The sequence below is a fragment of the Pristiophorus japonicus genome, chromosome 7, assembly GCF_044704955.1.
Source record: "Pristiophorus japonicus isolate sPriJap1 chromosome 7, sPriJap1.hap1, whole genome shotgun sequence".
NCBI classification, from domain to species: domain Eukaryota; kingdom Metazoa; phylum Chordata; class Chondrichthyes; family Pristiophoridae; genus Pristiophorus; species Pristiophorus japonicus.
In genome coordinates, this window is record NC_091983.1 from 68890499 (window position 1) to 68962587 (window position 72089).

The 72089-nt window shown below is 45.2% G+C and overlaps 1 pseudogene; it reads left to right on the top strand.

Moving 5' to 3' along the window:
• Positions 1–36948: 36948 nt before the first annotated feature.
• On the top strand, positions 36949–37149 carry LOC139267574 (U2 spliceosomal RNA; annotated as a pseudogene).
• Positions 37150–72089: the final 34940 nt, after the last annotated feature.

Genomic DNA, 72089 nt, shown 5'->3' on the forward strand with positions numbered 1-72089 from the left:
GTCTTAGTGATGGTGCAGATATGTGGTCGGGAGCTCAACTTGAGGTCAAATAAGACACCAAGGAAACATCTGAAATGATGTAACAACTTCTCTTATTGTCCCAAAGAGCCAAGCACTGATGCTTCCTTAAACAAATGCAAAGTACTGCGGATGCTGCAAATCTGAAATAAAAACAAAATGCTAGAAACACTCAACAGGTCAAGCAGCATCGATGGAGGGAGAAACAGAATTAACGGTTCAGGTCGATGACCGTTCATCAGAACGGGATGAAGTTAAAAGATTATACAGTTTTTAAGAAAATCTGTCAAATCTCTAAATTCTTCCAGCTCAGTCGTCGACCTGAAATGTTAACTCTGTTGTTTTCTTTCCTGTTTGTCCCCAGTAAGCAGTTGAAGCGTTCAGGCTGAACTGGGTTTTTAAAGGCTGCCACGAAATTTCCAGGTAGTTAAATTGCTTACATCCCCATTTTACACTAATGCCTGCACCAATGGGACTGCAAATGAGCAGACCTAGGAAACTCTTATGTAACTCCCTCTAGAGACCATGGCTGCAACATTTTTTTTAAAGGGGCAACAGTGAAGGAACTTTCTAGGTTAATAAAACTTCTAGGAATAAAGATTGCTGAAGATGGGGTCATAAATGTTTATGCTCTAGGAATTAGTGTGATAACGTAAATGGGGTAGTGCTGCTGCATCTAGAAGATCAGAAACCAACCAAAAGAGGTGGTCCCTTCAATTCCCTATTCCCTCAAAATTGTACAAGATAGTAAACAGTACGGAAAAGGTAAATCTGAATAATTACTTTATATTCAATAACATGTCACATAATAGACCTTGCAGAGTTAGGGGACAAGTAGCCAAATGCAAGACATAAATCAGAGAGTAGGGGTCAAGGGTAGAAAATCAGAGTGGCCGAAGGTGGAAAGTGGGGTCCCACAAGAATCAGTGCTGGGGCCATTTGTGAAATTGTTCACAATTTATATTAACGATTTAGTCTGTGGAATCAAAAACACAATTTTGAAATTTGTGGATGACACCAAATTGGGGGGATAGTCAATACCGAGGAGGACTGCAACACATTACAAGAAGATATTAATAAACTTGCAGATGGGCATATAATTGGCAAATTTCAACACAGATAAATTTGAGATATTACATTTTGGTAAGAAAAATAAGTCACATATTAGTTAGAAAATAAGAATCTAAATAGATAGAGGTGAAAAAGGAATCTGGGAGCACAAATAGACAAATCTCTAAATTCAGCTTAATAAGACCATAATAAAAAGCAAAACAAGCACTAGGGCTTATTTCTAGAGGGAGAGAATTGAAAAGTAGAGATGTTATGCTAAACTTGTATCAAACCTTGGTTGGACCACACTTGGAGTACAGTGTACAATTCAGGTCGCCATATTATAAAAAGGATATAGAGGCACTGGAGAGGGTGCAAAAAGATTTATGAGGATGATACCAGAAATTCGAGGTTATACCTATCAGGAAAGGATGAATAGACTGAGTCATTTTTCTTTTGAAAAGAGAAGGATGAGAGGTGACCTAATAGAGGTCTTTAAAATTATTAAAGGTTTTGATAGAGTGGACACAGAGAGTGTTTCCCATTTGTAGGGAAGAACAAAACTAGATGTCATCAATATAAGATAGTCACCAAGAAATCCAATAGAATTCAGAAGAAACTTCTTTACCCAGAGAGTGGTGAGAATGTGGAACACGCTCGCACAGGGAGAGGTTGAGGCGAATGGTATAGATGAACTTAAAAGGAGGCTAGATAACCATATGAGGGAGAAGTCAATCGAAGGTTATGCTGATAGAGTTAGATGGGGAAGGATGGGAGGATGCTCGAGTGGAGCATAAATGCCAGCATGGACAGGTTGGGCCGAATGGCCTGTTTCTGTGCTATATATCCTATCTAACAAGGGACCACAGGCTCAAACTATAAAAGTTATATTTAGGATTTAAATCAAGTAGTTCTTCTTCACACAAAGAGTAATCAACATATGGAATGGACACAATGATAGAGTAATAGAAGACAAGAATCTGGAATCATTTAAAAACCAACTGGATGTTGCAAGGAGGGACTTAAGGATTTGGATTGACTGGCTCAGATCTTATTATCTTGTGACGTTAATGTTTTCTGGTTGTGGTCGGATGGTTGGCTGAGCAGCATAGTTACTGAGGAAGGTATGCTGGCCATAGATCTGGATTTCAATTGATCAGGTTCATTGCTTGCAAATTCATTAATTTCACTGAGTGGAAACTGGCCAATCAGTAGATGGCTAAAATGAACTTCAGTTTCACACTTCTGAAGCTGCTTTGCTAACTGGGAAATGTGAACATTTATAAATCCAGAAATTTGATCTGAAAGCAACAAATAGGTTGATTCATACATTTGTGCTCCTCCATTCGTTTGCTCGGATCAATCTTCGCTGGTCCTGGTTCATGCTCTGCTCTTTTGACAGTTACTGGGTCATTGACTTCTCCTTCATCAATTTCTGGATAAATCCTTCATGCCCCTCTAGCTCCTGGACACTCCTCCACTGACTGCCGGATTTGTCGTTGCTGTCATTGGCTCCAAGTTGTTACTTCAGACCCCACACTCAGATTTCAGACACCATTGTACCCTATCCAAAGGCCTCGACCCCACACCCAAAGACTGACTCCCAAATTTTCTCTCTTATCAATCCTTACCCTAAACCTTTCCTTGTTACAACTAGATGTCTACCACTGGCCCATGTAAGTTAACATTTCCATCTGTCCAGTTGCCAGCACATTTTAGCTGCAGCTCCAGATCCAAGTCACCTAGTCTCATTTTCTATTTTGCCGCTTTGCCTTCTAGCTACATGTCCTTTTGCCATTTCCAGAACAAGACCCCTCAATCCATCCTCCGATTCAGCACTTCATATTAGCCTACATAAGAACATAAGAAATAGGAACAGGAGTAGGCCATTTGGCCCCTCGAGCCTGCTCTGCCATTCAATAAGATCATGGCTGATCTGATCCTGGCCTCCACTCCACTTCCCCACCCGCTCCCCATAACCCTTCACTCACTTATCATTCAAAAATCTGTCTATCTCCACCTTAAATATATTCAAAGACCCAGCCTCCACAGCTCTCTGGGGTAGAGAATTCCAAAGATTCACGACCCTCTGAGAGAAGAAATTCCTCCTCATTTCTGTTTTAAATGGGCAACCCCTTATTTAGAAACTATGCCCCCTAATTCTAGATTCCCCCATGAGGGGAAACATCCTCTCTGCATCTACCCTGTCAAGTCCCCTCATAATCTTATATGTTTCAATAAGATCACCTCTCATTCTTCTAAACTCCAATGAGTATAGGCCCAACCTGCTCAACCTTTCTTCATATGACAACCCCTTCATCTCAGGAATCAACCTCGTGAACCTTCTCTGAACTGCCTCCAATGCAGGTATATCCCTTCTTAAATAAGGAGACCAAAACTTATGCAATACGCCAGGTCTTACCAACGCCCATGTACAATAGACACCTCAAGTCACTGGAGAAATACCACCAACGATGTCTCCGCAAGATCCTACAAATCCCTTGGGAGGACAGATGCACCAACATTAGCGTCCTCAACCAAGTCAACATCCCCAGCATTGAAGCACTGACCACACTTGATTAGTTCCGCTGGGCAGGCCACATTGTTTGCATGCCAGACAAGAGACTCCCAAAGCAAGCGCTCTACTCGGAACTCCTTCACGGCAAGCGAGCCAAAGGTGGGCAGAGGAAGTGTTACAAGGACACCCTCAAAGCCTCCCTGATAAAGTGCAACATTCCCACTGACACCTGGGAGCCCCTGGCTAAAGACTGCCCTAAGTGGAGGAAATGCATCTGGGAGGGCACTGAGCACCTCAAGTCTCATCGCTGAGAGCATGCAGAAATCAAGCGCAGGCAGCGGAAAGAGCTTGCAGCAAACCTGTCCCACCCACCCATTCCCTCAATGGCTATCTGTCCCACCTGTGACGGGGATTGTGGTTCACGTATTGGACTGTTCAGCCACCTAAGGACTCATTTTAAGAGTGGAAGTAAGTCTTCCTCGATTCCGATGGACTGCCTATGATGATGATGGGGTACAGTTGGAGCAGGACTTCCCTACTTTTGTATTCCATCCCCCTTGCAATAGAGGACAACATTCCATTTGCCTTGTGATTACTTGCTTACTTGCATGCTAACTTTTTGCGTTTCATGTACAAGAACCCCCAGATCCCTCTGTACTGCAGCATTTTGTAATCACTCTCCATATAAATAATAATTTGATTTTTTATTTTTCCTACCAAAGTGGATAACCTCACAGTTTCCCACATTATAGTCCATCTGCCAATTTTTTGCGCACTCACTAAGCCTATCCAAATCTCTTTGCATCCTCCTCACAACTTGCTTTCCCACTTATCTTTGTATCATCAGCAAATTTGGTTACATTACACTCGGTCCCCTTATCCAAGTCATGAATATAAATTGTAAACAGTTGAAGTCCCTGTGGCACCCCACTAGTTACTGTTGCCAACCTGAACATGACCCATTTATTTTGACTCTCTGTTTTCTGTTAGTTAGCCAATCCTCTATCCATGCTAATATATAACCCCCAATCCCGTGAGCTCTTGTGCAGTAACTTTTTATGTGGCACCTTATCGAATGCTTTCTGTAAATCCAAATAGATGACATCTACTGGTTCCCCTTTATCTACCCTGCTCGTTACATCCTCAAAGAACTCCAGCAAATTGTCAAACATGATTTCCCTTTCAAAAAACCATGCTGACTCTGCTTGACTGCATTATGATTCTCTAAATGTCCTGCTACTACTTCCTTAATGATGGACTCCAGCATTTTCCCAATGACAGATGTTAGGCTAACTGGTCTATAGTTTCCTGCTTTCTGTCTCTCTCCTTTCTTAAATAGGGGCATGACATTTACGGTTTTCCAGTCTGCTGGGACCTCTCCAGAATCCAGGGAATTTTGGTAGATTACAACCAATTCATCCACTATCTCTGCAGCCACTTCTTTTAAGACCCCAGCATGCAGGCCAGCTTTTCTCCTGCTGCTGTCCCATGTTGGAACCCTCTTGAATGACTCCACTGCTTCACTTAGTATTCTCCACCACACCCACCATGAAACCTGCCACTGGCTCTCCTAAAGCTGCAACCCAACTGTCTAATGTTGTACTCCCAGTGATCATTTCACTTACCTCGCCTTTCAGGGTTAGCTTCTCTAAGCTCCCTCCAATCCTACTCACTTCTTCCATTGTGTAATGTCTGTAAGCTTGTAATGCTTGTAGCTCCACACTGTGGATGTGGACGTATTGTGTACTGCAGCTGCATAGTTAATCATTAAACAACAGGCAGATTTCCGGAGAGTTCTGAGAGATCAGCCTGCATGTTAGGAAGCTGTGTGTTCTGTGCTCTGTGAAGATATCACATTTGGCGACCGAGGATGAGATTTTTCGGATGTTTAAAGCTTAAATTTTGACTTTGGAAGTTTCTGTCTTTGAAAAAAAAGCTACAAAAAACAGCACAGTGAGCAGCTAGACATTAAAAATGGCAGGTGTAATCGGATATTTGGGTGAATATAGACATGACCAGTAGCATTTTAAAGCATATGTGGATGGACTAGAAATGTATTTCATTGCAAATAACATAATCAAAGTTCCAGACAATGCAGTCCAGAACCAGGCTGTGTTGGAACGTAAGAAAGCGATCTTCTTATCAGAGGCAGGTCCAGCATTATACGAAACCCTTGTAAATCTACTTGTGCCTGACGAGCCAAAGGACACAATGCTTAAAGAGATTTTAACGAAGCTGGAGCAGCACTATAATCCCAAACCGTTAGAAATTGCTGAAAGCTATCGTTTCGGGGTTTGGAATCAAAAGGTGGATGAAAGTATCGCTGATTACATCATAGCATTAAAAAAGCTATCGATGCACTGTAATGTTGAAAATTTTCAAAACCGAGAATTACGGGATCGTTTTGTTTTTGGGGTGAAAAATGATGCGATCAGAAGAAAGTTATTGACAACAGATGACTTAACTTTTGAGATTGCTTGTCAGACAGCGAGGTCAATGAGCATGGCTGAACAATATTCCCGAGAAATAAATAATAATTACGGTCGTCAGTCAACCAAGGTAAATCACCTGCAGGTTCAAAGTAAAAGACGGCCATGGCCGAAAGTCTCAGAAACTGGAAATTCTAACGGAGCGTCGAAGTCGTGCTATAGGTGCCTGGGACAACACATTGCTAAAAGTTGTCTATACGTGAAGGCAGAGTGTTTCTTCTGCAGAAAGACTGGGCATCTTGCAAAGGCATGCCGACTAAGGGTAAACCAGTTTTTAAAGCTATGAGTCCAGCATTTAAAGCTATGAGTCGAAATCCAAAGAGACTTCATAGCATGGAAGAACAACAACAGGACGAGGAGATGTTAGAGTTACACATCATCAGGAGCACGAGGTTAACGGACAGCGATTCGGGAAGCATCAAAATCCACATAGATGTTGCGGGATTCAAGATACCAATGGAAATTGACACGGGTGCATCCGTGAGTGTAGCACCGGAGTCACTGTACATCGACAAATTGCGTGATTTCCAACTGGAGAAATCCAAGATAGAGCTGCGAGGCTACTCGGGAGAGAAAATTCCTGTAGTAGGCCGTATCACCGTACCGGTGAAATATAAAGATCAATTTCAGAACTTGCCTCTAACAGTAGTGAAAGGAGACAAGTCTGCCTTACTAGGAAGAAATTGATTGAGCTCATTGAAGATGGATTGGAGTAAGATTTTCTCTGTGGAAGCAAGATTTTCATCAACGGATGAGGTTATCAAGCAATATCCGAAGGTGTTCTGCGAAACGGGCAGTCTGATCCAAGGCTTCAAGGCGAGTGTCAGGGTACAGAAGGACGCTAGATCGGTTTACTACAAGCCATGTTCCGTACCATATGCATTCAAGGAGAAAGTTGAGCAAGAACCCAAAAGACTAGAGACTGAGAACATTATTTGTAAGATAGATCGATGTAATTGGGCTACACCCATTGTTGTTGTACCTAAGTCTGATGGTAAAGTAAGATTGTGTGGTGATTATAAGGTAACCGTAAACCAGGTTCTAGAGGGTAATGTCCACAATACATTGCCGAATATAGAAGATTTGTTCACAACACTGACAGGTGGTCAGATCTTTTCAAAACTGTATCTTACGAATGCCTACTTACAGCTTGAACTAGATGAGGAGTCCAAGTCATGTTTGACTATAAATAGGCCTATATCAGTTTAATAGGCTACCGTTTGGAGTGTCTTCCGCCCCTGCCATTTTCCAAGGGGTGATGAACCAGATTTTCCAAGGTATTGAAGGGGTAGTATGTTATTTGGATGACATACTAATTTCAGTACCAAATAGGCAAATTCATAATAAAATATTGAATGAAGTCCTCAAATGGCTAGAGAAGCACAGAGTACGAGTATCTGCTCGTAAGTGTGAGTTATTAAAAACGTCAATGGAGTACTTAGGGTACAGAGTAGACAAAGATGGTTTACATCCAACCATGGAAAAATTGGATACAATTAGAAATGCACCCACTCCCAGGAATGTCACTGAACTTTGTTCATTCTTGGGTCTTTTGAACTATTATGGGAAGTTCCTGCCAAATTTGGCTGCAGTATTACATCCACTGAATGAACTTTTGAAAAAACAGGTCCAGTGGAAGTGGTCAAAAGAATGCGAAACAGCATTCAAGGAGTGTAAAAACAAATTGGTAGAGAGCACCATGTTAGTTCACTATGATATAGCAATAGCAAATCCTAAATCCAATGTACTGGAAACAAATCCAGGAGAGAATCAGAATAAAAGTCTGAGTCCGAGTCAGAGAAACAAAGAGCCTGAAGTTAGAGTGAGTGCAAATGAAAATCAAGGAAATTCCATGGAGGAAAATGTTCCTCAGGTTGAGCCTCAAATGAGTGTGAAATCAACACCATGTTTGGAAGATTCTGTTCGAGAGCGAAGGTATCCACTTCGAAACAGAAAACAAGTGGTAAAGTTAAATTTGTAAATATGTATAAAAATGAAAGTTATTTATGATGTTTGTTATGTTGGCTTTTTCATTAAGGAGGAAGAAGTGTAATGTCTGTAAGCTTGTAATGCTTGTAACTCCACACTGGACGTATTGTGTACTGCAGCTGCATAGTTAATCATTAAACAACAGGCAGCTTTCCGGAGAGTTCCGAGTTTAGACACGTTAGATGCAGGAAGAATATTCCCAATGTTGGGGAAGTCCAGAACCAGGGGTCACAGTCTAAGGATAAGGGGTAAGCCATTTAGGTCTGAGTTGAGGAGAAACTTCTTCACCCAGAGAGAGGTGAACCTGTGGAATTCTCTACCACAGAAAGTTGTTGAGGCCAATTCACTAAATATATTCAAAAAGGAGTTAGATGTAGTCCTTACTACTAGGGGGATCAAGGGTTATGGCGAGAAAGCAGGAATGGGGTACTGAAGTTGCATGTTCAGCCATGAACTCATTGAATGGCGGTGCAGGCTCGAACGGCCAAATGGCCTGCTCCTGCACCTATTTTCTATGCTTCTATGTTTCTATGTTTGAGTAACCTGCATGTTAGGAAGCTATGTGTGCTGTGCTCTGTGAAGATATCACACACTGACCCATGAACCAACAGATGGGCCAACAATCATGCCCTTCATAATATCATTCAGAGTGTTTGCTCTCTCACAATGGCCTTGTTTGTGAGAGTACAATCACACAACGGCAGTTCCTTGGCATTGGGCGATGGAGGAAAATGACATGATCAATTGTATCAAATGGTACAGAGTTCAAAAAGGCTTAGAGCTTCATTGCTACAGACACAGAAAGCAGGAGAAATCCAACCAACTAATTACCACCCTATCAGCCTATTCCCAATCACGAGCGAGGTCATGGAAGGAGTTGGCAACAATGTTATCAAGTGGCATTTACACAATATTCTGCTCCCAGATGTTCAGTTTGGTTTCCGCCAGGACCACTGGCTCCAGACCTCATTACAGCCTTGGTCCAAATATGGACACGTGGTGAGGTTAGAGTGACTGTCTTTGACATCAAAGCAGCATTCGATCAGACTTATTCATCATCAACTCCTTAATCCACGTCCTCATATGATAAAGAGGTGTACAAGCCGACTCCCTCCCTGGGTTAGGCAGTGACATTCAGTGTAGGTCAGAGACTTGCCTTCACCAATTCTATCTTATCACAAATCTACCTCACAGCTTGGCCTAGATCTTGTTCATGAGCCAGAGGGAGCCCTTATTTTGCATGCTTAAGCATTCTGAATGATGAAATAGAATTGTTTGTACACAAGCTTAAAATGCTTTTGAAACTTTACTGCCATTGAAGAAAAGCAAGGAAGATCAAAGTACCCTTTGCCCCTTGTCAGTGTAGTCCTGAAGGACTTTACCCAAACTGAAGTTGTCATCCACCAGAACCTCCGTTGTCAATACAAATGAACAATTGGGACATTCAATATCTTTGAGATCTCTTTATGAGCAATGCAAAGCCATAATACTGTACTTGTGGCAACCATCACCATTTTCCATTGGTTAATTCATTGCTCAAGATAGTAAGTGGAATTCAACAGATTCACAGATGATCGTTCTTATTTGTTCCTGGGATGTGGGCATCGCTGGCAAGGTCAGCATTTATTGGCCATCCCTAATTGCCCTTGAGAAGGTGGTGGTAAGCTGGCACTTGAACTGCTGCAATCACCAACAATACAATATCACTACAAAAAGGAGGGGCACAACTCTTTCAGAAATACCTGGAACAGACAATGTAGAGCTATCCAACACATCACTGATGAGTATATTGAATAGGATGGGTGGCAGTAGACAACCTTGCTTCCTGCCGAGGTAGAGAGATAGGTTCAATGTGACTCCCATCTACCTTTATACAGATCTTGGGCTGAAATCCAAATCCAAAAATAAAATTCAAGATTTAGTCACAAACTCCCCTAGCTTTCAGCTTCTTTATGAGGCACCACTTTGCAGAAGTAGCCACAGTAGCCTTACAGAAAGCAATGTAAGTGGGTTTTTTTTTTAAACAATGCTCCGCAATCTCATAAAGATTTAACCAGCAATACACGTTTCTCACAATCCAAAATACAGCCTAGTCCTTTCTGATTTTTCCCATAGGCCTCCAAAGCATGATATACATGTGCCACACAATGCAAACAACTATCTTAAGAGCCATTGATATCAATGAGATTGCTCAATAGCTTTCAGGGTCACTAATATCCTCTTTCCTTTGGACAGAAACCACATCTGCACTCTTTATCACCAAGGGTATGCATGTCTCAAATGGAATCCCAGTCACAAGCCTCAGACGTGAAGCTCCAAAGTAAGTTGGTAGTTTCCGCCACTGAAAAACGAAGGGCAAGTCTGACTAGACAAGAAACACTCTCTTCTTGTACTAACTTTCCATTGAGGAAATCTCTAACAGTTTCCATGCAATTAAATTCAACAAGTACATTCCTGGCATTAATTTAGAAGAAGTTAGCAAGCCCTTAATAAGCTTTTTTCTTTTAATCCACTTTCATTATTTATATCTCAATATTCAGAACATCTGTGTGATAACGCATTGCACTACCCTTATATATAAATAAATATAAATATAAAAAGATTAGATTTAATTATCAGTTTACGCATTTGGCCTTTTTCTAATAAGCTTTTCCACTATGAGAAAAATATAGATAGAAGTCCATGATAACAGCTTGCATTCATCCTTGATATGTATTTAACCCTTGGCAACCTGTATCACACCACCACCAGAGGGCCTACCTGCCTACCTGTTGGAGTCCCAAGGGATCCCAGCATCCCTTGGGAGCACTGTATATAAGCAGGCCACCCACAAGGTACCTGCTCTCTGGAGTCTTATTAAAGGAGCTAAGGTCACACTTACTCATTGCTCACAGTACTCAGTTTCATCCTTTATTATGAGCGTATCAATTGGCGACGAGAGAACGAATAACCGCGCGAAAATGCAAAAAACAGTTGGTATACTGGAGAAGTTCTCAGAAGGGGACGATTGGGAGGCCTTCTTGGAGAGACTCGACCAATACTTCATGGCCACCCACCTGGATGGGGACGAGAATGCTGCCAAACGAAGGGCGATCCTCCTTACCGTCTGTGGGGCAACAACCTATGGCCTCATGAAGAATCATCTAGCTCTGGTAAAACAAACAACTAAATCCTATGAAGAATTGTGTACATTGGTCCGGGAGCAGCTAAATCCTAATGAAAGTGTTCTGATGGCGAGATATCGGTTCTACACATGTCAACGGTCGGAGGGCCAGGAAGTGGCAAGCTACATCGCCGAACTAAGGCGCCTCATAGGACATTGCGAATTTGATGGATTCCTGGAACAAATGCTGAAAGACATTTTTGTGCTTGGCATTGGCCATGAGGTAATCCTTCGCAAGCTGTTGACGTTGAAACTCCGAATCTGAGCAAAGCCATAACAATAGCCCAGGCGTTTATGTCCACCAGTGACAACACCAAACAAATTGATACACACATAATAAAATATGAAACTGAGTACTGTGAACAATGAGTAAGTGTGACCTTAGCTCCTTTAATAAGACTCCAGAATGCAGGTACCTCGCGGGTGGTCTGCTTATATACAGTGCTCCCAACGATGCTGGGATCCCTTGGGACTCCAACAAGTAGGCCCTTTGGTGGTGGTGTGATACAGGTTACCAAGGCTTAAATAGATTACATCACTCCCTCATAAAGTTGATAGTACACTTATTTACAGGGTGAGATGATCTGGGGCTTTTCGCTCCCTTGTCGATTGTCTCGCTACAAATGCGGGTGTGGGTGAGTTGGTCAGTTCTTCACTGGGCTGCTGGGCAGCCGGCCTTGCCGGGCTGCTGGGGTTGGTGAGTTTGGCTTCGTGGTGAACCATGATGTCAGTGTGTGTGTGCTGGAGGGTCAAAGTTGGTGGTGTCTTCTACAGGTTGTTCGTAGCTGTTGGTGAACCGCAATTTGATTTGGTCCAAATGTTTTCTGCACGTTAGTCCATTGGCCAATTTGACTGCGCAAGGGAGACGATGGCGTGTGGGGAAATTCACAAGAGGCTGACTTTGAGAAATCCAGAAATCTGTTTTGTTCAAACAAACTGCTTGTCCTGTATAACCCTTGTAAATGATTAATACTATCTTACGATGCGTCATCATATGGGGTCGGGTGTGTGTTACAACAGGCTAACGAACCGGGGATTTTGCAACTGGTCGCTTATGCGTCCAGAAGTCTGTCCAAGGCCGATAGGGCCTACAGCATGATTGAAAAAGAGGCTCTGGCGTGTGTTTACGGGGTGAAGAAAATGCACCAGTACTTGTTTGGCCTTGAGTTTGAGCTTGAAACTGACCACAAGCCACTCATATCGCTATTAGAAACATAGAAACATAGAAAATAGGTGCAGGAGTAGGCCATTCGGCCCTTCTAGCCTGCACCGCCATTCAATGAGTTCATGGCTGAACATGCAACTTCAGTACCCCATTCTCTGAGAGCAAAGGATTAACACCAATGCCTTTGCCCGCATCCAAAGATGGGCACTCATGCTGTCGGCATTCAACTATGTAATCCGCCACAGACCAGGCACAGAGAACTGCGTGGGTGCTCAGTCGGCTACCATTGCCTACCACCAGGGTGAAAATGGCACAGCCTGCAGACTTGCTCATGGTAATGCATGCATTCGAAAACAAAAAGTCACCCGTTGCGACCCACCAGATCAGGACCTGGACCAGCCAGGATCCTTTAATGTCCTTGGTAAAAAACTGTGTCCTCCATGGGAGCTCGTCCAGCGTCCCAGCGGAGATGCTGGAGATGAATAAGCCGTTCCACAGTCGCAAAGACGAAATGTCCCTGCAGGCGGACTGTCTGTGTGGAGTAATCGTGTGGTCTTGCCCAAGAAAGGCAGGGAAACTTTAATTTGTTACCTACACAGAACCCATCCAGGCATTGTAATGATGAAAGCCATTGCTAGATCCCATGTGTGGTGGCCCGGCATCGACTCAGATTTAGAATCATGCATGCGCCAGTGCAACACTTGCTCTCAGCTGAGCAATGCACCCAGAGAGGCACCGCTAAGTTTGTGGTTATGGCCCTCCAAACCGTGGTCAAGGATCCACGTGGACTATGCGGGCCCATTTCTAGGCAAAATGTTCTTGGTTGTCGTGGATGCTTATTCAAAATGGATTGAATATATAATAATGTCTGTAAGCACGTCCACGGCCACCATCGAAAGCCTACGAGCCATGTTTGCCACGCACGGCCTGCCTGATGTCCTAGTCAGCAACAATGGGCCGTGTTACACCAGTGCTGAATTCAAGGAATTCATGACCCGCAATGCGATCAAGCATGTCACATCTGCTCCGTCCAAGCCCGCATCCAACGGCCAGGCAGAACGGGCAGTTCAGACCATCAAGCAAAACTTGAAACGTGTGTCGGAAGGCTCCCTGCAGACCCGCCTGTCCCGAGTGCTGCTCAGCTACCGCACCAGACCCCACTCGCTCACCGGGGTTCCCCCAGCCAAGCTGCTCATGAAAAGGGCGCTCTAAACAAGGTTCTCTTGTGTCCACCTTGATCTCCATGATCACGTGGAGGGCAGGCGGCATCAACAACATGACCACGCAAATTTGTCACGCGATATTGAGGTCAATGATCCTGTATTTGTACTCAATTATGGACATGGTCCCAAATGGCTCGCAGGCACTGTCATAGCCAAAGACGGGAGTAGGGTGTTTCAGGTCAAATTGGCCAATGGACTAACGTACAGAAAACATTTGGACCAAATCAAATTGCGGTTCAACAGCTACGAACAACCCAAAGAAGACACCACCAACTTTGATCCTTCAACACATACACAAATGGCAACCGACATCATGGTTCACCACGAAGCCGAACTCACCATCCCCAGCAGCCCAGCAAGGCCGGCTGCCCAGCAGCCCAGTGAAGAACTAACCAACTCACCCACACCCGCATTTGTAGCGAGACGACCGACAAGGGAGCGAAAAGCCTCAGATCATCTCACCCTGTAAATAAATGTGCTATCAACTTTACGAGGGAGTGATGTTATGCATTTAAGCCTTGGTAACCTGTATCACAGCACCACCAAAGGGCCTACCTATTGGAGTCCCAAGGGATCCCAGCATCCCTTGGGAGCAGTGTATATAAGCAGATCACCCACGAGGTACCTGCATTCTGGAATCTTATTAAAGGAGCTAAGGTCACACTTACTCATTGCTCACAGTATTCAGTTTCATCCTTTATTATGAGTGTATCACTTTCCTTGATTGGGAGAAGCACCTTGGCTCAGTTCTTCTAAGCCTGATTGAAATTGGGAAACATTGAGACAAATGTGTGCCTTGCTACTCTGCAGCATGGTGAGTTGGCACTGCTAAGAACTGCACTACCAGGGTTGCTCGTAGCAAACAAGATTTTTTTCTCAAGGATATGCTGGCCAGATGTAATTTCCAATGGTCTGGAATTCATAATTGTGCCAACAAAGAGGGGACTGTTAATATCCACAGTTTGCAAAAGATAAACTGAACATTATCTTGGTAGTCATTACTTAGCTCTTGAAATTAACAGAGAAAAAGGTTCAATGGCACTATGGGTACCTTCTTTTATGGTCCACACTTGAAATGCTTTTTTTTTTTATAAGGTGCTGGGCAGTTTTCCATGCAAGCACAAGTCATTTTTCCATGAGTTTCTCACCATCCCTACAGTTTTATTCTCCTCCCTGGGTCTCCGAACAGGAAGTGCCTGGGCCTGACGTGACCACCAACAAATTACTGAACCACAGTTTTTACGATCCACATTAGCCATTACGTCAGCACGTGTTAGGCCATGCAAGTGTCTTTAAATGATCTCTCATTTAGTTAGTTAGAGGTAGCCACAGTCTTCATTACAATAATATGGTTTACAAGTAAATTCATGTTACCAATGGATACCAATATTACGCTTTTTCTCTGCTTGGTACTTAGGATTACAAAAGCTTCTAGATTAGAAACTATGAGGTGGTGTGCCCGCTCAACCAGCGCACCCCCCCATAAATATTTCAGAAACTTTTACATTGACTGTCATTGCAAATGAACAGAGACATCAGAAAATTAAAACAATTTTCATGGAATTGCAACACAGCTGTCAACTCTCCACTCATCAACAGAGTTCAGACCACTTCAGACTATCAACTGCAGTATACAGTTTAAAACAGAAGCTACCTTATTTGTAATACTGCCGTTTCCTCAATTCCCGCCACCTCAGCTAGTTTTACAGGTTTCACTTCCTCAGCCAACATATTTTTGTGGTTGTCAATTTTCAGAGTATCCAACTTATTTAGTTTGGTTGCCAATTTTCTTCCCTTTCTCCTCTGTGTCTCAGTGTGGCCACTCATGCAGAAACAGAATTCCCTCTGGTATTACAAAGTATTAACAACTCAAAAACAGGCCATTCAGCCTAACAGGTCCAGCTCCACACGAGGCGCGTCCCACCCCCCCTTCATCTAACCATATCAAACATATCCTTATATTCCTTTCTCTATCATGTGCTTATCCAAATTCCCCTTGAACGCATCTATGCAATTCGCCTCAACCACTCCCTTTGGTAGCGAGTTCCACATTCTAACCACTCTCTGGGTAAAGTTTTGCCTGAATTCCCTCTTGGATTTATTAGTGGCTATCTTATATTTATAGCCCTAGTTTTTGTCTCGCCCGCAAGTGGAAACATCGTCTCTATGTCTATCCTATCAAAAAATGTCATAATTTTAAAGACATCTATCAAGTCACCCCTCTTTTCTCAACAAAAGAGCCCCAGCCTGCTCAATCTTTCCTGATAGGTATAATTTCTCAGTTCTTGTATTATTCTGGTAAACCATTTTTGCACCTTCAGTGCCTCTATATCTACCGAGTCTCGTCGACGAGAGCATGCAGAAATCAAGCGCAGGCAGCGGAAAGAGCGTGCGGCAAAACCAATCCCACCCACCCCTTCCCTCAATGACTATCTGTCCCACCTGTGACAGAGACTGTGATTCTCGTATTGGACTGTTCAGCCACCTAAGAACTCACGTTGAGAGTGGAAGCAAGTCTTCCTCAATTCTGAGGGACTGCCTATGATGATGATGATGATCCTTTTTATAATCTGGAGACCAGAAGTGTTCACAGTACTCCAAGGGATTGAAATTCGGTTGCTAATGCCTGCTGATTAGGTGTTCACAGTGCGGATTTCGTCCACTACGGGGCACAATGGACATGATCTTTACGGCGCAACAACTACAAGAGAAATGCAGGGAACAGCACCAACCCTTGTACTTGCCCTTCTTTGACCTTACAAAGGCTTTGACACTGTTAACTATGAGGGACTATGGAGCTTCCTCCTCCGTTTCGGCTGCCCCCAAAAGTTTGTTGCCATCCACCGCCTTCTCCACGATGGCATGCAAACCGGGATCCTGACCAACAGATCCACCACAGACCCAATCAACGTCCGGACCGGGCTCAAGCAGGGCTGCGCCATCGCGCCAACCCTCTTCTCAATCTTCCTCATTGCAATGCTCCACCTCACACTCAACAAGATCCCCGCTGGAGTGGAACTAAAGTATAGAACCAGTGGGAACCTGTTCAACCTTCGTCGCCTCCAGGCCAGATCCAAGACCGTCCCATCCTCTGTCATCGAACTACAGTACGCGGACGACGCTTGCATCTGCGCACATTCAGAGGCCGAACTCCAAGTCGTCGTCAACATCTTCACCAAGGCGTACGAAAGCATGGCCTTTACACTAAACATCCGTAAGACATAGGTCCTCCACGAAACTGACTCCACCACACAGCTCTGCCCCCCAGTCATCAAGATCCACAGCGCAGTCTTGGACAATGTGGACCACTTTCCATACCTCGGGAGCCTATTATCAGCAAGGGCAGACATCGACGACGAGGTTCAACACCACCTCCGGTGCACCAACACAACCTTCAGCCGCCTGGGGAAGAGAATGTTCAAAGATTAGGCCCTCAAATCTGGCACCAAGCTCATGCTGTACAGGGCTGTAGTGATATCTGTATGGCTCAGAGACGTGGACCATATACAGTAGACACCTCAAATTGCTGGAGAAATAATCAATGATGTCTCCGCAAGATCCTGCAAATCCCCTGGGAGGACAGAAGCACCAACATTAGTGTTCTCGATCAGGCCAACATCCCCAGCATCGATGCACTGACCACACTCGACCAGTTCCGTTGGGCGGGCCACATTGTCCACATGCCGGACACAAGACTCTCAAAGCAAGCGCTCTACTCAGAACTCCTATAGGGCAAGCGAGCCCCAGGTGGATAGAGGAAACATTTCAAATCTCCTTGATAAAGTGCAACATCCCCATCAACACCTGGGATTCGCTGGCCAAAGACCGCCCTAAGTGGAGGATGAACATCCAGGAGGGTGCTGAGCACTTCGAGTCTCGTCGCCGAGAGCATGCAGAAAACAAGCGCAGGCAACGGAAGGAGCATGCAGCAAACCAGACTCCCCACCCACCCTTTGCTCCAATGACTGTCTGTCCCACCTGTGACAGAGACTGTAATTCCCATATTGGACTGTTCAGTCATCTGAGAACTCATTTTTGAAGTGGAGGCAAGTCTTCCTCGATTTTGAGGGACTGCCTATGATGATGATTAGGTGTCAGGTGGGCGTAAGGCGGCTTGGACTGGCGCAGGGTCCTGTTGATGCCTGCCTCGAAATTCGGTGGTCATTTTTGAAGGGCGTTAAAACATAACATACCAACGGCTAACACCATGGAATTCGTGACGTCAGTACACATACAACGCCTCTTTGGCGCCTTTCTCGCCACATTCACTTTTGCTGCCTCATTTAACGGCTGGCGTCAATGATGCTTGAAAAAGTTGAACTCCAGAAGGCGGAGAAACAAATCCGAGGCATTATTGAAAGGAGTTGCAGCCGGGGCTCAGAGGTCTCAGTCAATGCTGCGTTTGATACTCGCACAGACAGTAGGGTGGTGGCGTCGTACTGCTGTTGACTCATCGGATTCAATATTGTATCTCGGACACATTGTTATGGGGGCAGGATTGCACACCACGTTGTCCTGCGGTGACGACTTGAAAGGCACCGGCTGAAGAGACAGCTTAGGACAAATGTGGATCCTCCCCAGAGGGGACACCACAGACAGCGGGGCAGGAGGCCATACAGACGCAGGGTTTACCGTACGCATTACTCTTATCTTGAAATGTCCGAGGAGCACTGCTTAAGAAGGCTGAGGTTCCGCAGGGAGGTGGTCACGGAGCTTCTGCAGACATACTTGGCTACTGACATCGGCACCACGACCTCGCTGTCAGTGGCAGTGAAAGTGCTGCGGCTCGAAGGGCTGCTCGTCAGAGACTCATCGCTCATTGATTCCAATGAATGACTCTTGATGTGCCGAATGGCCAGCCTATACACATGGGCATCAATTAAACACATCGCTACCCACACTGCAGCCTTCCGTTTTTAATAATCAGTGCAAAATCATGTCAACAATCAAAATATAGTTTATTGCAAACATAAATCATGTGTGTTGAAAACGAGCACGAGACAACTTCATACCAAACACATCAACATACCCACAAAACCCCTTCAAACATTCTCATAGACATCCAAGTGCAACTATTGACATCAGTTCACAAGCTTAAAAGGTAGCCATCTCTAACGACTACCAAACAATTGTTTCCTAATTCATCCAAGTGCAACAATTTAGATGAGCTCACATTGCAAAAAGCTACCCATCTCCGTTGACTATCAAGCAAATGTTTGGTGGGTCATACAAGTGCAACTAGTTATAAAATCTCATATCTTAACAAGGTCAGCATATGTGGCCACCTTCCCACAGGTCTTTATTTTGTCTTGAAGAGTGATTTACCACCCCTTCTCTTCTCCCCACTCCGAAGCCTACTGCTCCTCCTCAAGGGGTGTCAGGGCCTTCAGCAAGGCTGGTAGCTGGTTGCTGACTTGGAGCCACAACCACACATGATGGGCTAGTAGGATGTACCCGATGAGCTCGGGCCCTGGAAGACTGCATAACCTCAGCATGGACAGCAGCACTTTGTTGTGGATGGGGTGCAGAGAGTGGCAGCTGCGAAGTGGCCACATTACAGCAAAATTCTAAAGGGGCAAAGTATGTTAAAAAGACAAGCCTGAAGGCGCTGTGCCTCAATGCGAGGAGTATTCGTAATAAGGTGGACAACTTAACTGCGCAGGCAGCAAGTAACGATTATGATATAATTGGCATCACGGAGACATGACTCCAGGGTGACCAAGGCTGGGATCTCAACATCCAGGGGTTTTCAACATTCAGGAAGGATAGACAGAAAGGAAAAGGAGGTGGGGTGGCTTTGCTGGTTAAAAAGGAAATTAACGCAATAATAAGGAAGGACATTAGCTTGGATGATGTGGAATCGGTATGGGTGGAGCTATGGAATACCAAAGGGCAGAAAACGCTTGTGGGAGTTGTGTACAGAACACCAAACAGTAGTAGTGAGGTTGGGGACAGCATCAAACAAGAAATTAGGGATGCGTGCAATAAAGGTACAGCAGTTATCATGGGCTACTTTAATCTACATATAGACTGAGCTAACCAAACTGGTAGCAATGCGGTGGAGGAGGATTGCCTGGAGTGTATTAGTGATGGTTTTCTAGACCAATATGTCGAGGAACCAACTAGAGGGCTGGCCATCCTAGACTGGGTGATGTGTAATGAGAAAGGACTAATTAGCAATCTTGTTGTGCGAGGCCCCTTAAGGAAGAGTGACCATAATATGGTAGAATTCTTTATTAAGATGGACAATGACACAGTTAATTCAGAGACTAGGGTCCTGAACTTAAGGAAAGGTAACTTCGATGGTATGAGACGTGAATTGGCTACAATAGACTGGCGAATGATATTAAAGGGTTGATGGTGGATAGGCAATGGCAAACATTTAAAGATCACATGGATGAACTTCAACAATTGTACATCCCTGTCTGGAGTAAAAATAAAATGGGGAAGGTGGCTCAACCATGGCTAACAAGGGAAATTAAGGATAGTGTTAAATCCAAGGAAAAGGCATATAAATTGGCCAGAAAAAGCAGCAAACCCGAGGACTGGGAGAATTTTATAATTCAGCAGAGGAGGACAAAGGGTTTAATTAGCAGGGGGGAAATAGAGTATGAGAGGAAGCTTGCTGGGAACATAAAAACTGACTGCCAAAGCTTCTATAGATATGTGAAGAGAAAATGATTAGTGAAGACAAACGTAGGACCCTTGCAGTCAGATTTAGGTGAATTTATAATGGGGAACAAAGAAATGGCAGATCAGTTGAACAAATACGTTGTTTCTGTCTTCACGAAGGAAGACACAAATAACCTTCCAGAAATACTAGGGGACCGAGCGTCTAATGAGAAGGAGGAACTGAAGGAAATCCTGTTAGGGAAATTGTGTTAGGGAATTGATGGGATTGAAGGCCGATAAATCCCCGGGGCCTGATAGTCTACACCCAGAGTACTTAAGGAAGTGGCCCGAGAAATAGTGGATGCATTGGTGATCATTTTCCAACAGTCTATCAACTCTGGATCAGTTCCTATAGACTGGAGGGTAGCACCACTTTTTAAGAAAGGAGGGAGAGAGAAAATGGGTAATTATAGACCATTTAGCTTGACATCAGTAGTGGGGAAAATATTGGAATCAATTATTAAAGATGAAATAGCAGCGCATTTGGAAAGCAGTGACAGGATCGGTCCAAGTCAGCATGGGTTTATGAAAGGGAAATCATGCTTAACAAATCTTCTAGAATTTTTTGAGGATGTAACTGGAAGAGTGGACAAGGGAGAACCAGTGGATATGGTGTATTTGGACTTTCAAAAGACTTTTGACAAGGTCCAACACAAGAGATTGGTGTGCAAAATTAAAGTACGTGGTATAGGGGGTAATGTATTGACATAGAGAACTAGTTGGCAGACAGGAAGCAGAGAGTCAGGATAAACGAGTCCTTTTCAGAATGGCAGGCAGTGACTAGTGGTGTGCCGCAGGGCTCAGTGCTGGGACCCAAGCTATTTACAATATACATTAATGATTTAGATGAAGGAATTGAATGTAATATCTCCAAGTTTGCAGATGACACTAAGGTGGGTGGCGGTGTGAGCTGTGAGGAGGATGCTAAGAGGCTGCAGAGTGACTTGAACAGGTTAGGTGAGTGGGCAAATGCATGGTAGATGCAGTATAATGTGGATAAATGTGAGGTTATCCACTTTGGGGGCAAAAACACGAAGGCAGAATATTATCTGAATGGCGGCAGATTAGGAAAAGGGGAGGTGCAATGAGACCTGGGTGTCATGGTACATCAGTCATTGAAAGTTGGCATGCAGGTACAGCAGGCGGTGAAGAAGGCAAATGGTATGTTGGCCTTCATAGCTAGGGGATTTGAGTATAGGAGCAGGGAGATCTTAATGCAATTGTACAGGGCCTTGATGAGGCCTCACCTGGAATATTATGTTCATTTTTGGTCTCCTAATCTGAGGAAGGACGTTCTTGCTATTGAGGGACTGCAGCGAAGGTTCACTAGACTGATTCCCGGGATGGCAGGACTGACATATGAGGAGAGACTGGATCAACTGGGCCTGTATTCACTGGAGTTTAGAAGGATGAGAGGGGATCTCATAGAAACATATAAAATTCTGACGGGACTGGACAGGTTAGATGCAGGAAGAATGTTCCCGATGTTGGGGAAGTCCAGAACCAGGGGACATAGTCTAAGGATAAGGGTTAAGCCATTTAGGACTGAGATGAGGAGAAACTTCTTTACTCAGAGAGTTGTTAACCTGTGGAATTCCCTACCACAGAGAGTTGTTGATGCTAGTTTGTTGGATATATTCAAGAGGGAGTTAGATATGGCCCTTACGGTTAAGGGGATCAAGTGGTATGGAGAGAAAGCAGGAAAGGGGTACTGAGGGAATGATCAGCCATGATCTTATTGAATGGCGGTGCAGGCTTGAAGGGCCGAATGGCCTATTCCTGCACCTATTTTCTGTGTTTCTATGTAAGATGGAATGATGTTGTGCTGAGAAATGACATCACGTTCCAACTGGCCCAACAGGTTGCTACTCCCCCGGGGCAGAGCATCATCATTTGCAGCAATTTGGGTGAGGTCAGATGGCTGCCCTGGTTCGGCAAGGTTACATCCCTGTTCAACTGATGGGGCCCCAGACAGGAATGACAGCTGTGAGTGTGTCCATTGAATCTATTTGCCTCTGCATCAAGACTGACTGCGACTGCAGTACACCAGAGAGCTGACTCAGGACACCACGTAATGATGACATTTGTGTTTGGAGGCCTGCAATAGCATCAGCCTGGTGCTCAATGGCCACTGTAACATCAGGCATAACCCGTGCCACCATGTCTGGGATCCCATAGTCACTGTTTGCATCCAGCATCCGTTGGTATTTACCAAGGATGGGCTCGGTGGGTTGCTGAGAGGCATGATCAACAGTTGAGGCAGACTCCTCCATCTTCACAGCTAGTGCATCAAGACTCTGTACACCCTTGCTTGTGCACCCAGCAGATCTCTGTGCAACTGCAGAGATTGTCTTGCAACAACCTCTAGGTCGTGTTCATCATCAGAGTGCTGGAGAGCTGGCCCTGTGGCATTGCTAGAGGCCACTGGGTCCCGGAGCATCACCTCCACCAATCCACATTTGCTCTCATCAGTTGTGTGTGAGCTTCGACTGTAAGATTAAAGAGAAAGTTAGAGGCTTCTATCAATGTGTCCCAAGTGCCTTACATACTTTAGTACATGCTACTCTATGAGACTCGCCACAGCTCGATGTTTAGTACATTTAACTCTATGACAGTCTTCACAGCTCGATGTAACTACCATTCGCGGCATGGACTTGCTGTGGCAGTGCTTGAATTAGGGGGTCAGGACCTAACAGTAACAGGGAGGCTACCGTCTTCGATACACATATGAAGACTGAGGAGTCAACAACATGAGAGGTGGGCTTGCAAAACCGAGCAGCAAGGTTAACAGCACATGCAGGCCCTTGCAGTGGGAGAGACAGCAAATGGGAATCTTGACTGTGACCTCACCCACGTCTGACTTTCTGACGAAGGGTCATCGACCCGAAACATTGACTCTGTTTTTCTCTCCACAGATGCTGCCTGACCCACTGGGATTTCCAGCATTCTCAGCAGATTGAATGCCTGTTCTATACAGATGAGATGTCAGCACTCAACCAAAGCAGACCAGTGAGTTCTGGCACGTAGGGCTCAAAATTAGCCCACCCGTTTTTTCGGCGCACTCACCAGAGATGCGGCGACTTTGTGGGCTGAAAACGGCGCCAAAAAGATGTCTCCAGATTCTGGCTGCTCTGTGGCCTCTTCCATGGCTTGGCATGGCATTGTCTGTCAATTAGGGGGTGGAGCTAGGTCCCTGCGTGTAAAACTGTGCCGGCAGCTCTCTGCATGTGAATTGGAGGTTTTGTGCATGCGCAGTAGCTCCTGCCCCCAGCCTCTGTGTGCGTGCTGCAGCGTGAGACCCGATGCGTCCCGCCCCTATCCCAGGCCGAGTGGCCTCATGACGTGTGCCGGGCTAGAACTACGTTCACTGGAATAGTCAGAGAGAAAGTCAGAGAGAGTCAGTCAGAGAGAGAGTCAGAGAGAGAGAGTCAGTCAGGGAGTCAGTCAGAGAGTCAGTCAGAGAGAGAGAGAGACAGTCAGAGAGAGAATCAGAGAGAGAGAGAGTCAGTCAGAGAGAGAATCAGTGAAACACCCAGTGGAAGTAGTAAAGGTTCCATGTATCCTTTGGCAGGTTGGCAGTTTATCTTAGAAATCATTTTCTGCTTGGATGTCGTGGTCCCGCACCTATCCCCGGCCGAGTGACCTCCCACACCAGCCGGCCCGCTGACTTCCAGGGCCGAGTTTTGATAGGAAGGTAGGACTTAGTTTTATTTTTTATTTTTTCTTGAATGTTTTTATGCTTCTTGAATGTAGTTGTTGTTTGTTTAGTGCTTTGCAAAGTCTTCTCCGTTTCCCTTCCCAACCCTATCTCTGGCCGAATGGTCTCAGATGTACCTACCTGCGCTGATTTCTTAACTCTCCACAAGGGTTTTCTGTGCGGCCACAAGTGGTCACATACGCTGGCCTAAGTTAGTATGGAGCAACTATTAGCTGTCCAAAGTGGGCTAAATGGCCAAAACGGGTGTCGGTGACTGGTGACGCCCCCTTCTGAAAAAAAAAGAAACAAAAAAAAATCCTAACTAACTCACTTACACTGGCGCAAAGTGAATGTGTAAAATGGGGATTTTTAAGATACTCCAGAAAAATCAAGTTGCTCCAAAAAAAAACGGAGCAACTCTTGGCCAATTTTGAGCCCGTAATGTGTACAGAACAGCCTCTGCTTACAAATAGTCTAGGGATTTTAAGAATTTAAAGGCCTGGTCCATTACTGTCGGTCAGTTGTGTAATGCAAGACGTACACTTGTGCACTTACTAATAAGTGCTTGCAGTTTTGTCAGTAAATTGGAAGTGAAATATTTGGGCTTTGTAAATGTTTACTGTTATTGTTCCAAAAGTCCATATTGAATATGCAGCCTGTGTCTCTGAAGTAACAGGTGTGTGCTTATTCATCATCATCATCATAGGCAGTCCTTCGGAATCGGGGAAGACTTGCTTCCACTCTTAAAATGAGCGCTTAGCTTTTAAATTTTACTTTATTTTAAAAAGTGGCTGAACACTCCAATTTGAGAGCCACAGGCTCTGTCACAGGTGGGACAGATAGTCATTGAGGGAAGGGGTGGGTGGGACAGGTTTGCCGCACGCACTTTCCGTTACCTGCGCTTGATTTCTGCATGCTTTCAACGATGAGACTCGAGGTGCTCAGCGCCCTCCCGGATGCACTTCCTCCACTTAGGCGGTCTTTGGCCAGGGACTCCCAGGTGTCAGTGGAGATGTCGCACTATCAGGGAGGCTTTGAGGCTTATTACATTTACAATGAAAGGAGATCTAACTGTTTTCTGTTTTTTAGTTTCTGAAGGAATTTGTTCATCTGCATTTACTCGTATCGATATTCAGGTGTTCAGGGTTTCCGGTAAACATTTCACATCTCTTGGTCTATTCAGGGAGGAATCATGGATCATCTATGCCGGATTGACATCCAGTATTGCAAACAAATCTCCCATTCCAGTCCACCACTGCCCTTTCAAAATGCTTATCCAGTTACTCCTAAAAAGACTTGCAGTGAAAAGCCTCTGTAATAACAAAGCTTACTCACTATGGGTGTGTATTAAAAGAATATTGCTTGTATCTGAAATATTAGTTGCATTCTTTAAAATATGACAAGATTCGTGTATTTTAGGCTTTCATTTATCTTGCATACCCTCTCTGTCAAATGAGAAACAAAACCGGAAACATTGCCCTTCACTTTAATAAATCCAGATTTCCTGAGAACGCCGCACAGATCCTTCAGACTCGACCTTCAGCCTCCTGCTGATATTACCGTCTGAAAGAACGCGTTGCATGGGAGGTTCTGCGCTGCGCTCATTTAAATCAGCAGGCGGCACTCAAATACCAGTGCTGCCTGCGCTCTTTTTACGAGCGGCCATTAACCTTGGTCTAACTTGACCTAATATTTTCGGGCTCAATCAAATTTCTAGGCCTTATTTTCCACGGGATATGTCATATTCTTCCTACCATAAGGTTTCTCACCACATCGCAATTCTTCATGTGTGTCATGTATCTTACATGGCCACTGTTGGTACTATCACAAGGTGTGCCACCAGAGGGCACAGCAGTGGGAGACTTGTAGGTTACCCGTACAGGTGTGCCTGGCCGAGTATAAAAGGCAGGCCACCAGGTATGATCCTCACTCTGGAGTTAACTAATAAAGGACTAAGATTACTACAGTTCAAGTACAACAACACTGCCTCGTGGAGTCATTGTTAGAGCATCTAGGGACACAACAACTGGCGATGAGAATACGAACTTTCATGCGGAAATGGCTACACTTGGTACGTTGCAGCAGTTCGCCGATGGTGATGATTGGGACGCCTTTGTGGAGAGGCTAGAACACTTTTTCACAGCAAATGACCTGACAGGAGACAACCCGACCGCACTGGCTGATAAGCGCCGTGCTATCCTGCTAATCAGTTGTGGGCCCAACATCTATGGCCTTGTCAGGGACTTGCTGGCATCAGCGAAAACAATGACCAAGTCGTACAAGGAGCTCGTAACATTGATCCAGGAGCAACTTAAGCCCAAGGAGAGCATCCACACAGCCAAACACTGGTTCTATACCCACAACGGTCCGAAGGCCAGGAAGTCGCGAAGTACGCCGCAGAGCCCAGGAGGCTGGTGGCACCGTGCGAGTTCGGCACCCACCTTAACGAAGCGCTGCAGGACATTTTTGTTATTGGAATTGGCCATGAGGGCCTTCTTCACAAGCTACTGTCAGCGGATACCACAGTCACACTGCAGAAGGCCATCTCTGTGAGCCAGTCTTTCATGACCTTGACTTGCGGCTCTAGGCAAATGTCTCACCCTCAGGACTCAAACCCGGCAGGTATTGTGCACAGAGTGGCGCCGTTCAGGAGCTGGACTGTAGAGCACGAATCCTCTCAGGAAAGAGAGAACAGGCCCCAGAGTCACTTAACTCAGAGTCCACCGAAGGGGGCAAATCGAGTAGCACCACGCTGGCGTTGCGGAGGGAATCACAGGGGTCACCAATGCCATTTAAAGATTATGTTTGCAAAGGCTGCAGCACAAAGGGCCACCTCCAGTGAATGTGTAAGAGAAATAGGACTCATTGTGTCGATGAGGAGTCCACAGATGGCCATGAATCCAGCGTGGATTATGAATTGTTAGACAGAGAGGCAGCCCAGTCCCACGGGGAGGTACAGAGCATGTTTACCTGCACCAACGAGTGCTCCCCACTGAAGATGGAAGTCGAGATAGAGTGAATTCCAGTCTTCATGGAAGTGGACACGGTTGCGAGTCAGTCAGTGATGAATCAAGAATCCTTTGAGAGGCTATGGCACAATCTGGCTGAACGACCCGAGTTGGTCCCGGTTCAGGCAAAACTGCGCACCTACACCAACGAAATCATCCCAGTCATCGATAGAATGAATGTAACTCCATGATGGCACAGTGCACAAGTTACCTTCCAGGCTCCAGTGACAGGACTCAGGAGGGAGAAAATTGGATCCAGCAGCGACTTCCCAACTGCAGAGGCAGAACCCGGGGAGAAAAGGATCGCCGCAGTCGACACCGTGGATGAAAAAAAGATGGCACCCGCACCACGAGGTGATGTGCTGAAGACAAAGATGGCCGTGGCCAGACCATGAGGTGCAGCGCTGATGGAGCAACACGTGGCACCAAACGGAGAAGCGGATTTGGGTAAAGCAAGCAAGGCTCTCTTAAAGGAAGCCGGCAACCCACTACAATTAAAGGGACAGTTCCACACAATTAAGTTCCAATTAAGTTAGAGACTAAAGGTGTAACGGATTATGTAGTGTGTAACTGACCATGTAAAATGTGTAACGGATAATTGGAATTGTATACATGCAACCAGCGAGGAAAAGTCGCGCGATTATGTACAATGTGTAATTGATGATTTGAACTGTGCATATGCAACCAGCGAGGAAAAGTCACACAATCGTGATCGGATCCTTAGAGTGTCTATCATAAGTAAGGAAAAGCTGTGCGATGCAGGATTCCCACCACACGCAGCCAATGCAGCCAATGCAGCAGGCGTACACAGGACCAGAGTCATGCACCACGAAGTGTGGCCACAAGCAGCCAACACACACGAGCTGCTAAGCAAGCAACCTCAGCAGGACAACGGCACCGGTGGTGATACCATGCCCTGGGTCAGCTCGATCTCTCAGGCAATCGATGGCACCAACTGCCACGAGCCTGAAGTAGCAGACTGTACTAAGACCATATCCCTAGATGTAGGGTCACCCACCACTGTTTCCCCACAAGAAACAAGCACCAGTCAGGATCTCAAACCAAGCAACGCTCAGGCCAGCGAGTCAGCGGTTCCCTGTGTCCTGCTAGATGACAGCTCCTCAGGGAGCAGCTGGGACCCAGGGCGTAAAGAAAGGACGGGGGGATCACAGACATCTGTGAACCTGCCTGACTCTAGGAACCACGGCAACAGCCCCGAGAGCAGGCTACGCGAGCCAACCGGCTTCCCACTGCCAGCACCGGCACTGAACCGCCACAGGACTGCAGGGACACCACCCAGCAGCTCCGGAACTAGAGTGTCCTTACGCACTGGTCACCACATCAACTAGGCACCTAACACTCTTGTCACACTACTGAAACACTGAGAAAAAAAACGTAAAACCCACTTACCTGAACTTGTGTGTGCATGAATGCTAGGAGCACCCGTCATACCAACGTGGGGGGGGGCGGTGGGGAGAGAATGAAGTGGTCAGGAAAACACATACACAAACAGCAACCACCAGCACGCTACTGCACCAACTACCCACCCAAGGTTGAGCCGGCCCGCTAGAGGTCCACCAGACAGAACCCACATAGAGCTAAGCCCAGAGCATAAGTAATACAGAGGCGATTTGCACTGAGAGTTCAGTGGGGAGTGATGTCATGTATCTTACATGGCCACTGTTGGTACCATATCAAGGTGTGCCACCAGAGGGCACAGCAGTGGGAGACTTGTTGGTTACCTGCACAGGTCTGCCTGGCCTAGTATAAAAGGCAGGCCACCAGGTGTGATCCTCACTCTGGAGTTAACTAATAAGGTCACTACAGTTCAAGTACAACACATTGCCTCGTGGAGTCATTGTTAGAGCATCTAAGGACACAACAATGTATAAGTCTGGACAGTGAGTACTGGGAGTCTATTTTATCAGAGGAGGGACAAGGAACATCACAATCAAACCCACCCTACCCTCACCCAACATCCACTCATGCACACTCCCACCAAGAGTCACTGGATAGCAATCACGAGTGGAAATCCTTTGCTGATTTTTTTCACTCCTCAGTTCAGGGATGCAGAGGCCAAATGTGATGCCTATACTGCTAGCCAGCTGGGCTTAGTGAACTTTGAACAGAGCAGCAAACAAACATGGGACCTTTCTGGTCTATGGTTTCCTGACCCCACTTCAATCTCCTCCCAAAATCTCTCCTGAAGGCACTGAGTCATAATGGGGTATAGAATCATGGAAATTTATGACACAGAAGGAGGCTATTTGACACATTGTGTCTGTGCCGGACGAAAAAATGCAATTCATCCTACTCCCACTTTCCAGCTCCTGGTCTGTAGTCCTGTAGGTTACAGCACTTCATGCATACTCAAGTACTTTTTAAATGTAAGGTGGGTTTCTGTCTCTACCACCCTTTCAGGCAGTGAGTTCCAGACCCCCACCACCCACTGGGTGAAAAAATTCTCTTCAATTCCTCTCTCATCCTGGTTATTGACATTTCTGCTTTGGGAAATAGGTGCCTCCTATCCACTCTATCTAGGCCCCTCATAATTTTATACGCCTCAATCAAGTCTCCCCTCAGCCTCCTCTATTCCAAAGAAAACAATCCCAGCCAATCCAATCTTTCCTCATAGCTAAAATTCTCTAGTACTAGTAACATCCTTGTAAATTTCCTCTGTACTCTCTCTAGTGCAATCACATTTTATTGTAATGCGGTGACCAGAACTGCACGCAGTACTCTAGCTGTGGCCTAACTAGTGTTTTATATAGTTCAAGCATAACCTCCCTGCTCTTATATTCTATGCCTCGGCTAATAAAGGAAAGTATCCCGTACGCCTTCTTAACCACCTTATCCACCTGTTCTGATACCTTCAGGGATCTATGGACATGCACTCCAAGGTCCCTCTGTTCCTCTGCACTTCTCAATATCCAACGATTTATTTTGTATTCCCTTGCCTTGTTAGTCCATTGATATCTTCCTGCAGTCTACAGCATTTTTCCTCGCTATCAATCACACGGCTAATTTTTGTATAACTCACTGATACATGTAGACTTCAATGGGTTCTGGCAGTACTCTGGATCACAAATGATCACATAAAGCTGTACAGAGAATCATCAGCAATTCAACCACGGCAGTCATCACAACTGAGTCCAATCTGATACTCACATGATACCCACACACATGCATGTTCCAGCAGAGCCTCTGAATAATGGTCGGAGAGGGAAATCTGGCTGTTTTTCACCTTGCCAGCTCAGGATTTCTGCAGCCAATCACAATGCCACACTGTTGCTCTGGCTGAGATCAGTAATTGAGCAAAGTCAGTTGAAGCACACACCTGGGAAACAGTCATTATTTGGAGCAATTGCAGATTTTCTGACAGCTCTGTTTTCCCAAGAGGGTTTAATTTCCAGAATTTCCCCCGGTTCTGTCGTCTGCAGAATGTTTGGACAGAACTTTAAAATCGTTAACACAAATCTACAGGAGTGCCCCTCAGCAACATTGCCATGGAATGCTCAAGAAATAAATGTCCAATACTGACAACCATGTTTTTAATACAATTGCCGTTTATTCATTATTAAAACACACAACTGAAAATAATTTTTTATAAAGACGTATTTCTATAGTACCTTTCATGACCTCAGGATGTCTCATAGAAACATAGAAACATAGAAAATAGGTGCAGGAGTAGGCCATTCGGCCCTTCGAGCCTGCACCGCAATTCAATAAGATCATGGCTGATCATTCCTTGAGTACCCCTTTCCTGCGTTCTCTCCATACCCCTTGATCCCCTTAACCGTCAGAGCCATATCTAACTTCCTCTTGAATATATCCAGTGAACTGTCATCAACAACTTTCTGCGGCAGGGAATTCCACAGGTTAACAACTCTCTAAATGAAGAAGTTTCTCCTCATCTCAGTCCTAAATGGCCTACTCCTTATCCTAAGACTGTGTCCCCTGGTTCTGGGCTTCCCCAACATTGGGAACATTCTTCCCGCATCTAACCTGTCCTGTCCCGTCAGAATCTTATACGTTTCTATGAGATCCCCTCTCATCTTTCTAAACTCCAGTGTATAAAGGCCCAGTTGATCCAGTCTCTCCTCATAAGTCAATCCAGCCATCCCTGGAATCAGTGTGGTGAACCTTCACTGCACTCCCTCAATAGCAAGAACGTCCTTCCTCAGACTAGGAGACTAAAACTGAACACAATATTCCAGGTGAGGCCTCACTAAGGCCCTGTACAACTGCAGTAAGACCTCCCTACTTCTATATTCAAATCCCCTAGCTATGAAGGCCAACATACCATTTGCCTTCTTCACCGCCTGCTGTACCTGCGTGCCCACTTTCAGTGACTGATGAACCATGACACCCAGGTCTCGTTGCACCTCCCCTTTTCCTAGTCTGCCACCATTCAGATAATATTCTGCCTTTATGTTTTTGCCCCCAAAATGGATAACCTCACATTTATCCACATTATACTACATCTGCCATGCATTTGCCCACTCATCTAACCTGTCCAAGTCACCCTGCAGCCTCTTAGCATCCTCCTCACAGCTCACACCGCCACCCAGTTTAGTGTCATCTGCAAACTTGGAGATATTAAAGTCTATTCCTTCATCCAAATCGTTAATGTATATTGTAAAGAGCTGGGGTCCCAGCACTGAACCCTGCGGCACTCCACTAGTCACTGCCTGCCATTCTGAAAAGGATCCATTTATCCCGACTCTCTGCTTCCTGTCTGCCAACCAGTTCCCTATCCACATCAGTATATTACCCCCAATACCATGTGCTTTGACTTTGCACAACAATCTCTTGTGCAGGACCTTGTCAAAAGCCTTTTGAAAGTCCAAATACACGACATCCACTGGTTCTCCCTTGTCCACTCTGCTAGTTACATCCTCAAAAAATTCCAGAAGATTCGTCGAGCATGATTTCTCTTTCATAAATCCATGCTGACTTGATCCAATCCTGTCACCGCTTTCCAAATGCTGCTATTTCGTCCTTCATGATCGATTCCAACATTTTCCAAACTACTGAGGTCAAGTTAACCGGTCTATAATTACCCGTTTTCTCTCTCCCTCCTTTTTTTAAAAAGTGGTGTTACATTAGCTACCGTCCAGTCCATGGGAACTGATCCAGATTCGATAGACTGTTGGAAAATGATCACCAATGCATCCACTATTTCTCAGGCCACTTCCTTGAGCACGCTGGGATGCAGACTATCAGGCCCCGGGGATTTATCGGCCTTCAATCCCATCAATTTCCCTAACACAATTTCCCGCCTAATAAGGATATCCTTCAGTTCCTCCTTCTCACTAGACTCACTGTCCCTTAGTACCTTCGGAAGGTTATTTGTATCTTCCTTCGTGAATACAGAACCGAAGTATTGGTTCAATTGGTCTGCCATTTCTTTGTTCCTCATTATAATTTCACCTGAATCCGACTGCAAGGGACCTACGTTTGTCTTTACTAATCTTTTTCTCTTCACATATTTATAGAAGGTTTTGCAGTCAGTTTTTATATTCCCTGCAAGCTTCCACTCGTACTCTATTTCCCCCCTCTTAATTAAACCCTTAGTGCTCCTCTGTTGAATTCTAAATTTCTCCTAGTCCTCAGGTTTGTTGCTTTTTCTAGCCAATTTATATGCTTCTTCCTTGGCTTTAACACTATCCTTAATTTCCTTTGTTATCCATGGTTGAGCCATCTTCCCAGTTTTATTTTTACTCCAGACAGGGATGTACATTTGCTGAAGTTGATCCAAGTGATCTTTAAATGTTTGCCATTGCATATCCACCGTCAACCCTTTTAGTATTGTTTGCCAGTCTACTCTAGCCAATTCACGCCTCATACCGTCGAAGTTACCTTTCCTTAAGTTCAGGACCCTAGTTTCCGAATTAACTTTGCCACTCTCCATCTTAATAAGGAATTATACCATATTATGGTCACTTTTCCCCAAGGGGCCTCGCACAACAAGATTGCTAATTAGTCCCTTCTCATTACACAATACCCAGTCTAGGATGGCCAGCTCCCTGGTTGATTCCTCAACATATTGATGTGGAAAACCATCCCTAATACACTCCAGGAAATCCTCCTCCACCGCATTGCTACCAGTTAGGTTAGCCCAATCAATGTGTAGATTAAAGTCGCCCATGATTACTGCTGTACCTTTATTGCACACATCCCTTATTTCTTGCTTGATGCTGTCCCCAACCTCACTACGACTATTTGGTGGTCTATACACAACACCCACTAGCGTTTTCAGCCCTTTGGTATTCCATAGCTCCACCCATACCGATTCCACATCATCCAGACTAATGTCCTTCCTTACAATTGCATTGATTTCATCTTTAACCAGCAATGACACAAAGATTCGTGGGAAAGCGGGTTGTGTAGAGGACACAGAGAGGCTGCAAAGAGATTTGGATAGGTTAAGCGAATGGGCTAAGGTTTGGCAGATGGAATACAATGTCGGAAAGTATGAGGTCATCCACCTTGGGAAAAAAATCAGTAAAAGGGAATATTATTTGAATGGGGAGTAATTACAACATGCTGCGGTGCAGAGGGACCTGGGGGTCCTTGTGCATGAATCCCAAAAAAGTTAGTTTGCAGGTGCAGCAGGTAATCAGGAAGGCGAATGGAATGTTGGCCTTAATTGCGAGAGGGATGGAGTACAAAAGCAGGGAGGTCCTGCTGCAACTGTATAGGGTATTGGTAAGGCCGCACCTGGAGTACTGCGTGCAGTTTTGGTCACCTTACTTAAGGAAGGATATACTGGCTTTGGAGGGGGTACAGAGACGATTCACTAGGCTGATTCCGGAGATGAGGAGGTTACCTTATGATGATAGATTGAGTAGACTGGGTCTTTACTCGTTGGAGTTCAGAAGGATGAGGGGTGATCTTCTAGAAACATTTAAAATAATGAAAGGGATAGACAAGATAGAGGCGGAGAGGTTGTTTCCACTGGTCGGGGAGGCTAGAACTAGGGGGCACAGCCTCAAAATACGGGGGAGCCAATTTAAAACCGTGTTGAGAAGGATTTCTTCTCCCAGAGCGTTGTGAATCTGTGGAATTGTCTGCCCAAGGAAGGAGTTGAGGCTAGCTCATTGAATGTATTCAAGTCACAGATCGATAGATTTTTAACCAATAAAGGAATTAAGGGTTACGGGGAGCGGGTGGGTAAGTGGAGCTGAGTCCACGGCCAGATCAGCCATGATCTTATTGAATGGCGGAGCAGGCTCGTGGGGCTAGATGGCCTACTCCTGTTCCTAATTCTTATGTTCTTATTATGTTCTTATGTAACGCCACCCCGCCTCCTTTTCCTTTCTATCTCTCCTTCCTAAATGCTGAATACCCTTGGATGTTGAGTTCCCAGCCTTGGTCCCCCGGAGCCATGTCTCCGTGATGCCAATCACATCGTATCCGTTAACTGCTATCTGCGCAGTTAATTCATCCATCTTATTCCGAATACTCCTTGCATTGAGGCACAGAACCTTCAGGCTTGTTTTTTTAAACACACTTTGCCCCTTTAGAATTTTGCTGTAATGTGGCCCTTTTTGTTTTTTGCCTTGGGTTTCTCTGCCCTCCACTTTTACTATTCTCCTTTCTATATTTTGCTTCTGCCTCCTTTTTATTTCCCTCTGTCTCCCTGCATAGGTTCCCATCCCCCGGCCATATTAGTTTAACTCCTCCCCAACAGCACTAGCAAACACTAGGATATTGGTTCCGGTCCTGCTCAGATGCAGACCGTCTGGTTTGTACTGGTCCCACCTCCCCCAGAACCGGTTCCAATGTCCCAGAAATTTGAATCGCTCCCTTCTGCACCAATCCTCAAGCCGTGTATTCATCTGAGCTATCCTGCGATTCCTACTCTGACTAGCACGTAGCACTGGTAGCAATCCTGAGATTACTACTTTTGGAGGTCCTACTTTTTGATTTAGCTCCTAGCTCCCTAAATTCGCCTCGTAGGACCTCATCCCATTTTTTACCTATGTCATTGGTACCTATATGCACCACGACAACTGGTTGTTCACCCTCCCTTTTCAGAATGTCCTGCACCCGCTCCGAGACATCCTTGACCCTTGCACCAGGGAGGCAACATACCATCCTGGAGTCTCAGTTGCGGCCACAGAAAAGCCTATCTATTCCCCTTACAATTGAATCCCCTATCACTATCGCTCTCCCACTCTATTTCCTGCCCTCCTGTGCAGCAGAGCCAGCCACGGTGCCATGAACTTGGCTGCTGCTGCTCTCCCCTGATGAGTCATCCCCCTCAACAGTACTCAAAGCGGTGTATCTGTTTTGCAGGGGGATGACCGTAGGGGATCCCTGCACTATCTTCCTTGCACTGCTCTTCCTGTTTGATCTTCCATTTCCTATCTGGCTGTGGACCCTTTACCTGTGGTAAGACCAACTCACTAAATGTGTTATTCACGTCATTCTCAGCATCGTGGATGCTCCAGTGTGAATCCACCTTCAGCTCCAATTCCGCAACGTGGTCCGTCAGGAGCTGGAGGCGGATACACTTCCTGCACACGTAGTCGTCAGGGACACAAGAGGCGTCCCTGATTTCCCACGTAGTACAGGAGAAGCATAACACGTGTCCGAGCTCTCCTGCCATGACTTAACCCTTAGATACACTGAAATTGGCAACAACAATGCTGAAAGTTACTCACTGATATAGAAGAGAAAAAAGAAAAACTACTTACCAATCACCAGCCAATCACTTACCCCCTTGGCTGTGACGTCACCTTTCTATTTCTTTTTTGCCTTCTCCCTGTAGCTGCACCAGCACACCTTTATAGGCCTCTGCCGATCCCCGGACTCACGCCTCTGCAACCACAAACTCCCGCTGCCTCTCGCTGCCTTTATAGGCCTCTGCCGATCCCCGGACTCACGCCTCTGCAACCACAAACTCCCGCTGCCTCTCGCGGCTTTTATAGGCCTCTGCCGATCCCCGGACTCACGCCTCAGCGACCACGAACTCCCGCTGCCTCTCGTGGCCTTTATAGGCCTCTGCCGATCCCTGGATTCATGCCTCAGCGACCACGAACTCCCTCTGCCTCTCGCGGCCTTTATAGGCCTCTGCCGATCCCCGGACTCACGCCTCAGCGACCACGAACTCCCGCTGCCTCTCACGGCCTTTATAGGCCTTTGCCGATCCCCGGACTCACGCCTCAGCGACCACTAACTCCCGCTGCCTCTCACGGCCTTTATAGGTCTCTGCCGATCTCCAGACTCATGCCTCAGCGACCACGAAATCCCCCTGCCTCTCGCGGCCTTTATAGGCCTTCGCCGATCCCCGGACTCACGCCTCAGCGACTATAAACTCCCGCTGCCTCTCGCGGTCTTTATAGGCCTCTGCCGATCCCCGGACTCACGCCTCAGCGATGGTGCTTACAGCCAATGAAGTGCTTTTGAAGTGTAGTCACTGTTGTAATGTAGGAATAGGTTTAAGGAGAGAAAAAGTTAAACAACTTTTGGAGATATGGTCACAGTCAGATGGCTGGGCTGATGGGCATGGATGATTTATTTGCAAAAAGGGTTGCAAATAAGTTTCTCAATACAACTCCTAAACTGACCAGACAAATGATGCTGATGCTAGGCATAGGGTCACTTGCATGGTTAGGGCAGGCTGCCAGCACTTGCAAGGGTGCTTCAGTGGCACCTGCCCCAATCAGGCCTTGTAAGGCAGAGTGACCCACAGACCCAGAGCTATGATGAAAGGTCATCAACCTGAAACATTAACTCTGTTTCTGTCTGCATGGATGCTGCCTGACCCGGAGTGTTTCCAGCATTTTCTGTTTATATTTCATATTTCTAGCATCTACAGTATTTTTCTCTTGTGACCCACCATCACTCAGGCGCAACTAGGCCTTTCTGTGCCCAAGATAAAAATAAATTATGCCTGTCTTCGACTCCAAAAGGAGTTATATTGCCTCAAGGCATAAGGTGATTCATTCGCTTCTCGGCCTTTTGGCTAAGATCATGCGTAACTGACCTGACAGGGGAGTAACCATGACCCCAACGTGGTTCTCCCTGGATCAGAAAGGTGGTTCTCCTATGCTTTTTGGAAATAGGAGGTGGGTGGGGTTGCTGACCCATTCACCTCCATGGCACGAACCTGGTATTGCAATACTTCCAGGAACGGTGCTTGGGCTCTAGGCCTTTTGGCTAAGAGCATTAGCACAGGATGATCCTTGATGTGTGCAAGGTGACCTCTGGCGTTTGTGATCTGACAAAGAATTGGAAAGATTGGCTACGAAAATTTTTAAAAAATAAATAAATAAAAAAAATTTTAAAAAATAAGGTGATTCATTCTTTTAAAAGGACTCACACCAGCACTCAGCTAGCATGAGTTCTGCTGAGGCATTTTAAGCACCTAGAGGGTGGAATTCCCAGGATCAACCCCTCCCCCACACACAGTTCCTTGACGTTGGGGCCACCTTACCGGAAAATAGCTGGAGCTGAAAAGCAATGTGGAATCCTGGATCAATCATGTTCTGTTCCAGTTTCCTGTCTCTTGACTGGAGATCCAGGCCAGTTGTATCTTGGCCTAGACTAAAATTTTAGGTCTTCCTCTTACCTTATTTAGTCAGAAATAAACACAACCTAGCAGTCTATATTCCAAATAAAATGGCTATCAGTTTAATATGAAGTGCGATGTTAGCATTATTACATTAATACTATTACTAGTAAATTGCTCATGGTGTGGTCACAATCAGTAGAATAAATGTTTTGTTCAGATAAAAAACAGTGACTCAGTTGGGAGACTTCAGAAACTCGATCCACACCAGCACCTACAGCTACAGTCTGCAATTAAATCATTACAGGCAACTAAGTAATTATATAGGTAATTTCAATATTAAATGTTGATAGAAAAGTGTGACCAAAAATCAACAAAGAGCTGGACAGGACGTGTGCACATACACATTTTTAATACCAGTCGAACTCCCATGGCATTGTATACAGGAAGTCAGACGCTATCTCCCTAAACCTCTCCAACCCCCTCACTCCTCCATTAAGATGCTCTTTAAAACCTACCTATTTGACCAAGCTTTTGTGGCTCAGTGTCAAATTTTGTCTAATAATCGCGCATGTGAAGCACCTTGAGATGTTTTACTACTCTAAAGGCGTTATATAAATGCCCGAGTTTGTTGTTATGACGCTTGCCGACAGAAGTCTCAAATGGTACAATGGAAATTATTGCCATTGTAGATTAATAAAGGAATTAGAAAAATAGTTACCAATTACACAGATAAAATAGCATATCAGAAAATGTTCATACAATCGTAGAGATTCCAATAAAATCAGTGTAAAAATAAATGTGAAATACAGAAATTGTATAGTAAAATCTATAATGCATTTAGACATATTGTATATATACTGTAACATATGCATATGCATGTGTGTGAAAATGTTTCTAGAATATATTTTGTATAATGTGCACAAAGTATTGAATACAATTTGAATTCAGTATTTTGTATATAACTGATATAATAAAAGTATTGATAGAATTTTACATTTGTATGAGTTCACATTTCTCAGTTGATTTTCTGACTAAGCATGAAATTAGACGTGGGATGGTTGCAACGGCAGGTTGGGAGTAACACTTCAGTAATGGGGTGGTATGAAACAGTAGCAAAGGAAAAAGAGAAAAGAGTTTGACTTAAACAGTTAGCAGTAAGTGGAATAAAGGTTGTAATGATAAGTGGGCAATAAAAACTGAGTGGCAGGAAGAGCTGAAAAGTTTCAGAAGGAAAGTTTGGGGGCTTCCAGAGAATTTGGTGCTGGAGAGTGTATGTTCGTGGCATGAGATACAAGTAGAAGAGAGTGAATTTAGGTTGTTACGATAAAGAGAATGGTGAGTGAAAACATAGGCCGCGATTTCCCCAACCTTGGCGGGTCCATGGCAGGTGATGTCGGTGGTGGGTTGCGACCCCGCTGCTGGCTCCATCCCAGCTTCTGACATGACTTTCCCCTGATGGGGCTTGTTAAGCCCATCCAGCAAGTTTGTCAGCCAATTGGAGGAAGCAGGCTGGTGTCAACATTTGGTGATGAATCATCAGCCGCTTTGCTTAAAGGGACAATGCACCAATTTACTTTGACATTTGTGCTGTTAGTGTTCTATAGCATTGAATTGCTGAAAACACCGACAATCACTGCACAGAGGTGCACGGCTGTGCCCAGGCTCTCCCATGACTCCCTCTACATGATTATGGAGGGTGTCACAGCACGCTGGGAGGTCCTCATCCCTTCACATGAGGGAAGAGACCTCCCCAGGAGACCAGCGCAGCCTGGTTGCACATTGCACAGGAGGACACAAGCAGGGATGTTGTCAGGAGGACCAGGCTGCAGTGGCGCAAACCTTTCAATGATTTCCGTAGATCACGGAACATTACTACTGTGCCATCACATCCCCATCACTCTGCCTTCCCTACCCTATTCCTACATAACCTTACTCACACCAACTTACATTACATCTCCACCCATCCCTCTCTATCTACATCATCCTAGTCCAATCATACCAACTAACAACACACAAGGGTAGGTACTTGGAATTTTTAGCCAATGTTCATATAAAGTTTCTGTTAATGTGCTGTCAAACATTTAATTCTTTATTTTCAATACTTTGCATTCTTGGACAGATGTGTGTGCAATTTTGGAAGTGGCTTAGTGAGATGCAGTGAATTGGTGAGACATAACATTACCTCACCCGCAATGGTCATGAGTGTGAAAGGAATGGCTTGGGCATTGTAGGGATGCTTTATGGTGTTGGTGTAGGGTGGTACCAACCTGGTGCATCATGTGGCAGCCAGGGTGTACAGCGTCAAGTGAAGTAAATCTGGCCACCCCCGGTAGTAATATGGTCAGGTGCTGATGCCTTGTGTCCTGTGCAGCATCAGTTGATTGCGGAGCAGGTTGATATGGTTTTTTGGTGCTGCTGGTGTGCCTCGTGATGCTGGTGTTGGGGCTGAAGGTTGTCAGATTCTGAGGACCAAGGTGAGAGAGTATAAAGTGCACCCATGCTGATGGAATAGATGGCAGGTGAAGTAGGGATGATAGGAGCGATCTGTCAATGGTGGGAGAGGTCAGACTGCATGGAAACGTGTGTAAAGACTTGCAGTATCCTGAATCTGTAGTTGAAATGCAGTTTAGAGATGTTAGTGCTTGAGGAAAGGTATCTGAATCAGCTGGGAGATTTGAGAAAATTTGAAGCTGTCAACTCATCAGTTGATTCAATGCCCACTGACCTGCCTTAGCTTCACTGACGAGGTCTAGGCACAGCAGGAAAGCGGTGGGATACCTGTGAAAATTAAAAAGCGAGGAAAAAAGTATTGTTAAGCGGTTGTAAGCAAGCCACTAATGATTTGAATTGGGTCCCCCGCCGCTGCTCGGCGCTGGCAGACCTGACATCGAGAAATGCAGGTGTGCACATTTTAAATTTCACAGCTAACCCGCCACCAATTGGGTCCGCTGAGCGCCAGCAAAATCACGGCCATAGTGAGGAGAGGGAGAAATGCCATATGTAAATATAAGAATTTGAGACAGATGTTGTGGAAGGTTTAATGGTACATGGTATTCTTTATTTTAAAAAGCCAGAAAACTGAAAAGAACAGAGCAGTAGCATTTTAAAAAAAAATCAGGAGTGGGAGCTGGGAGCAAGACTACAAGAACCAGAAAAACTGGGAATGGGACTTAAAATTAGGAGAGCTGTGGTTAAGAACAATAATACTGGAAGTGGCTCTATAACACAAATACTGGGAGTGATTGTAAATAAATAGCTGGACTGTCTGTTAAAAAGAAACCACGAACACACGAGCTAGGCTAAAATGAAGAGAGTTGTAGTTTGAAAAACTCACAGAAAGCAGGAACTAAAAGGAAACAGCAGAGCTATGCATAAAAACAATCAAAACTTGTATTTATATAGCGCTTTTAACACCGTAAAATGTCCCAAGGCACTTCACAGGAGTGTTATATGACAAAAATTTGACACCGAGCCAAAGAAGAAGAAATTAAGGCAGATGACCAAAAGCTCGGTCAAAGAGGTAGGTTTTAAGGAGCATCTTAAAGGAGAAAAGAGAGGTAGAGAGGCGGATAGTTTTAGAGAGGGAGTTCCAGAGCTTAGGGCCTAGGCAGTTGAAGGCACGGCCACCGATGGTTGAGCCGTTATAATCAGGGATGCTCAAGGGGAGGGAGGGGTTGTGAGGCTGAAGGAGATTACAGAGATAGGGAGGGGTGAGGCAATGGAGGGATTTGTAAAGAAGGATGAGAATTTTGAAATCGAGGCATTGCTTAACCGGGAGCCAATGTAGGTTAGCGAGCACAGGGGTGATGTGTGAACAGGACTCGGTGCGAATTACGACACAGGCTGCTGAGTTTTGGATGACCTCAAGGATAAAATGTGGGAGGCCAACCAGGAGTGTGTTGGAGTAGTTAAGTTTAGAGGTAACAAAGGCATGTTTGAGGGTTTCAGCAGCAGATGAGCTGAGGCAGGAGTGGAGACGGGCAATGTTGTGGAGGTGGAAATAGGCATTTTTAGATATGCCACGGATATGTTGTCGGAAGCTAATTTCAGGGTCAAATATGACACCAAGCTTGATACTAGCGATACTAGGGAGAGCGAGAGTATACCAGATAGAAACTAGGGAGAGGGATGGAGTCGGTGGCTAGGGAATGGAGTTTGGGGCAGGGATCAAAGACAATGGCTTCGGTCTTCAAAATATTTAGTTGGAGGAAATTTCTGGTCATCCAGTTCTTGAAGTCAGAGATACTGTAGAGGGGTCAAGAGAACTGGTGGAGAGGTAAAGCTTGGTGTCGTCAGCGTACATGTGGAAACTGATGCCATGTTTTCAGATGATGTCGCCAAGGGGCAGCATATAGTTAAGAATAGGAGGGTGCCAATGATAGATGCTTGAGAGTCACCAGAGATAACAATGTGGGAGTGGGAAGAAACGCCATCGCAGGTGATTCTCTGGCTATGATTAGATAGATAAAAATCGAACTAGGCGAGTGCAGTCCCACTCAGTTGGTCGATGGTGGAGAGGAGTTGGAGGAGAATGGAGTGGTCAACCTTGTCAAAGGCTGTAGATAGGTCGACAAGGATGAGGAGGGATAGTTTACCTCTGTCACACTCACTGTTACGTCTTCAGATGCTCTAAACATAAGAACATAAGAATTAGGAATAGGAGTAGGCCATCTAGCCCCTCGAGCCTGCTCCGCCATTCAACAAGTTCATGGCTGATCTGGCCGTGGACTCAGCTCCACTTACCCGCCCTCTCCCCGTACCCCTTAATTCCCTTATTGGATAAAAATCTATCTATCTGTGACTTGAATACATTCAATGAGCTAGCCTCAACTGCTTCCTTGGGCAGAGAATTCCACAGATTCACAACTCTCTGGGAGAAGAAATTCCTTCTCAACTCGGTTTTAAATTGGCTCCCCCGTATTTTGAGGCTGTGCCCCCTAGTTCTAGTCTCCCCGACCAGTGGAAACAACCTCTCTGCCTCTATCTTGTCTATCCCTTTCATGATTTTAAATGTTTCTATAAGATCACCCCTCATCCTTCTGAACTCCAACGAGTAAAGACCCAGTCTACTCAATCTATCATCATAAGGTAACCCCCTCATCTCCGGAATCAGCCTAGTGAATTGTCTCTGTACCCCCTCCAAAGCTAGTATATCCTTCCTCAAGTAAGGTGACCAAAACTGCTCGCAGTACTCCAGGTGCGGCCTTACCAATACCCTATACAGTTGCAGCAGGACCTCCCTGCTTTTGTACTCCATCCCTCTCGCAATGAAGGCCAACATTCCATTCGCCTTCCTGATTACCTGCTGCACCTGCAAACTAACATTTTGGGATTCATGCACAAGGACCCCCAGGTCCCTCTGCACCTCAGCATGTTGTAATTTCTCCCCATTCAAATAATATTCCCTTTTACTGATTTTTTTCCCAAGGTGGATGACCTCACACTTTCCGACATTGTATTCCATCTGCCAAACCTTCACCCATTCACTTAACCTATCCAAATCTCTTTGCAGCCTCTCTGTGTCCTCTACACAATTCGCTTTCCCACTAATCTTAGTGTCATCTGCAAATTTTGTTACACTACACTCTGTCCCCTCTTCCAGGTCATCTATGTATATTGTAAACAGTTGTGGTCCCAGCACCGATCCCTGTGGCACACCACTAACCACCGATTTCCAACCCGAAAAGGACCTATTTATCCCGACTCTGCTTTCTGTTAGCCAGCCAATTCTCTATCCATGCTAATACATTTCCTCTGACTCCGCGTACCTCTATCTTCTGCAGTAACATTCTGTGTGGCACCTTATCGAATGCCTTTTGGAAATCTAAATACACCACATCCATCGGTACACCTCTATCCACCATGCTCGTTATATCCTCAAAGAATTCCAGTAAATTAGTTAAACATGATTTCCCGTTCATGAATCCATGCTGCGTCTGCTTGATTGCACTATTCCTATCTAGATGTCCCGCTATTTCTTCCTTAATGATAGTTTCAAGCATTTTCCCCACTACAGATGTTAAACTAACCGGCCTATAGTTACCTGCCTTTTGTCTGCCCCCTTTTTTAAACAGAGGCGTTACATTAGCTGCTTTCCAATCCGCTGGTACCTCCCCAAAGTCGCGAGAATTTTGGTAGATTATAACGAATGCATCTGCTATAACTTCCGCCATCTCTTTTAATATCCTGGGATGCATTTCATCAGGACCAGGGGACTTGTCTACCTTGAGTCCCATTAGCCTGTCCAGCACTACCCCCCTAGTGATAGTGATTGTCTCAAGGTCCTCCCTTCCCACATTCCCGTGACCAGCAATTTTTGGCATAGTTTTTGTGTCTTCCACTGTGAAGACCGAAGCAAAATAATTGTTTAAGGTCTCAGCCATTTCCACATTTCCCATTATTAAATCCCCCTTCTCATCTTCTAAGGGACCAACATTTACTTTAGTCACTCTTTTCCATTTTATATATCTGTAAAAGCTTTTACTATCTGTTTTTATGTTTTGCGCAAGTTTACCTTCGAAATCTATCTTTCCTTGCTTTATTGCTTTTTTAGTCATTCTTTGCTGTTGTTTAAAATTTTCCCAATCCTCTAGCTTCCCACTAACCTTGGCCACCTTATACGCATTGGTCTTTGATTTGATACTCTCCTTTATTTCCTTGGTTATCCACGGCTGGTTATCCCTTCTCTTACCGCCTTTCTTTTTCACTGGAATATATTTTTGTTGCGCACTATGAAAGAGCTCCTTAAAAGTCCTCCACTGTTCCTCAATTGTGCCACCGTTTAGTCTGTGTTTCCAGTCTACTTTAGCCAACTTTGCCCTCATCCCACTGTAGTCCCCTTTGTTTAAGCATAGTACGCTCGTTTTTGACACAACTTCCTCACCCTTGATCTGTATTACAAATTCAACCATACTGTGATCACTCATTCCGAGAGGATCTTTTACTAGGAGATCGTTTATTTTTCCTCTTTCATTACACAGGACCAGATCTAAGATAGCTTGCTCCCTTGTAGGTTCTGTTACATACTGTTCTAAGAAACAATCCCGTATGCATTCTATGAATTCCTCCTCCAGGCTACCCCGTGCGATTTGAGTTGACCAATCGATATGTAGGTTAAAATCCCCTATGACTACTGCCGTTCCTTTTCCACATGCCTCCATTATTCCCTTGATTATTGCCCGCCCCACCGTGAAGTTATTATTTGGAGGCCTATAAACTACACCCACCAGTGACTTTTTCCCCTTACTATCTCTAATCTCCACCCACAATGAATCAACATTTTGTTCATTAGAGCCAATATCGTCTCTCACAACTGCCCTGATATCATCCTTTATTAACAGAGCTACCCCACCTCCTTTCCCTTCTTGTCTATCTTTCCGAATCGTCAGATACCCCTGTATGTTTAATTCCCAGTCTTGGCCCCCCTGCAACCACGTTTCTGTAATGGCCACCAAATCATACCCATTTGTAATGATTTGTGCCGTCAACTCATTTACTTTATTTCGAATGCTGCGTGCATTTAATAATGATTCCACAAGACAATGATAATGATTCCACGAGACAATGTGTTGTACTTGAACTGTAGTGACCTTAGTCCATTTAATGTAAATCCAGAGTGAGGATCACACATGGTGGCATGTCTTTTATACTACGCCTGGCACACCTGTACAGGTAACTTACAAGTCTCCCACTGCAGTGCCCTCTGGTGGCACACCTTGTAATGGTACAAGCTGTAACCATGTAGGATACATGACATCACTCTCCCCCAAGTTCTTAGTGCAAATCGCCTTTGCATTGACTGTGCTCTGGGCTCAGCTCTATCTGGTTGACCCTTGGAGGGTTGTTTCCATCTTGGGTGAGTGAGTTGTGTTTCGTTGGCAGTAGAGGTGCTGGTGGTTTCTGTTTATGCATCCATGACCACTCCATTCTTTACCCCCCACATACAGATTGTGCCGTTGGCTCATTACATTCATGTACATTCAAGTCCCCCCAAAAAATTTGCATTTACAGAATTACATTCATGGTACCATAGTGAGGCAAGTACATTTGAATGGTGAGGTACATACTTGGAGTATACTTGGGTCAGCACCGGTGCGTGAGGACAAACTAGTGCCAGAACTGCTGGATGGTGTCCAGGCAGTCTGGTGGCGGCGCGGTGCCCAGTGCTGGCAGTGGGAACCCGGTTGGCTCAAGTTGCCTGCTCCCGGGGCTTTTGTCGTTGCTCCCAGCGGCGGGCAGGTTCACAGATGCCTGTGACCTCCTTGTCATCTCCTTACGCCCCGGGTTGCTGCTGCTCCCTGAGGAGCAGTCATCTAGCAGTGCACAGGGAACTGCTGACTCGCTTGCCTGGGCGTTATTTGGTTTGGAATCCTGGCTGGTCCCAGTCCCATTTGGGAGAACCATTGCGGGTGACCCTTCATTCCCGGGTGTGGCATTGGTGGCGATAGGGTCTGGGGGCTGCGCCTTAGTGCAGTTTGCTATTTCAGGCTCGTGGCCGTTGGTGCCATCGGGTGCCTGAGAGGTTGAGCTGATCAGGGGCAGGGTATCGATACCAGTGTTGTTGCCCTCCTGAGATCGCTTGCTCTGCAGCTTGTATATATTAGCTACTTGTGGCCACACTCTGCGGTGCATCACTCTGGTCTCAGGGACGCAGGCTACAGCATTGGATAGCTTGCTGGACCTGTGTGCTCCCAATGGTTGTCTGCCCGTGGGCATTGACTATATGCAGTTGAAATCCTACATCGCACAACATTTCATTACTTATTGTAAATAACCTGTAGCTCCGATCACAATGGCGGGACTTTTCTTTGCTTATAGCATGTACACAACTCTGATCATCAATTACACATTTTATATCTAACTTACAGTTGATGTTACATTGATTGAGAGTGTGGAACTGTCCCTTTAAGTGTGGTGAGTTGTGGGCCTCCTTTAAGAGAGCCTTGCTATCTTTACCCCAATCCTCTTCTTCGCTTCGTGCCACGTGTTGCTCCATCAGCGCTGCACCTCATGGTCTGGCCGCCGCCATCTTTTTCTTCAGTGCCTCACCTCGTGCTTTGGGCGCCATCTTTCTTCCATCCATGATGTCGACTGCTGTGATCCTCTTCTCCCCGGGTTCTGCCACCGAGGCTGGGAAGTCGCCTCTGGATCTGATTTTCTTCCTTCAGAGTCCTGCCACTGGAGCACGGGTGGTGCGTTTGGGTCGTCTCCATGCAGTCGTGCTGAGCAGTCTGTGCCTCGGGTGCTGTGCTGGTCTGCTCTCCGGTGCCAGATCCAACCTCAGGTGAGGGCTTGTTTTGCCTTTGAGCGCGGAGGACGTCGATAGTTGGAGTGATGAAATCTTCCCAGTTCCAATGGATCTTCTCCATCCACCTTCTTCCAAGTAGCGTTGGTCCATCACCTGCAACAATCCACAGGGGTAACTTGTGTACCGCGCCATCATGGAGTACCTTTACATTCGCACTACCAACGACTGGGATAATTTCATTGGTGTAGGTGTGCAGCTTTGCCTGAGCCGGGACCAACTTGGGTCGTTCAGTCTGATTGTCCCATAGCCTCTCAAAGGCTTCTTGATTCATTACTGACTGGCTCGCCCCCGTGTCCACTTCCATGAAGACTGGAACGTCATTTATCTCGACTTCCATCCTCAACGGAGAACATTCGGTGGTGCAGGTAAACATGCCATATACCTCATCGTGGGGCTGAGCTGCCTCTCTGCCTATCGCTTCATAATCCGCACTGGATTCATGGCTACCTGCATACTCTTCATCAACACAGTGAGTCATATTTCTTTTACACATTTGCTGGAGGTAGCCCTGTGTGCTGCAGCCTTTACACACATTGTCTTTAAAACAGCACTGGTGAGCCCTGTGATTCCGTCCGCAATGCCAGCCTGGTGCTACTTGATTAGCCCCCCTCGGCGGACTCTGAGTTAAGGGACTCAAGGGCCTGTTCTCTCTCCCTTGAGAAGATTCACGTTCTACAGTCCAGCCTCTAAAAGGCGCCATTCTGTGCACAGTACTTGCCGGGTTTGAGTCCTGAGGATGAGTCACCGCCTAGAGCCGCAGGTCGAGGTTATGAATGCTTGGCTCATGGAGATGGCCTTCTGCAGTGTGACTGTGGTATCCGCAGGTAGTAGCTTATGAAGAAGGCCCTCATGGCTGATTCCGATGACAAAGCTGTCCCGCAGCGCTTCGGTGAGGTGGTCGCCGAAAGCACATGGTGCTGCCAGCCTCCTGAGATCTGCAGCATATTTCGTGATTTCCTGGCCTTTGGGCCATCGGTGTGTATAAAACCAGTGTCTGGCTGTGAGGATGCTCTCTTTGGGCTTGAGTTGTTCTTGGATCAGCGTTACAAGCTCCTCGTACGTCTTGGTCGTTGTCTTCGCTGGTGCCAGCAAGTCCCTGACGAGGCCATAGACGGTGGGCCCATAACTGGTTAACAGGATAGCTCTGCGCTTATCAGCCAGTGTGGCCGGATTGTCGTCTGCCAGGTCGTTTGCTGTGAAGAAATGGTCGAGCCGCTCCACAAAGGCATCCCAATCATCACCATCGGTGAACTGTTGCAACGTATCAAGGTTAGCCATTTTCGCGTGAAGGTCCATAATCTTGTCGCCAATTGTTATGTCTTCAGATGCTCTGATAATGACTCCACGAGACAATGTGTTGTACTTGAACTGTAGTGACCCAAGTCCATTTAATGTAACTCCAGAGTGAGGATCACACATGGCGGCCTGCCTTTTATACTAGGCCTGGCATACCTGTACAGGTAACCTACTAGTCTCCCATTGCAGTGCCCTCTGGTGGCACACCTTGTAATGGTACAAGCAGTAACCATGTAGGATACATGGCAGTCACAAAGGATATCATTTGTGGCTTTGATGAGAGCCGTTTTGGTACTGTGGCAGGGACGGAAACCAGATTGAAGGGATTTAAACATGGAGTTCCTGGAAAGATGGGCACGGATTTGGGAGACGATAACATGTTGAAAGACTTCGGAGAGGAAAGGGAGGTTAGCGATGGGGCGGTAGCTAGTAAGCAAAGTGGGGTCAAGGGTTGTTTTTTTGAGGAGCGGGGTGATGGTGGCAGATTTGAAGGTGAGGGGAAGCATACCTGAGAAGAGACAAAAACAGAAACACTGGGAGCAACATCACATATTGAGAGTGAGACTGACAAAACTCCTCAAACATCAAGAGGACAGAGAACAAAAATCCTCTGGAAAAATGCCAAGCTGAGGAGCGGGAGTATACAGGTTCTAGAGGCATGCTGTGCTAGATTTTTGAGCGATAAGGGAGTAAAGGGTTTTGGGGAATAGGCAGTGAATGGAGCTGAGTCCATAATCAGATCAGCCATGATCTTATTGAATGGCGGAGCAGGCTCGAGGGGCCAAATGGCCTACTCCTGCTCCTATTTCTTATATTCTTATGCCAACGCCATCATCGGACATAGTGGAGGTATGTATATCTGAAGTGTTAAAATCAAGTTCAGAAACTAAGCCATGCATGGCACAGGCTGCATTTAACCTGGAGACATTGGCTTTAACTTCTACTTACACATATCTGAAAGATGACCCAGAATCAGATAATATTTGCCCTTTTAGAAGCATAGCAACATTAGCTATTCTAAACAACATTGGACCAATGAAAAAAAGTCTTTGATTTATATTTTGCGTAGCATGACAATAGGACTGAAGTGAATGATTGCGCTTTTGATACAATTACCCGATGGAATAAAATGAAATGAAGATTTTCTGGTGAATGGCTGTAATGAATACTTCAATGGGTCACTTAGTAAAACACAGAAAGGAACAATATGAATAGAAGAGTTCCGATGTGGTTCAACCCTGACCCTGATGTAGTGTCCTAGATTTAGTACGAATCACATCTTGAAGAATAGGTTATTTCAGAGGAATAATTTTGCAGAGACCTGCAAATTCATATTTTTCCCTGAAAACTGAATACTGAATGAGTTTGTAGTCTAATAATGATTCACTTTCAAACAGAGGAGGTTATGTGGGGATTTAATAGAGATGCTGAAAATTATGAAGGGCTTTGATACAATATTTGCAACATGTAAACGGCTTATTTGCTCATGTCAGATGAGGCAGCTGGAGCTTGGCAGATCATCTGGTAGATCGGGAGTGAAGACATTTGCACGGGCAAGATTGTGGGATTTACACATATCTTGCCCAGCAAATGTCTTCAAAACTCTTGCACCTGATAAAAGCAGGCGCATAGTCTACTTTTACAGGCGTAAGAGTTTTAAAACACACTTAAACATAAAAAATAAAATTTAAAGAACACATATTTTTAAAAACCCTGCTCAATACATTACATTTATTTTTAATCAGAATTGAAACTTTTTAAAAAATCAATAATTTTTTTTTCTTTAATAAACATTTCTAACAACTTTAATTTCTATGGGCTAGAACCTCCACATAACACCCACTTAACACCCATTTTACCACTGAAATGACATATAATGCCCATATAGCGCCCATTTTGGCACAAAATGGAAACTGCCGAGCATTTTTAGGAAACTTATCGCCGAGCGTTACTTTCCCCATGTGCTTAATGCCGGGGAAAAATATTATAGCCCGCCCACTTTTTTTGGGTGGAATCAGCAGAATGGGCGAAATCAACTCCCATAATATCGCTCAGCGGTACTTTCCACACGGATTTAACGGCGAGATTCAATATTAACGCCTGCCCACTGTTTTTTGTCGTATAGAACATATTTACCCAAACTAGCAGCCATGAGATTGCCCAACATCATTTTCACCACCTCGCACACATATCGCCCACAATATCACTCACCCCAAAAAACGCCCACAAATAGTGGAACTAACCGGAATGAACGCCAGCGGCGTGGCTGGCATTTGTTAAATCCCACTCTTACGTGAGGAGCTGATATCTGAACGATTTGCCTGAAAGAGCGCTGATGTGAACGACAACACTGACACACTGCTGTGTGTGTGCAGCTCAGACATCAATGGTGCCCATCACCTTGGTGCCAGTTAAAGTTTACGTTGATTCATGTTAAGTTGTATTTAACTCTTTCATAGTAAGGAATTGCCAGTGTGTAATGGTCCAGCTATCTGAGACAATGTGCAATAAGTTTATGTTCAATAACAAAAATTTAATACCAACATTGGTCTGAAATCATAAGTATTACAGCGAATAACACCCAACCCCCGCCCACACCCCACTTTTTCGACCATTGACATAAATCACATGTTCAACATGTCCAGCAACACAGAATACAAAGGCAAAGCAGGACAGTGGTCCCCAGCCCTCATACATTGCAACAAATTGCATACACCCAGATGGAAATATAACACAGCCATTACCTGCGCACATGCACCTCACTTTCCTTCCCCCCTCCCCTTCTTCTCCCCACTTCAACCCCTTCCTCATCTTGCTCCATGGCGCCTGCTTGAGGAGCTCCTCAGGCGGTGCCTCATTGGGGGGGATGAAGGCAGATGCAATCGTTGCACAGGTACGGGAGCTGGGGACTGCCGAGGGGGCAACATTCTCTGATGCAGAAGTAGGATCTTGGTCTTTGCTCTCATCTGTCGTTTGCAGTGGTGATGCGGAACCTAGGGGTGGAATGCCATGCTCGGGGACCATTGGGAGGCCTGTGGCAGCAGTGTTCCTGTCTATCGCATCCAGGGCCTCCGCCATGCGCAGAATGTACTCGGTCATGGTGGCCAGCTGTCAGGATATGCCCCCCAATGCTTCGATGGGCTGGTCACCAATGTCTACAGTTCTCCTGGACAACTGTACCATCTCTGCGCTCTCATGTCATGCTCATGGAACAGACCTGCCGCGTCCAAGGCCTCTGCGGGGTCGGCGCTGTTCTGGGGACAAATGGGGTGCCCTGTGGTGAGGTGCTTGGGGCCGGTATCTCCAGAGTGGAGACAGGAATGACCGGAGGACCACTAGATGGCCTGGGGTGGAATGGCTTCTGGAGTGTGGCGATGCAGGTTCTTCGAAGTCAACGCTCACATCCGTGGAGAACGGACCCAGCGGATTGACGGGCGAGAATCGGAGCCCCTGAGCACCAGATGTAGCGCTGACTCCTGCCCTGCACCCCCACCTTCTGGCCTCTGTGGTCTTGCCTGGGGCCGCGCTGCTGGCTGAGCTGCAAAAAACAAATGAGGTTATTAGAGGAGAAGGGGGTGCTAGGGTGACAAGGTGAGTCCAGCGCTTCACACAGCATATGCACGACAAAAGCACCACCACTATCAAAATCATCACAGACATCACATTTCATGACCATCAACACATTTGCATTCCAATGATTTTCATTAGGTCATCATTATTTCTATGACAATTTTTGAAATCATCTATCATATATGATTGTTTGGATATAAGTAGGTGTGGCATCTATTGACTTTATATTTCGCAATGGTGAAAGCTTTATTCACGAGGCACTTGTGAAGAGAAAAAGATTAGTGAAGACAGACGTAGGTCCCCTGCAGTCAGAATCAGGTGAATTTATAATGGTGAACAAAGAAATGGCAGACCAATTGAACAAATACTTTGGTTCTGTCTTCACAAAGGAAGACAAAAATAACCTTCCGGAAATACTAGGGGACCGAGGGTCTAACGAGAAGGAGGAACTGAAGGATATCCTTATTAGTCAGGAAATTGTGTTAGGGAAATTGATGGGATTGAAGGCCGATAAATCCTCAGGGCCTGACAGTCGGTATCCCAGAGTAATTAAGGAAGTGGCCCTACAAATAGTGGATGCATTGCTGATCATTTTCCAACAGTCTATCGACTCTGGATCAGTTCCGATGGACTAGAGGGTAGCTAATGTAACACCACTTTTTAAAAAAGGATGGAGAGAGAAAACGGGGAATTATAGGGTTAGGTTAGTCTGACATCGGTAGTGGGGAAAATGTTGGAATCAATTATTAAAGATGAAATAGCAGTGCGTTTGGAAAGCAGTGACAGGATCGGTCCAAGTCAGCATGGATTCATGAAAGGGAAATCATGCTTGACAAATCTTCTAGAATGTTTTGAGGATGTAACTAATTGAGTGGACAAGAGAGAACCAGTGGATGTGGTGTGTTTGGACTTTCAAAAGGCTTTTGACAAGATCCCACACAAGAGATTAGTGTGCAAAATTAAAGCACATGGTATTAGGGGTAATGTATTGATGTGGATAGAGAATTGGTTGGCAGACAGGAAACAGAGAGTCAGGATAAACAGGTCCTTTTCAGAATGACAGGCAGTGACTAGTCGGGTGCCTCAGGGTTCAGTGCTGGGACCCCAGCTATTTACAATATACATTCATGATTTAAAGGAAGGAATTGAGTGTAATATCTCCAAGATGACACTAAGCTGGGTGGTGGTGTAAGCTGTGAGGAAGATGCTAAGAGGCTGTAGGGTGACTTGGACAGATTAGGTGAGTGGGCAAATGCATGGCAGATGCAGTATAATGTGGATAAATGTGAGGTTATCCACTTTGGTGGCAAAAACAGTAAGGCAGAATATTATCTGAATGGTGACAGATTAGGAAAAGAGGAGGTGCAACGAGACCTGGGTGTCATGGTACATCAGTTATTGAAAGTTGGCATGCAGGTACAGCAGGCAGTGAAGAAGGCAAATGGCATGTTGGCCTTCATAGCTAAGGGATTTGAGTATAGGAGCAGGGAGGTCTTACTGCAGTTGTACAGGGCCTTGGTGAGGCCTTACCTAGAAGATTCTGTTCAGTTTTGGTCTCCTAATCTGAGGAAGGACGTTCTTGCTATTGAGGGAGTGCAGCAAAGGTTCACCACACTGATTCTCTGGATGGCAGGACTGACATATGAGGAGAGACTGGATCGACTGGGCCTGTATTCACTGGAGTTTAGAGGAATGAGAGGGGATCTCATAGAAACATATAAAATTCTGACGGGGTTGGGCAGGTTAGATGCAGGAAAAATGTTCCCTATACTGGGGAAGTCCAGAACCAGGGGATACAATCTAAGAATAAGGGGTAAGCCATTTAGGACCGAGATGAGGAGAAATTTCTTCACTCATAGAGTTTTTAACCTGTGGAATTCTCTACCGCAGAAAGTTGTTGAGGTCAGTTCGTTAGGTATATTCAAGAGGGAGTTAGATATGGATCTTACGGCTAAAGGGATCAAAGCGAGTGGAGAGAAAGCAGGAAAGGGTTACTGAGGTGAATGATCAGCCATGATCTTATTGAATGATGGTGCAGGCTCAAAGGGCCGAATGGCCTACTTCTGCACCTATTTTCTATGTTTCTATGTGGCATCACTTCAATTGGTCTGCAGATGTGTCCGTGGCTATCCAGGGGTGCTTCCCCACGAGTGTGAGCACACTCTCCTCCATGTCAGTGATGTCGCTGGGGACTGGGAAGTACACATAAGTATATGTAAATCAATGTAATACTTGCTTTTGCGGATCCCACAAGGTCGTTCCATCGTTTGCGGCATTGGTTACCCTCACGCACCTCATTGGTCACCGACGAGACCACCTCTGCTATCTCGGTCCATATCCACTAGTATGCCTTTGGGGTGGACTTCCCACGCCCTCCCTGTGTCAAATCACCCCAGTGTAACTCGCCCTCCTGCAGGAAGGAGGCATTTCCCTCATCCGAGAACCTCCTGGCTCATTTGCGCCCTCCAATTTGCTCCTCTCCCAGCTCTCTGTTCTCTCCAGCATCAGTCTCCACAACATGCTGTGATGCCTCCGCCTCTCTCTCCATTATAGGTCAAATTTGGTCAAAATATGTGGTTGGTAACACCTACTTTTTGTTTGCCTACTTGCTGTGAAGCTCTAAAGTCTCCCTCCTTCCTCCCAAAGCAGTCACACCACACCCAGCCACACCTTCAGTTCCTCTGAGCTCCCTCTCGCTCTGTCTCCTCTTCTGTGTATGTCATGGTGACCCTTGACCTCCAGAATTGTGGGAATTGAGCATTGCCATGCCGTTGCTAAGGACGGCCACACTTTACGGCAGAAGGTCAAAAAAATTTAATGCTACCACCCATTTTATATCGCTCGCGGTAACGCCCATTTTCAAAAGGGGAGACTAGTTGAATGGGCCAGAAGCCGGCGATCTGAAAACACTTTTTTACCGCCCACGCAAGAAATATCACCCATTTTGGGGCGATAACCACAAAAGTGGAGGTTTTATATGAGGTGTTTTTGAAAATGTTTTATGTAGTGTGTGATACGTCCTTACTATACAGCATAAATGCACACAAGGCCCATGCTTGAGAGAAGGTCAGTCTGTGACCTGTAACCTTTATTCCTTAGCATTCAAGTGATGAAAGTGGGTGGAGCTTTCCCTTTTATATCTGAAGGTCCAGGTTAGGAGTGTCTCCCACAAGTTCACCACCTAGTAGTCATTGTTCTTACAGTGTACAACTTAGGTCAGATTATACATGGGTTACAATGCTGGTTGAATACATGACATCACCTCCCCCCCAAAGTCTTATTTGGTTCACAGGTTGAGTCTCTCTGGTGGTTTACACTCTCTTGTAGAGTGCCTGAGTTGTTGGGCGCTGGCCTGAGTGTCTGCTGTTTGCGGTGCCTCAGGCCTATACGGACTGCCCACAGTGACTGGGCTCTCCTCCCTTCGGTTCCGGTGTTCGGTCACCTGTGGAGGAGTGAATTCTACATCTTGTTCTTCCTCTGCTTCTTCTATGGGGTTGCTGAACCTCCTTTTTGTTTGATCCACGTGTTTGCAGCAGATTTGTCCATTGGTAAGTTTAACATCCTGAATCCTATTTCCCTCTTTGGCAATCACAGTGCCTGCGAGCCATTTGGGCCCTGCAGCATAGTTGAGGACAAAAACAGGGTCATTTACATCAATACATCGAGCCCTCGCATTCCTGTCATGGTAGTCATATTGTGACTGTCGCCTGCTCTCGACAATTTCTTTTATGGTGAGGTATATAAGGGATAACTGGGTTTTGAGCGTCCTTTTCATTAGTAGCTCTGCGGGTGGAACCCCTGTGAGCGAGTGTGGTCGGGATCTGTAGGCCAAAAGGAAGCGTGATAAACGGCTTTGTAGGGAACCCCCTTGGATTCTGAGCATCCCCTGTTTGATTATCTGCACTGCTCGTTCTGCCTGGCCGTTTGAGGCCGGCTTGAACGGTGCCGTTCTGACATGGTTAATTCCATTGCCTGCCATGAAATCCTGGAATTCAGTGCTTGTGAAGCACAGACCATTGTCGCTAATCAGGATGTCCGGTAGACCGTGTGCGGCGAACAGTGCCCGTAGACTTTCTACCGTGGCAGAGGATGTGCTTGAATTTAAAATGTCACACTCGATCCATTTGGAGTAGGCATCTACTACAGCAAAAAACATTTTTCCCATGAAAGGACCTGCGTAGTCCACATGGATGCGTGACCAAGGCTTGGCGGGCCATCGCCAGGGGCTAAGGGGGGCTTCCCTGGGTGCATTGCCCAGGTGGGCACACGTGTTGCACCTGTGAACACAAAGTTCCAGATCTGCGTCTATCCCTGGCCACCAAATGTGTGACCTGGCAATTGCCTTCATCATGACAATGCCCGGGTGCTCATTGTGGAGTTATCTGATGAACACCTCTCTGCCCATCTGGGGCATGACTACGCGGTTTCCCCACAGTAGGCAATCGGCCTGAATTGAGAGTTCATCCCTGCACCTGTGAAATGGTTTAAATTCCTCAGGGCATGCCCTGTACATGGTTGCCCAGTCCCCATTCAGGACACATTTCTTGACTAGAGACAATAGCGGGTCTCTATTTGTCCAGACTTTAATCTGACGGGCTGTCACGGGTGAGCCTTCACTTCCGAAAGCTTCAACAGCCATGACCATCTCAGCAGCATGCTCGGTAGCCCCCTCAGTGGTGGCTAGTGGGAGTCTGCTGAGTGCATCGGCGCAGTTTTCGGTGCCCGGTCTGTGCCGAATTGTATAGTCATAGGCGGCTAACGTGAGCGCCCACCTCTGTATGCGGGCCGATACGTTTGCATTTATGGCCTTGTTGTCGGCCAAAAGGGACGTTAGGAGTTTGTGATCTGTCTCCAGCTCAAATTTCCTGCCAAACAGGTACTGGTACATTTTCTTTACCGCATATACACATGCGAGCGTCTCTTTTTCTACTGTCCCGTAGCCCCTTTCTGCCTGGGACAGACTTCTGGAGGCATAAGCTACTGGCTGTAACTGACCCTTGGCATTGACATGCTGCAACACACACCCGACACCATAGGACGACGCATCGCACGTTAACACAAGTTTCTTACATGGGTCATATAGCGTTAACAGATTGTTGGAACATAACAAATTGCGTGCTCTATTAAAAGCTCTTTCCTGGCTGTCCCCCCAGATCCATTCACGACATTTGCGTAGGAGCACTTGTAGTGGCTCTAACAGCGTGCTCAATTTGGGAAGAAAGTTACCAAAATAGTTCAGGAGCCCAAGGAACGAACGCAGCTCCGTCGTGTTACGGGGTCTGGGTGCTCTCTGGATCGCTTCCGTCTTGGATGCAGTAGGGCTGATCCTGTCTGCTGCTACCCTCATCCCCAGGAATTCTACCTCTGGAGCTAGGAAGACGCACTTCGCCTTTTTCAGTCGCAGCCCTACCCGGTTCAGTCTGCGTAGCACCTCCTCCAGGTTGTGGAGGTATTCTTCAGTATCATAACCCGTGATGAGGATGTCGTCCTGAAAAACCACCGTCCCTGGAATCGACTTGAGGAGGCTTTCCATATTTCGTTGGAAGATCGCGGCGGCCGAGCGAATCCCGAACGGACATCTGTTGTACTCAAACAACCCCTTGTGTGTCGTGATGGTGGTCAGCTTCTTCGACTCACTCACCAGCTCCTGGGTCATGTAAGCTGAGGTCAGGTCCAATTTTGAAAAAAGTTTGCCTTCGGATAGCGTCGCAAAGAGGTCCTCCGCTCTCGGTAGTGGGTACTGGTCTTGGAGTGACCCCCGACTGATGGTGGCCTTGTAATCACCACATATCCTGACCGACCCATCCGCCTTGAGCACCGGCACAATCGGGCTTGCCCAGTCACTGAATTCGACTGGCGAGATGATGCCTTCCCTCAGCAGGCGGTCCAATTCGTCTTCTATCTTTTCCCGCATCACGTACGGCACCGCTCTGGCCTTGTGGTGTACTGGCCTGGCGTCCAGGATTATGTGAATCACTACCTTGGCCCCCATGAAAGTGCCAATGCCGGGCTGAAATAATGAGTCAAATTTGTCCAGGATCTGTGAGCATGATACTCGTTCCACAGAGGAAATTGCATTGACATCGCCCCATTTCCTGTTCATGACAGCAAGCCAACTCCTCCCCAGTAGTGTGGGACCGTCCTCCGGGACAACCCAGAGTGGCAACCTGTTCTCCGAATCTTTGTGGGTCACGACTACCATGGCACTGCCTAGCACCGGAATGATCTTCTTTGTGTTTGTCCGTAGCTGTGCGTCAATCGGCGATAATTTTGGCCTCCTGGCCTTGGACACCCACAACTTTTTGAACTGTTTGATACCCATCAGAGACTGGCTGGCCCCGTGTCTAGCTCCATTGATACTGGGATGCCATTGAGGAGCACTTTCATCATTATCGGTGGCGTCCTGGTGTATGAACTGTAGTCATGCTCCACATGAACTTGCTGTACTTCAGCTTCCAGCGATTTCCCCCAGCGTTCATTTCTGCAATTTCTGCAGGCATTTTGCTCATCTCTGCAAACTCCGGCTGAGTGTGTGCCTCCACGCCTCCAACATGAGCTGTTGTTCGAAACAAAAGGTCCCTTGCCAGTCGATCGTCCCCGACTGCCCCTGTGACTGTCCTTGAGTGCGCCATTAACAGGTGTTGATGGCCCCATTATTGGCCGCATTGTCCCTTGTAATGGCGTGAATCGCCGTTCAGCTTGCCATTGTCTCTGTCGAACGCCCCCTCTGGGCTCGACTACATGTTGGGGCATGCTCAATTGCCCTTGTCTGCCTGGAGAACTGTGTGCTGCTTTAACAATGTTGAATTTCTGTCCCAACCATTCCTTAACACAGTACCTCTCATCTGTTCTGCTAGTGGCCATGCTCACGTGGTTTAAATCCCAGTTTCTCGTCGTCATTGATACGTCCTTACTATACAGTATAAATGCACACGAGGCCCATGCTTGAGAGAAGGTCAGTCTGTGACCTGTCCTTTATTCCTTAGCACTCAAGTGATGAAAGTGGGTGGAGCTTCCCTTTTTATACCTGAAGGTCCAGGTTTGGAGTGTCTCCCACAAGTTCACCACCTAGTAGTCATTGTTCTCACAGTGTACAACTTAGGTCAGATTATATATGGGTTGCAATGCTGGTTGAATACATGACAGTGTGTGTGTGTTTTAGGTGTTTCTCAAGAGTTCAACCCATTGAGAAGGATGAAACATATAAGTGGGGGGAGGGCCTCTTTCTTCTCTTCTACCACCCAGTGTCTGCAAGATGCTCAATGGAGATAAGAGTGGGGTCTTCCTGTGGCTGAGTAACTGCACTGGGACAGGATTTAGAAACATAGAAAATAGGTGCAGGAGTAGGCCATTTGGCCCTTTGAGCCTGCACTGCCATTCAATAAGATCATGGCTGATCATTCCTTCAATACCCCTTTCCTGCTTTCTCTTCATACCCCTTGATCCCCTTAACCGTAAGAGCCATGTCTAACTCCCGCTTGAATATATCCAGTGAACTGGCATCAATAACTCTCTGCAGCAGGGAATTCCACAGGTTAACAACTCTCTGAGTGAAGAAGTTTCTCCTCAGCTCAGTCCTAAATGGCCTACTCCTTATCCTAAGACTATGTCCCCTGGTTCTGGACTTCCCCAACATTGGGAACACTCTTCCCGCATCTAACCGGTCCTAGTCCCGTCAGAATCTTATATGTTTCTATGAGATCCCTTCTCATCCTTCTAAACTCCAGTGAATAAAGGCCCATTTGATTCAGTCTCTCCTCATATGACAGCCCAGCCATCCCTGGAATCAGTCTGGTGAACCTTCGCTGCACTCCCTCAATAGCAAGAACATATTTCCTCAAGTTAGGAGACCAAAACTGAACACAATATTCCAGGTGAGGAGTCACTAAGGCCCTGTACAACTGCAGTAAGACCTCCCTGCTTCTATAATCAAATCCCCTAGCTATGAAGGCCAACATACCATTTGCCTTCTTTACCGCCTGCTGTACCTGCGTGCCCACTTTTAGTGACTGATGAACCATGACACCCAGGTCTCGTTGCACCTCCCCTTTTCCTAGTCTGCCGCCATTCAGATAATATTCTGCCTTCGTGTTTTTGCCCCCAAAATGGATAACCTCACATTTATCCACATTATACTGCATCTGCCATGCATTTGCCCACTCACCTAACCTGTCCAAGTCACCCTGCAGCCTCTTAGCTTCCTCTGCACAGCTCACACCGCCACCCAGTTTAGTGTCACCTGCAAACTTGGAGATATTACACTCTATTCCTTCATCCAAATCATTAATGTATATTGTAAAGAGCTGGGGTCCCAGCACTGAGCCCTGCAGCACTCCACTAGTCACTGTCTGCCATTCTGAAAAGGACCCGTTTATCCCGACTCTCTGCTTCCTGTCTGCCAACCAGTTCCCTATCCACGTCAGTATATTATCCTCAATACCATGTGTTTTGATTTTGCACACCAATCTCTTGTGTGGGACCTTGTCAAAAGCCTTCTGAAAGTCCAAATACATCACATCCACTGGTTCTCCCTTGTCCACTCTGCTAGTTACTTACGAAACTTCTATTACTATGAATGAGAAAATACTTAACTGTGATTGGGTGTCCAGGCCCACATGACTCCTACGGACATCTCAACGTGAACGCGCTCTGTTGCGGAAGAAGAGGAGACCTTGAGTCCAGGATCTCAGACGGGCATTTGACTAAAAGGTAGATGCGCATCTTTTCTCTTATTTTTAGTCGAATGCCCGCAGGAAGAGGAAATAAGGATTTCTGCCCCAATAATTGTTCAAAATTATGAAGGGTTTTGATAAAAGTAACTCAGAAGAAAACGGGCTATTTTCCTGACTGAAGCAGGCCCCTAGGTGTACGAAACCCTGAGCAATGTGCTTGTTCCCAAAGGACAAGCCACTGACCAAGATTCTAAGCTAGTTAGAACAGTACTACTCCTGAGCTCCCAGAAATTGCTGAAAGTTATCATTTTGGAATACGACATCAGTTAAATGAAGAGAGTATCAGTGAGTACATTGTAGCTTTAAAAATGCTATCCATTCACTGTCATTTTGGAAACTTTCAGGACCGAACATTGCATGACCGCTTTGTTTGAGAAATGAAAAATGAAGCAATCAGAAGAAACAGGTAAAAGGATCAGCAACCAGACAACACAGCTTCATGGTAATTGGCAAAAGACTCAAAGCGGAGATGAGGAGACAGTCTTTTACACAACGAGTTAGATGGGGTTAGATTAAGAGAGATGGGAGGAGGCTGGTGTGGTGCATAAACACCAGCATGGACTTGTTGGATTGACAGGCCTGTTTCTGTGCTGAGGGCTGGATTTTCGGTTGTTTAACGCCTCAGTTAGTGGCCAGAGGGAGCAGTAATGGGAGCGTAAGGGGTTACCGACCGGGGGCGCAGCTTTTAGCACCCCGACTGAAAATTCATTAGAGACTCACTGTGGGCAAAAACCATTAGTGCCTGGCTGCTAACGATCACTCCGATCATGATGTATTCCTGGTGCAACGCACATGCTTGCGCCCCGGTCGGTAATTTTGGTGCGGGTACCTTGTAATATAGCTCCCTCTAGTGGACTACCATTCCACCTAGTGGACTACTGTGGTAATGTAACCAATGCTGTTTATACAATAAAAGGAAATTCCAGATTGAAGCCATCTTGAGTGTGTATGCTTCAGTGATGTCGTAGGAATATATTACATTGGTGATGAAGAATAGGATAATCTGATTCCCATAGCCACAATTTATGTGGGTGGATGATCCAGCCAAACAGCAGAGCGACGTTGATAGGTTCTTTCTTTTGCCGAGCAGCTAAAAATCCAGGCAAATTTCAAGTGCACTTGGAGTCCAGATGGCTGCGCCTCTGGGAATAATAGAGTGCTTATGTGAGTTCCATCACGACCAAGAGACTTTTGGAGCGTATGTGGAGCAGCTAGAACTGTTTTTCTCTGCAAATAATATTGTCGAAGTCAACAATGATGAAAACCGTAACCAAATGGCGTTAGAAAGAATACGGGCTATTTTCCAAACTGAAGCAGGCCCCGAGGTGTACAAAACACTGAACGTTTACTTTAGGGTCTCTTTTCCTTTTTATGTACCTGTAGAAATTTTTACTATCTGTTTTATATTTCATGCTAGTTTACTTTCATAATCTATCATCCCTCTCTTTATTTTTTTTTAGTCGTTCTTTGCTGGCTTTTAAATGTTTCCCCACTACTGATGTCGGGCTAACTGGTTTATAATTCCCCGTTTTCTCTCTCCCTCCTTTTTTAAAAAGTGGTGTTACATTAGCTACCCTCCTAGAAACTGATCCAGAGTCTATAGAATGTTGGAAAATGACCAACAATGCATCCACTATTTCTAGGGCCACATCCTTAAGTACTCTGGGATGCAGACTATCAGGCCCTGGGGATTTATCGGCCTTCAATCCCATCAATTTCCCTTACACAATTTCCTGACCAATAAGGTTTTCCTTCAGTTCTTCCTTCTCTCTCGACCCTCGGTCTCCTAGTATTTTCGGAAGGTTATTTGTGTCTTCCTAGTGCCCCAAGGCCGTACCTTCCCTTCTCCCTGAACTCACTCCTGCTCCAAGGCCATCCCTTCCATTCTCCCTGAACTCACTCTAGTGCCCCAAGGCCGTTCCTTCCATTCTCCCTGAACTCACTCCTGCTCCAAGGCCATCCCTTCCATTCTCCCTGAACTCACTCCAGTGCCCCAAGGCCGTACCTTCTCTTCTCCCTGAACTCACTCCTGCTCCAAGGCCGTTCCTTCCATTCTCCCTGAACTCACTCCAGTGCCCAAGGCCGTCCCTTCCCTTCTCCTGAACTTATTCCTGCCCCAAAGCCGTCACGTTCCTTCTCCCTGAACTCACTTTGATGCTCCAAGGCTGTCCCTTCCCTTCTCCCTAAACTCATTCTCGTGCCCCAAGGTCATCCCTTCCCTTCTCCCTGAACTTTGGTGGCAAAAACAGGGAGGCAGAATATTATCTGAATGGTGATAGATTCGGAAAAGGGGAGGTGCAACGAGACCTGGGTGTCATGATGCATCAGTCATTGAAAGTTGGCATGCAGGTACAGCAGGCGGTGAAGAAGGCAAATAACATGTTGGTTGGCCTTCATAGCAAGAGGATTTGAGAATAGGAGCAGAGCGGTATTACTATAGTTGTAAAGCGCCTTGGTGAGGCCACACCTTGAATATTATGTACAGTTTTGGTCTCCTAATCTGAGGAAGGATATTCTTGCTATTGAAGGAGTGCAGCGAAGGTTCACCAGACTGATTCCCGGGATGACAGGACTGACATATGAAGAAAGACTGGATCGACTAGGCTTATATTCACTGGAATTTAGAAGAATGAGAGGGGATCTCATAGAAACATATAAAATTCTGACGGGATAGAACAGATTAGATGCAGGAAGAATGTTCCCGATGTTGGGGAAGTCCAGAAACAGGGGTCACAGTCTTAGGATAAGGGAGAAGTCATTTAGGACCAAGATGAGGAGAAACTTCTTCACTCAGAGAATTGTGAACCTGTGGAATTCTCTTCCACAGAAAGTTGTTGAGGCCAGTTCGTTATATATATTTAAAAGAGAATTAGATGTGGCCCTCACGGCTAAAGGGACCAAAGGGTATGGAGAGAAAGCAGGAATGGGATACTGAAGTTGCATGTTCAGTCATGATCATACTGAACGGTGGTGCAGGCTCGAAGTACCAAAAGGCCGACTCCTGCACCTATTTTCTATGTTTCTATGTAAGACAGAACCAAAGTATTTGTTCAATTGGTCTGCCATTTCTTTGTTCCCCATTATAAATTCACCTGATTCTGACTGCAAGGGACCTACATTTGTCTTCACTAATCTTTTTCTCTTCACATATCTATAGAAGTTTTTGCAGTCAGTTTTTATGTTCCCTGCAATCTTACTCTCATACTCTATTTTCCCCCTCCTAATTAAACCCCTTGTCCTCCTCTGATGAATTCTAAATTTCTCCCAGTCCTCAGGTTTGCTGCTTTTTCTGGCCGATTTATATGCCTCTTCCTTGGATTTAACACTATCCTTAATTTCCCTTGTTAGCCACGGTTGAGCCACCTACTCAGTTTTATTTTTATGCCAGACAGGGATGTAGTTCATCCATGTGATCTTTAAATGTCTGCAATTGCCTATCCACTGTCAACCCTTTAAGTATCATTTGCCAGTCTATCCTAGCCAATTCATGTCTCATACCATCGAAGTTACCTTTCTTTAAGTTCAGGACCCTAGTCTCTGAATTAACTGTGTCACTCTCCATCTTAATGAAGAATTCTACCATATTATGGTCACTCTTCCCCAAGGGGCCTCGCACAACAAGATTAATCCTCTCTCATTACACAACACCCAGTCTAGGATGGTCAGCTCTCTAGTTGGTTCCTCGACATATTGCTCTAGAAAACCATCTCTTATACACTCTAGGAAATCCTCCTCCAGCATATTGCTACCAGTTTGTGTTTCATGCACAAGTACCCTCAGGTCCCACTGTACTGCAGCACTTTGCAATCTTTCTCCATTTAAATAATAACTTGCTCTTTGATTTTTTTCTGCCAAAGTGCATGACCTCACACTTTTCAACTTTATACTCTATCTGCCAAATTTTTGCCCACTCACTTAACCTGTCTACGTCCTTGTGCAGATTTTTTGTATCCTCCTCACTCATTGCTTCTCCTCCCATCTTTGTATCGTTAGCAAACTTGGCTACGTTACACTCAGTCACTTCTTCCAAGTCGTTAATATAGATTGTAAATTGTTGGAGTCCCAGCACTGATCCTGGTGGCACCCCACTAGTTACTGGCTGCCAACCATAGAATGAATGTAGCCAAGTGAGGCCACACCTGGAATACTGCGTACAGTTTTGGTTTCCATAATTAAGAAAGGATATACTTGCTTTGGAGGCATTTCAAAGAAGGTTCACTAGGTTGATTCCGGAGACTTATGAGGAAAGGTTGAGTAGGTTGGGCTTCTACTCATTGGAATTCAGAAGAATGAGAGGTGATTTTATTGAAACATATATGATTATGAGGGGGCTTGACAAGGTGGATCCAGAGATGATGTTTCCACTGATAGGGGAGACTCGAACTTGGGGGCATAATCTTAGAATAAGTGGCCGTCCATTTAAAACCGAGATGAGGAGGAATTTCTTCTCTTAGAGGGTTGTAAATCTGTGGAATTCGCTGCCTCAGAGAGCTGTGGAAGCTGGGTATTTGAATAAAATTAAGACAGAGATATAGACAGTTTCTTAACCGATAAGGGAATAATGGGTTATGGGGAGCGGGCGGGGAAGTGGACCTGAGTCCATGGTCGGATCAGCCATGATTTTATTAAATGGCGGAGCAGGCTTGAGGGGCCGTATGACCTATTCCTGCTCCTATTTCTTATGTTTTTGATACTAGAAATACCATATGGTCCTTTTGTGCCAATTTCTGCCAAGAATGGTTGACTCTGTATTCATGGTGGAGGGGGAAGTGGAGGCCTAAAGCATTTTTCTTATTTTTACAAAGATTCTCCCTATTAAGAATTCTCTTGATTATGAAATCCATTTTACTGGCCTCTTCGATCCCATTTTCAGAAGGATCATGTTTGTATTGTATGCTATAGGTCACCTCATCGAAACAAGATGTACTTGTATGATTAGCGTGCATTTAATGAAACTTTGGTGGGAATTGTAGCCCTCCTGCACAAAACGTTCCACACCAGTGTAAAGTAAATGAAATTCATATCACAAATAAGGGGCTTGGTGGCAGTGCTGCCATAAAGAAAAATAGCACATCAATAAGTCTCAATTTCTGAATATAGCATCAAGCCTCATAGAAAGAAAGAATAGTGCCTTTCATGTCCTCATGATCGGATCAGCCATGATCGTATTAAATGGTGGAGCATGATCGTATTAAATGGTGGAGCAGGCTCGAGGGGCTGTATGGCCTACTCCTGCTCCTATTTGTTATGTTCTTATTCTACCCTATGTAAACTAGAGGTGATCCAAAACGTGGCTGCCCATGTCCTAACTTGCAACAAGTCACGCTCACCCATTACCCCTGTGCTCGCAGACATACATTGGCTTCCGGTTAAGCAACACCTTGATTTCAAAATTCTCATCATTATTTTCAGGTCCATGGCATCGCCCCTCCCTACCTCTGCAATCTCCTTCAGCCCCACAACTACCTCCTCCACCCACCTCCCCCCCGCCGAGATGTCTGTGCTCCTAATTCTGCCCTCCTGAGCATCCCTGCTCAACCATTGGTGACCATGCCTTCTGTTGCCGAGGCCCCAAACTCTGGAACTCCCTGCCGAAACCTCTCTGGAAGTCCCTGCCTAAACCTCTCCGCCTCTCTTTCCATCCTCAAGATGCTCTTTGATCAAGCTTGTAACATTATTTCAGTATCTATATCTAGTGAATGCTGTTAACTTAGAATCATAGAAATTTACGGTACAGAATGGGGGCCATTTGGCCCATTATGTCTGAGCCAATTTGTGTCAGTTATGCTGCGGATATGTGGTCAAAAGCTCATTTCGGGATCAAATATGTCACCAAGGTTGCACTAGAACGCGAGACATTCTTGCTTTCCAGATCATAGAATCGTAGAATCTTGCCGGCCAAAATAGAGCTATCCAGCCTAATCTCACTTTCCAGCTCTTGGTCCGTATCCCTGTCAGTTATGGCACTTCAAGTGCATATCCAAGTACTTTTTAAATGTGGTGAGAGTTTCTGCCTCTACCATCCTTTCAGGCAGTGAGTTCCAGACCCTCACCACCCTCTGGGTGAAAAATGTTCTCTTCAACTCATCTCTAATCTTTGTACCAATTATATTAAGTCTAGGCCCCCTGGTTATTGACACCTCTGCTGAGGGAAATAAGTCCTTCCTATCCACTATCCACTCTATCTGGGCCCCTTATAATTTTATACACCTCAATTTAATCTCCCCTCAGCCTCCTCTGTTCCAAATAAAGCATGTCCAGCCTATCCAATCTTGCCTCATCGCTAAAATTCTCCAGTCCTGGCAACATCTTCGTAAATCTCCTCTGTACCCTCTCTAGTACAATTACATCTTTCCTCGAACGTGGTGACTAGAACTGTTTGCAGTACTCTGGCTGTAGCCTAACTAGTGTTTTATACAGTTCAAGCATAATCTTCCATGCCTCGGCTAATGAAGAAAGTATCCCGCATGCCTTGTCAACCACCTTATCTATCTGTCCTGCTACCTTCAAGGATCTGTGGATAAGCACTCCAAGGTCCGTCTGTTCCTCTACACTTCTCAGTATCCTACCATTTATTGTGTATTCCCTTGCCTTGTTAGCTCTCAACTGCATTACCTCACACTTCTCTGGATTGAGTTCCATTCGTCATTTTTCTGATCACCTGACCTGTCCATTGATATCTTCCTGCAGTCTACAGCTTTCTTCCTCACTATCAACCAATAGGTAAAATTTTGTATCATCTGCAAACTTCTTAATCATGCCCTCTGGTGGGAAGCACTCTCGCCTCTGAGTCAGAAGGTTATGGGTTCAAGTCCCACTCTATGGACTTGAGCACAAAAAAATTTAGGTTGACACTCCAGTGCAGTGCTGAGGGAGCACTGCACTGTCTGAGGTGTTGTCTTTCAGATGAGATGTTAAACAGCAATCCCATCTGCTCTAAGTGGATGTAAAAGATCCCATGGCACTATTTTGAGGAAGAGCAGGGGAGTTATCCCTGGTGTCCTGGCCAATATTTATCCCTCAATCAATTATATAGGTGCTATATAAATCCAAGTCTTTCTTTCTTTCTCTATAGTGAAGTCTAAAATCATTGATATATACCACAAAAAGCATGGGACCTAGTACTGAGCCCTGCGGAACCCCACTGGAAACACCCGTCGGCCATTACCCTTTGCTTCCTGCCAACGAGCCAATTTTGGATTCAACTTGCCACTTTCCCTTGGATCCAATGGACTTTTAACTTTCTGACCAGTCTTCCATGTGGGACCTTGTCAATAGCCTTGGTAAAATCTATGGTAGACTACATCAAACGTGCCTCACTGACCCTCCTTGTTACCTCCTCAAAAAATTCAGTCAAGTTAGTCAGACATGACCTTCCCTTAACAAATCCGTGATGACTTTCCTTGATTAAACCATGCCTTTAAACTGACGATTAATACTGTTCCTCAGAATTATTCCAATAATTTGCCCATCACCGAGGTTAGGTTGACTGACCAGTAATTACTTGGTCTATCCCATTCTCCATTTTTACACAACGGTACAACATTAGCAGTCCTCCAGCACCACACCTGTAACCAGAGGATTGGAAAATGATGGTCAGAGCCTCCGCTATTTCTTCCCTTGCTTCTCTTAACAGCCTGGGATACAATTCATCTGGGCCTGGCAATTTATCTACTTTCAAAGATGTTTATCTCATCTAATATTTCACACTCCCTCTCAAGTACAATGTTTGCATCATCCCTGTCTTCTGTGAAGTCAGATGCAAAGTATTCATTAAGAACCATACCAATGTCTTCCGCCTCCACACACAGGTTACCTTTTTGGTCTCTAATAGGCCCTATTCTTTCCTTAGTTATCCTCTTGCTCTTTCTGTATTTTTCAAACATCTTTGGGTTTTCCTTGATTTTACTTGACAATATTTTTTCATGCTCTCTCTGCTTTCCATATTTCCTTTTTAATTTCACCCCTGCGCTTTCTATACTTTAGGTTTTCTGCAGTATTTAGCTCTCTGTATCTGACAAAAGTTTCCCTTTTTTGCCTCATCCTACCCTGTATGCTCCTTGACATCCAATGGGCTCTAGATTTGGGAGTCCTACCCTTTTTCTTTGTGGGAACATATTTACTCTGAACCCTCATGATTTCCTCCTTGAAAGCGTCCCACTGCTCTGACACTGATTTACCTTCCAGTAGCTGTTTCCAGTCTACTTTTTCTAATTCACATCTCAGCTTAGTAAAATTGGCCTTTCCCCAATTGAGATCTTTTACTCCTGATCTATCGTTTTTCCTTTTCCATAACTATATTAAATCTAATTGAATGATGATCACTACCACCAAAATGCTCTCCCACTGATATCCCTTCCACCTGTCCAGCTTCATTCTCTAAAACTAAGTCCAGAACCGTTGCCTCTCTTGTTGGGCTTGCTACGTACTAGCTAAACGTTCTCCTGAATGCATTTAAAGAATTCTACGCCGTCTACACTTTTTACACTGATTCTATCCCAGTTAATATTAGGGTAGGTGAAATCCCCTATTATTACTGCCCTTTTGTTTTTGTATACATATTTGCTCTTCTATCTCCCTTTGACTATTTGGGAATCTATAGTACATTCTCAACAGTGTGGTTACTTCTTTTTTTGTTCTTCAGTTCAACCCATATGGCCTCATTTGATCCTTCTAACACATCAGCCCTGTTCACAGCTGTAATTGTTTCTTTAACCAATATTGCGACCCCCCCTTTTTTATCGCCCTCTCTATCTCGTCTGAAAATCCTATAACCAGGAATGTTGACCTGCCTTTGCTGCCCTTCTTTCAGCCATGTTTCAGTAATAGCTATGATATCTTGTTTCCATGTGTCTATCTGTGCCCTCAGCCTATCAGCCTTATTCACTAGACTCCTTGCATTGAAGTATATACCATTAAGCACAGCCAAACCTTTGTTTTCTAGCCTTTGTTTCCTCTGCCTTCCAAACTCACTTACTAGTTTTCTGTCTTCCATTGCCAGCTTTGCTTCTCTCCCTTCTGAATCTACTCTCAGGTCACCATCCTTGCTAAGATGCCACGAAAACAACTCAACTTAGGAAAATGAACTTGAACATAGTTGTTACCAGAAGAATGATATCTACTGTTCATTAATGTCTCCAGTATATAACTTAATAAAAATCAAATTACAAAATAATATGTTCTTCTTGTGGTTAGATTTGGTTTTGTTTATATTGAATTTCAGAATGAATGATTAGAAAAGTTGTGGTAAAATGATCTACAATTTAGATCCGTTTTTACTCCCACTTCATAGAAATCCTGATCCTGGCATAATCACGACCCAAATATAACATTTCCTGACAGATGTGTGTTTACCAGTATTTAGCTACAGATATAGCAAATGGTCATTTAGGTGGACTGGCTGTGCCCATGTTTGAGAGGCTTGGCCCAACTCAGCTGATGGCAATATTGCTCCGTTACTCAGTCCAGATTTATGTCTAACAATGGTGGGCTGCGGAATAAACTTCAAAAGCAATAGGCAATACTATATTTGCAAAGGAATCAGTTTCAGTTACCAAACTGACACTTTAAAAAAAGACTAATATATGTTCTCTGTGACTATAGAATGGGCTGTGAACAAAAATAGTCCAAGAATTTGCCTTAGGAGAGAATTCCTAGCTGATTGTATAAGCTCGACCGCCATCAAATTTAAAAAAGGACATATGAAACAGTTTAGTTTGCTTACCTTGGGGCTCAAAACCACATCTGTGAAACAGTCTAAATTCTTCAGGATCTAGTTCTTCTGTACAGGGAAATGTAAACTAATGAATCCTCATCATAAAAATGTAATATAATTTCATTTTCTGCATGTTGTGAATGTTGTTAAGATGCTGTGGAAACAATTTATGTAATAATGACAATGACAATCCATCAACTATTGCTGGAGAATGATCAAGGACAGTATCTAGTGGAGATGCATTGCTTACTTTAGCATCATTTTAATTTCCATTTACTAGTTTGACATCACGTTTTTATTATAAATGCAAAATTAAGTGAATGAAGTATGGTATCCCTGCCACAGTAGTTACAGAAAACCATCAACAATCTGTAGTTCGGCACAATTTTGGAACAAAATCAGAGAACGTCTGCAATCACTTGTAACATGCTGACAATGCAACATTTGATGCCACTTAGTGCTTTTTCTGTATTGTCGCATTAAGACTTTAACACAATCGCTATTTCACAAGCTCGGTGCTAGACTCTTATTCAAGCAGCATAGGTTCAAATTCTAACCTTAGCGGACACATGGCCAGCTGCAAAGGACTGCAATGGCTCAAAGCTGAGCCATTATATGGAGCAGCACACTCATTTTTGGCAAGGAGAATTAAAAAATCAGTTCTGCCGCATGAAACGGGCAGAGTTGTCCAATACGGAGAGACACTGGTAGTGGTCAAGGAGCTCATCTAACTCTTCCAGCAGCAGTTCAGCATGGAGGAAGAAAAGGATTAGAAAGGAATAAAATGTTGACCAACACTTTTTCTGACTGTTGCTTTTACTTAACACTAATGTAAACCGAGGTAGGAGAAGGTGAAGTGCACTAAGGTCAACTATGCTGCCTCACCCAATCAGAAAGCATTACTACCCTCATTGAAAGCAAAATGTTTCTCATACGTAGCATATGTCAGCACTGATAATAACCTACAAATAGCTTAAGTAAAGCTAATGAAATTACTGTTGGCTGTACCAGATTACAGTAACTATAGCTATGAATGTAAATAGATCTGGAAAGTATGAATGTCTCACTTTCTAGTTATCAACACATAGTGTAACATTAGGCTCATGAAATACATCAATAAACACGCAAGTGACTGTGAAGCATTGTGTACAGCCTTTGTTACCATCAATCAGCTAACACACTTCAATCAACTGTTCTGAGGGTTCGATATTGCTTGTAATGAAGGATAGTGCTTGCTGGGCAAACTTGACACTTTCCCCTCCTTGTGGTTCAATCAGTTTGTCTAGATAAAAATTCAAGGGTAAAGAAAAACTAATTTTCTATTTAATTATGGCTATTTAATAGTTAGGATTTTTTTAGTATAGTTTTTTTTCCCAAAAGGGGTTGTTACCAACCACCCACACCTGTTTTGGCATTTTAAGCCAGTTTGAACAGCTAATAGTTGCTTCAAACTAACTTAAGCTAGCATATGTGACCACTTGTGGCCCGCACAGAAAACCCTTGCGGAGAGTTAAGAAATCAGCGCAGGTAGCCTCCAAATGACAGTGTTATGATAGGAATGCTCTTTTTTTTTTTAAATCCTAAGCAGTGAAACTGGACAGGGTGTAGGTGCTATCAGCCTGATTAAACTGAGTATGGGGTTTTTACAAAAATAAAAATGATCTTGTAATGAAGGCTGAAGTATAGGGGCCACTTAAGCAAGGGGAGGGTTTTCTTTGTAAATAATAGATTAAGAGCACCAACGCTCTTGCCTAATGCATTCGTGTGCGGCAACACACACATTGGATTTTGGCTTCTGCAGCACCAAAGAATTGTCCTGACTAGGTATAGAAATTTAAAACATTAGACTTAACAAAAAAAGCATGTCAAAATGTAAACTTAAATTTTAATGTTCAGCAGTGCATAGTGTGACTATGATAATTAGTAATATATTAGAATTCTATGCAGTTGTG